Genomic DNA, 72,089 nt, shown 5'->3' with positions numbered 1-72,089 from the left:
TACTCCACCCGATGGAGACTTCTGGCATTTGCATGTCGACGGCGCATCCAACTATAAAGGCTCGGGAGCAGGCAATCACTTTAAGCTTCAAAGCATCCAACAACAAAGCAGAGTACGAGGCTCTACTAGTAGGGGATTAAATCAACTTCGTTTGGACATTCTTATTCGAGGATCCTACACTGGGCCGCATCTCCGCTGCCTAGCGCTTACCAATGTCTTGAAGGTTCTAAGCTCAATCCACAAAGGCGTTTGTGGGAATCACTCCAGAGGCCAATCCTCAACACAGAAGGCTTTTAACGTAGGCTACTATTGGCCTACCATGCACCCAGATACTAAGGAGTTAATATTAAAGTGTGATCGCTGCCAACGTTATAAGCCGGTACCAGCACTGCTTGCCAACAAACTACATCTGCAGACGAGTCATAGGCCATTCATGCAGTGAGCGATCGACCTGGTAGGGCCAATGCCTCCCGCTACTGGGAAAAAGGTATGATGATCGTGGCAACCGATTACTTCACAAAATGAGTAGAAGCAGAGCTCATGATGATCACAACTCAGACGAACATAGAGCGCTTCATATGGAGGAACATCATTTGCTGATTTAGCATCCCTCAATCCATTGTCACCAGCAACAGCCCGTAATTCGTGGGCAAGGATTTGGCGAAGTTCTTCCAAAAGTACGGCATCAAGCAGCACATGTCTACGCCGAGATATCCTCAAGGCAATGGGCAGGCCAAAGCATCCAACAAGATGATCATCGACTGCCTCAAGAAATCCCTCACTAACAAGAAGGGAAAATGGCCAGACGAACTCCCGGATGTCTATGGGCATATCGTACCACTAAAAGACGAGCAACCAGTGAGATTCCTTTCTCTTTGGCATTTGGCTAGGAAGCAATCACTCATCCCAATGTCATCAAGCGAAGTATCATCGCTCTACTACCAAGCATTGAGCATAATAGTAAGGAGATGGCCACAAGCTTAGATCTGGCAGAGAAGAAGCGCAAGCAGACCATCACCGGTATCGTAGCTTACCAACATCAGCTCTTCACTAACTATAACAAAAGAGCCAAGAATCGGCAGTTCAAGCCCGGAGATCTAGTCCTAAGAAAAACCTTCATCACTGCATGCAGAGAAGGCTCCAAAAAGATGGATCTCATCTGGGAAGGTTCGTACAAGATTAGCAGAGTAGGCGACAAGAGTAATTACACATTCGCCAACATGAAGCAACAAAAGGATTGAAAAGCAGTGGAACGCATACAATATGAGGAACTACAATGTGTGACCTCCCGTTACATCAAAGTTTGAAAACTCAAGCAGCTCGACAAGCAACACCTCACAAGCCGAGAACTAGCCAGTTGTTATGCAGTTCCTACCTTACAGCTAAGTTCTCGTTCGTTTCACTCGTTTTTCAATGAGGAATTCAGAAGTAATCACAACTTGGATCGGTTGCATGCTTACAACAACTGATCGCTCCTGCACTTCAGAAGAAGACTGTGCCCTTCTTAGGGACTCATCGCAGGAATTACGCCCCCCGAGAGACCAACCATGCTCTCCAGTGCGAGAGGGTAAACCAATTCCCCGACACCCACATGGGTCAGCTCTCCAAGACGGGACGATAAACTCTACACTCTAAATATCTAGACGTGGATGAGCCTGGCTGCTCTAGTATAATTAGATGCAGATGGCTTGCGCCGGGATTCCTAGAAGTAGCCATAATGGTCTTTTTCAAGGCTTAGCTAACTGAGGATTTTGGGTCTCTTGGCCTAATCTGTGGGGAACCAGGCCCAAGAGACGGAAGGGCACATTACGCAGTATATCCGATGGACAGTTGCCCTGGAATCCTAAAGCTGCTACCGAGTGCACTAAGGTAGCCTACGGATTCTGGAAGACTGCCTACGGCTTGCCCTTCGAGCAGTAAAATCGTGTTAGACTTATACAACCGCACATTCTTATGAAAGGTTAGGCAAGCTAGCACGCATATATGAAGTTTTATCCACTGCCGACATGCTACGTAGTCGATAAACTTCACCTTTGCCAAGCGCGGAACAACCTACACCAAGTCTTAAAGTGTTGTGATACTTGCTACGTAACTACGGAATTGGAGAAAGTCAAGTTAACAGCCTAGTGGTTACGCGAACTTGTCTGCTTCTATAAGTAAGGCATCTGGCTGCCAACCCTATGGCTAACAACTTTGCAAAGTTTTACACCAACACCTACGGCTGCATAAGCTATGCGGGCTTGTTTGCTTATAAAAAAGTAGCATGTCTGCCACTGGTCATGCACAAAAGAAGCGAAGATGAAGAAAAGTGAAGGAAAACATGTTTATAAACAACTAGCAAAAGCCGAAAGAGTTCAAGCAAAATAAGAGCTACAAGGAAAAACAAATAAAATCCTAAAGGCTACCTAGAAGACTATAGCAGCTTAGACATCCCACGACTACTCGGTCGCCACACCTTCAGCAACCGCGACGCTCTTAGTAGCGGTATCATCCAGCATTTCACCCCCGGCTGCCCCAGCCTGGGCACTAACTTCTCCAACTACTTCACCAATGGAAGCCTCAAAAGTAAAATCAAGCAAGTCTTCAGGATAAATAGAGAAGGTATTGAAACCTCGAGCCCAGCCTTTCACCTTTCAGCTGCTCATCCTCCTCGAGCAGACCAACATGGATGCTCTACAGCTTATCCACTTCCTTTTTCAGACTTTCGTTGATCTTCAGTACACCTTGAAGTTCCAACATTTGGGGTTCAAGCATATCGATGATTCTCTTGAAGTGGATCACTTGGTTATAAGTAGCAATCAACTCTTAATCCTTTGTAGCAAAACAAAGCTCAGAAACGACATGCTTAAGATCTTGAATCTAAGGTATGTGAGATCTGATCTCCTTCTCTGCACTTTCATGCTTAACTTGGATTGCGTCAAGCTTAGTCTTCAAGTCAACGATCTCTTGGCGAGCGGTCTCAAGCTGCAAAGAAGTAAGGGCAGAAATATTAAACCCCTTCAAAGCAACGAGCTCAGAATCTGCCATAGTATTTGCCATCTCCTTAGCAGCCTTGCTATATCTGCATCATAGCAAGTAGAGCAGTCCTTCTATATTGGGTCGTATGCTTCGCAAATGAGCTTGGGCAAACACCTTTCTGATGCCATCAACAAACTTGGCACAAGCGTCCATGTTTTCAAGAGATCTGGTTTCAAAAGCACATAGATCTCAGCAGCCTCCCCAGAAGCAAGCTTAGTAGATTTCTCACAACTACCTACGCGAGCAGTCTCCTCATTCCCAGCAGGCGAATCAGTCTCAACAGCATAAGGAATAAGCCTTGGCATCACTTTCGCAGCAGAGTCCACCTTATTGCTCTTCATAATAGCAAGCCTCTCCAAAGGTGAACCTGACTTAGCTCCCAACAGATGTCTAGGTACAAAATTCGGCACTAGGGGTATGGCAGGACCTTTATGCCGAACAATCCTATCAGCAATCGTACTAGCCATTCTTGACATGGCAGGCGCCATATGCTCAGATCTAGCAGCCTCATTTTTCATCCCCTTGGAAAATGTTAAGTCAATCACAAGCCTGGAGGCAGTCGGTGAACCCGCTCAAGCAGCGAAAGAAGTCTTTGGTTTTTTCTCAGCCGACATCTCTTGAGCAGGCAGGGAAGATCTCTTTTCCCACCTTCACTTGCAGCAGGATCCACAACAGTGATTGGACAAGCCAATGCATCCGTCTTGATCCTATTCACCTCCTCTTTTGGGAGCAGCCCACATTTCTCCTGACGAATAGAGTTAAAGTAGCCAATGCCATTCGTGGTACCTAGCAGGGGAGTTCAACCCAACATTCTAGCAGCTCATGAGGCCCGCAACCTCTTCATTTCTCTCAATCACCAGCCTAGCTCGCGTCATGTCCAAAAGCCTAAAAGAACATGAGCCATGTGACTTGCCTAGTATTGCGCCCCAGCACCACAATCCGCGGCCCCAGCCACACAAGCTGCCCTTGGTTCTAGCCAAGTCAAGCAACTTAAAGCAGTGGTCCCTGCCACAATACCTCATCGGCCCATGTCGAGCCGACTCTTGGCCCATGCCAGCTGACGTGCCGCACCACCCCGACAGCTGCTCCGCGATAGCACCATCCAAGAAGAAGACAAGGAAAATTAATTTTTTTTCTTACCTCAGTGCGGCACAAAGAAGACGAAGAAAGCAACAAAAGACGGTACTTTGCACAGGCAAGATGTAGAAGATTGCTAGAGGAGGGGGAACAAATATCCTCTAAGCTATCTCTCTCTTGTAGGGTAGAATAAATCGCTCTCCAAAGTTGATTTAATAACCCACTTAAGGTGGACTTAAATAGACTTTGAGAGAAATTTACTTCCCTTTCCTAGAAGGATCTAATTTCTTATTACAGAGAGAATCTACATCAAAATAGGAAGCAGTCCTAAGTTTCCTAAAGCAAGAAGATCTCTAAACCTACTGCCCTTTTTTTTGCAAGCAGCCCAACAAATGTGGGGGCATTTGTGGAGCCAAAAATATTTACTAGGCGACACGTGGATTTTTGGACAAAAGAGGACAAAATTACCCTTGAGGCATACCGGGATTCCTACGCGCAAGCAGTGGGCAATAATCTTTCAACCAAGTCAAAAGTGCCCAAAATAGGTAACAATTTAAAGCCTATTTCATCAAATCCTTTCTATAAGGTAATTCCCAAATCCTAATTTATTCTATATGTTTTATATTCCATTATTTAGCTAATCAATTAGCTAAATAATATATTCCTTTCATATTTCCTAAAAATTGACTAATTAAGGGATTAATTACCTAATCAATCCCTTAATTATCAATTGAAACACCCATTCAAACCTAAAAATACTAAAGGGCCCGCTATCCCCATTCAAAACCTAATCCATCACTTTTTCTACCTTTTTCACCATTTCTTCCCTTTTATTAGCCAATTAATTCCATAACTACCAAAACATTTCCTTTTATGTTTAATTAGCCAATTAATTGGCTAATTAAACCAAAATAAAACCTAAAAACCCTAATTAGTGGCCGGCCACATTTCCTCTCTAAAGTGAACCAACTTAGCCCTATAAATAGGCTCCTATTTTCACCAAATATTCATTCCAATTCTCTTACAAAAAATCCCAAATGCTCTAAACACTCCTTCTTTCTAAAATTCTAACTTTGGCATTGGAGGTTCTTTGGCCAAAGCCCCCCCCCATTCATTGTGGGCGCGTGAGGCTTTTGGCCTTAACCTAAGGTGCTAGTTGTTTTGTAGGTACAAAATTGTCCAAGATCGAGGAGGAAGAAATTTGCATCCACATTTATAAATATAAAACAAAAAAAGTACACATATATAGTGAGCTCACTGGCCCAGGGAAGAATCTTGGCCTAAATTTGAATTTTGGGTTAAAACTCATATTTGCCCCTAAGGATTGGAGCAAGTTGGAGTCGATTTGGAACCTAAAATTTGAGTTTTACTTCAAGAGTTTGAGTAGGTTTTAGTGTAATATATTGATGTATAGAAAAATGCATTGTATCGTTTACAGTTGATACCACATAGTTTCATTCGGTATAATTCTGTATAATTACATTAAAACTATATTTAGTAGGATTCGAGCTAGGATTGATACATATGCGAGACATAAGGTGCAAGGCTTCTAGAAAATAGAAATAGTTTTGGAGATGTGGGCTTCTCTAACATCAGTGTTGGTTATTAGCACTGTACCATGTATGAACTCACTTCCAATATGTTTATATTCGCTAATTTTAAGTTAAATATAGTAGTAGATTTTGTTTTTTTTTTTTAACAATCGATATTATCTACACTAAGGGGAGGGGGGTGGGTTTAGCCTCCCAATAGGCTAGCAATAATGTGGTTCAAATTCATCTTTGGTGAGAATCGAACCTAAGACCTCTCAGTTACTAGTGAAGATGAATACCACTAAACCGTAGTACTACGTGGCACAAATAGTAGTAGACTTAATGCTTGAAAATGCACTTGAAGAGAGCACTAACAATGAACTGCTCAAGCACTCGAAATGTGATTCTAAAACACGTCAAAATTACAAATGCCCTACAAATTAAGACATTAAACATCGAATTTTCAAATTTACTTCTAGTCATTTTAAAATTAAGACATTAAAGTTTCTTAATCTAAATTACTAGACGTATTCAGCAGATTCACGTACGGTAATGGAAGTTTGAAGGCATGGATTTGTAAGGATATAAAAGGACTGTTGAGTATGTATGAAGCTTCATATTTTGCTTTCGAAGGAAAGAACCCTTTGGATGAAAGCCTTGCGTTCTCAACCATTTATCTCAAGAACCTCAGTGGAGTTAATGTTACCAAAGGACTAGCAGAACAAGTGAGTGATGCACTGGAATTTCCACTGCACCACAGAATGCAAAGATTAGGAGCTAGACGGTATATTGAGGCATACAGTAAAATGCCAGATGCAAATCAAGTGCTACTTGAAATTGCCAAGCGAGATTTTAACAGGGTGCAATGCACACTCCAAAGGGATCTTCAAGAAGTATCAAGGTAACAAGTTTGTTCCTCTTATACATGCAATATTTGGGAAGAGAGAATCAAACAAAGAATTAGGAGTGTAAGTATTAATCCTAATTCAATCAGTGTTTGCTTCATTAATTCATTTAGGTGGTGGGTGGATATGGAGTTAGCAAAAAAGTTGAGGTTCACCAGAGACAGTGATGGAGTGCTTTTTTTAGTCGGTTGGAATCATCTTTGAACCTCAACACAGTCATATCAGGAAAGGGTTGACAAAAGTGTCTGCTCTGGTAACACCATTGATGATGTCTATGATGTATATGGTACTTTGGATGAACTAGAGCTTTTTACTTCTGCTGTTGAAGGTTAGAAATTTTCTTTTGTGTTTATGTCTTGGCGTTTCATTAACAATTTTCTTAATTAATTCTTAATTACGTACTTATGGTACTTAGATGGGATATCAAAGCTACACAAATTCTCCCAGGTTACATGAAGCTTTGTTTTCTAGCTCTTTACAACACAGTGTATGAGATGGTTTATGACACTTTAAAGGAGCAAGGAGAAAACGTCCTCCCTTAGGTCACAAAAGTTGTACGTACACTACATTTATCTTATCATATATCAACAATGCTACTTAGACATATAAAATCAACCACATTAACGCACAATATAGCCATTGTATTGGAGAATGTGTGCAGTGTAGTCAATTTTCTTTTACATTAATAATATCATATTATTCTCCAATTAAATTATAACTTCAGTTTCTAATATCAATTAACTGCAATCTTTTGAATTATATAAATCGTGGGTTGATTTATGCAAAGCATTTTTAGAGGAGACAACATGCTGTTATAACAAGCACACACCCACATTTGAAAAATATATTGACAATGCATGGATATCAGTCTCAGGGGTGGTGTTCTTAGTTCATACATATTTTCTCCTCAACCCAAAGATCACAAAGCAAGGACTTGAATGCTTAGAGAATCACCACGGTCTCTTGCATTGGCCATCTCTTATTTTCCGGCTTTCCAATGATTTGAGTACTTCGGCGGTATGTACTTATTTCAGAGTCGGTTTAAAAACTATTTTAGTTTTTCATTTTCAAAATGAAGATTAAAAAATTGTTTGGGAACTCATTACGGCTTTTAGGTTTTTAAATAAAAAATAAAATCCCAAAATCAAAATCAAACCAATATTTAAGGAAAATGATAAAAATAATGTGAAAGACAACTCCCATTTTGAAAATTAACAAAAGTTACCAACAAGTTTTCAATTTTCAAAAAACGAAATAATTATCAAACGATCCCTTAATTTATTTTTAATTTGTACTTTAATCATGCATGCATTAATTTATCTTCACTTGAATATTTTAAGTATTAATTTGTTGTCCCACTGCAGGCAGAAGTGGAGAGAAAAGAAACTACGAACTCAATCTCATGCATGATGCGTGGCAGTCTGAATATTTCTGAGGAATCTGCTCGTCAATATATAAGTAATTTGGTTGAAAATAGTTGGAAGAAGTTGAACAAAGATGCAGCTTCTGCTTCTCCATTTACCAAGCAATTTGTAAAAGCAGCAATAAACCTTGCTTGGATCTCCCAATGCATATACCAATATGGTGATGGGCATGGAGCTCCAGACACAAGAGCAAAGAATGAAATCCTATCGGTGATTATTGATCCTATTTAAAGACCATAACACATACACATATATATGTTGGATTGTTGTTAGCCACTAACATAGTGGCATTTCTAAAATGTTTGTATTCAATGTAAAAGTCATGTAATATTTAATATTTAATCTCTCAAAGCTCCAAATGTTTTAACCCCTTAAAAGCCATTTGACTGGTTTTACTAATATATACAAAAAGTGTGATTGGATGGTACTACATATCAAAACAAATTGACAAAAATTGAAAAATCATTACCAAGTGCTCTAGATTAATATCCATTACCTAAGTTATATGTATCCTTGTATATAAGGAGATGTATAATTTGGATATTGAATATTTATATATACATATACACAACATTCCTAAAACGAATGAAACTAAAACACGTGTACAAAATAAAGAATTTGTATTAATGAGTGTTTAGGGGTACAATCTCTGTTACAACTTTGAATCCTCTAATTCGATCTCCGGGTTTGTAGGATGTATGTGTATGGTTGTTGATCCAAGGGTCGCGATGAATTTATCTCGGATGAATGGATGCCTCAAGGGTTTGGCTTGTGGCGATGGAACAATGTGTTGGAAATGTGCCCTAAAGCCAATCATATGATGATACTTTACGGACATTTCACATGTTAAACTAATCTAGTTTAATATAAAGGGCAAAGATTATAGTTTAAAGCCGTCTCATATAAATGTTATATGCTTAAACGATAAGTCAAAAGAATATGTAATTGGGAGAATGTGATCTAATAAAGTTAGATTCATGAGACCATTCTCTTTCGTATACATATCATAAATGTTCTTGATCATAGGATTGACAATTGGGCATTGACAGTCCGTTAAGATCAGTACGTGCTATGTCTTCTCTTAGAGAGAGTGACTGGTCTCGAGTCATTGGTGTGACTAACACCAAGATAAATATGTAGGTGCTCAATAGAGAATGAGTCCACTGAACACGATCAACAAGGAATTCTCATACTCATGTCACTTTAAAACTCATGGTTGGGATAATGCAAAATAGTCCTTTGACCTGAGGCATCATAGTTGTCTTATGGTTAGGTCCTTGATTTTTTACTATGTCAAAGTCACTCATAAGGGTGTCCACGGCATAGTTAGGGTTAAGCCACTTAGCCATGGAGGCAAGTGAATGTACAACAAGGGATCTCTAACCTTCAAACTGTTTGAGGGAGAATACTCTATGATATGATTAAGAATCTCTGGCCAGAGTATGAATGAGATTTAGGAAGTCTTTCCAAATCACATTCAAGGTAATCATATAAGTAAGAGAATCACATTGGATAGTAGACATGAATAAACTATCAAATCAAACAATGTGGTCAAGAGCATTGTATTAGAGAAATACCATATTGCATTGTAATCCCAAACTGAATAGGTTCTCCACCTCTTCTTATTAGCTTGGGTAGCCATGACTACTACTTGGTGTCACTCGTGGTTTGTGGAAGCCTTAAAGGTGTATAACCACTAAAGGGAGAATTGAAAAGTAAGTTTCAATTCACAATCAACTTGAAGACTTATAATCGCTCACTGACTCCTAAAATGAACCTAATGGATCGTACACCGAGTAAGGTAGAGATTGAAGAAACAACGGAGATGAATAAGGATAATTAAATGGTTTAATTACTTATGGCTATGATTAATTAATATGTTAATTAATCAAACAAATAAGTTCATTTTAGACCTCGGGTTAGTTTTAGGCCTCAAGGCCCAATGGGCTTCGATGTCAAGTCCAATAACTCAAGTTGTATGACAACTTGAAAATACAAAGGGCATGAAAGCCCAATGAACCCACATGGCCGGCCATAGAGTGTGAGGGAGAATTGGTTTTAATTTCAATTATGCCACTCAACATAAGTGGCTATAGAAAGGAAATTATAACCCATTCCCTCATAGGGGTTTTCTAGAGAGAAAGGAGAAAAACACAAAAAGCTATCTCTTCTCTTAGGAGGCTAGCCACCCTAGGAAGAATGGACTAGCATCCATTTCTTCCTAGGTCACTCATCTCTTCCTCAATGCTCTCCTTGGTGTGGAAACTTAGAGGTCCCCTTTCTTGGGAACTTGGAGAATCCATTCCTTCATCCACATCCAAGAAGTCATGGAGCCAAGAAGCAAAGTTCCTCCATCTACATCCATGGAGCCAAGGAGTAAGGAGACTAAAGAAAGAAGGCACTCATATGGGTGAATATCATTTGCTAAGCAAAGAGGTGCTTCAAATGTATAAAAGTTTCTCAACTCTTTTCTTTAAGATTTGAGTTGAGTCTTGGTTCACCACAACTACTAGGCCTTGAATTTCATGGGTAAAGTTTTGTTTTTGAGTGATGCAAGCATGATTCTGCCTTTAATTGTTAATTGCATGCATAGATGTTGCTTAAATGAACTTGTTTTCACAAATTTTTCCTTCACAATCGGCGTGTGCAGTGGTGCTTGATTATTCTTCATAGGTGTGATGAAGAATACAGAGAGTTTTCTGAGTCTTCCGAGTGTTTGAGAGTGTTTGGAGCTTGAGAGTTTTCTGAGTCTTTGAAAGTGTTTGGGGCTTGAAAGTTTGAGCGTCTAGGTGTGTGTTTGTCGCAAATTGCTTTATTTTGCTGATGCACTGCCGCTGCTCACTCCGCACTGCTACTAATGCGCGTTGCCGTTATTGTCTGTTGCACTGTTGCTTTTTTGTTACTACGTTGCAACCTTTGTCGTCGCTTTGTTGCTGCTTTGCAGCTAGTAGCCTTGAAGCATATTGCTTGCAACCTTGCTGCCTTGATGGCTCTGTGGAAGTGGCATAGACTGCTTCTTTTCTTCTTGGGATGATGCATTGACAAATTTTGTTGAAGTGGATTCACAGGGACATCAACGACAAAGAGGAAGGAATTGACTTTGAATTTCTGTGGAATGGTGTCTTGATTGTACTTCTTCCTTTTATTTTCCCATTCTTTTATACTAAGATTGACATTTTCTAGTCGAACCTTGTGAGAATAAAAGTATCAATTCTGAATGAACCCTTACTTTTATTTTAATGTGACTAGACTCAAAATTGAAAGTTCGAGCTGCCTATGTACCCTCGATTTGAAGGGATCTCAGTCATCACGTAGTCAAAAGGGTTTTTTTTAGTTCTAAATTTTTCTTGAGCCACCCTTTCGGATTTTCAATTCAACATACATTTTTATTTCATTTTTTTGTGTCATACATAGTTTTAAGCGTAGCATCGTTTCAAGTGTGGTGGTGCTTACTTCAAGTCGTTGATTGTTGCTTGCCTCCCGTTATTGAGTTGTGGTGGAGTTTCTCTAACGTTTTATTTGAAGACTTCTTCCTCGTTGACCTCTTTGACTGCAACATGGTAGACGTCTAATACCACATTTCATCATCTTTTCCAGCTCATTGGTTTAATGTCACATCTCAGTCTCGACTTCGCAGTAGCATGATATTGTCCGTTTTTGGCCCCAGCCACGCCCTCACGGTTTTGTTTCTAGAAACTCAGACAAGAACTTCCCAGTGGGTCATCCATCCTAGGATTTCTCTCACCCGAACTCACTTAACTTCGGAGTTCCAATGGAACCCAAAGCCAATGAGTTCCCAAAAGGCCTCGTGTTATAGGAGTTGGGCATGTACATATAAGGCACATCACCCCCTCTCCATTGGTCGATGTGGGATGTTGCATTTAAGGATTGACTAGTGTGTATGATTGTACGTTGTTTCACCTTGAGTTAACCATCCGAACTGACATCTAATGTTGAACGACGTTTCATGCGTGAAGGATTGGACTTCGAATCTCATCATCCTTGGCTAGGTCAATGTGTCTTCTTTTTTTAACCTTCATGGTAGGGCCTGATATTTGGGGGTTTACTCCTGGACATAAAGGTAAATGATGATCCTGGGTTCTGGAAGGGTGGTTTAGAAGGTCGGACAACAATTTCTTCAAAATCTCCAAGAAAAGTATGCAATTATTGCAATTGCTGATAACTAAGATTACAAGCCTCAAGTCTTTAACTCTCCATGGGCTATAAGAACAAACCCAAATTTGAATTGGACAGCTTTTTGTCAATAAGCTGAAGAGATACTTCCTAAACCAGTGAAATGGAAGGCTATTAAGACACAACTTATATTGTTGGTTATGCTTGGAGAATTCCATAGTGAGTAAATGGAAATCCTAGAGTACTGGACTGACTATGGATAGGCACTGAACCCCTAACAATATCACAACCACCTAAGGGTAAGGAATACAAATCAACAGCACAATTGTAACATCCAACATTTAATCTCATAGCCTTGCAGTAACCAGAGCTCTGCTTTCCCTTCATCAACTATCATAACCTCAAAAGGTTTTGTAGCATTTAGAGTCAATGAAATTATGAGTGCTACCTGAGTCCAGAAGAATAGTAACAGATTGACCTTACACTATGCCTTGCACTTTCATAGTGTGGACTGTTTGTCTAGTTGTGGTGCCCACACTCACTAAGTTGCATATGATGCAACTCAAGTTGGAACTCCTCAGACTCATAACAATTTTCATTAACATCTAGCATTAACAATTGCTTAAGCCCACACTTATGACCCATAGTCAACTTATTAAGACAAAACCAGCATCTACCTATCTCCCTCTTTTTTTTTATCTTCTTAGGAAATAATTTCTTGATACCCAAGTTACCTTGCCTTGGTATTGGGTGTAATGGGGGTGCGCTCAATAAGGGTGGATGTTTAGTGGGTTAGAAAGGTTTGGGTGGCAATGTTTTCATCAAAGTGAGTTTAGAATCAAGCTACACAACAACGTATATAGCCCTATAGACAATGATAGGTTTTAACAGCTTAGCATCAAATTTTAATTCATTTCTCAAACCACCTAAGAAACAACTCTTGATTAAAATAGGACCTAAATCACTAGTACAATTAACCAAGTGGGGAAATTTAGTGATATAATCCTTGAGAGTGCATGTCTAGCATAGTTTGATGAGAGATTCAGCACTATCCTCGAATTTCCAACCCAAATTCTTTGCACAGGGCCTTGGTGAAATTCTCCTAAGGTAGAGTTGAATGGATACAATCCATCCATTGGAACCACTGTAAAGACTCTTCATCTAAGCAAAATGAAGTAGTGAGTACACGCTAAGAGTCAGGAGTTTGATAATATGCAAAGAACTACTCAGCTTTAAAGATCCAAGCTAATAAGTCATCACCCTCAACAAATGAAGGAAGTCAGTTCGAGAAGACCACTGCGGGCGAGGCGTGTGGTCACCAGATGCAAAGATTGAGCTATGAGGTGGTTGGATTTGCTTAACAACCTGAGGATCTGGGTTTGCAAAGACAGTAGAAGTAAGACCTTCCCCGTGACCTCCAAAATGCAATTCATGACAAAGTTGCTCGAAGTATCGAAGGTGTTGGAAACTGCCAAATCGATTTTGGAGTCAAGGTTCGCCATGGATGCTTTAAGGGAAGCTACGCAAGTGTCCATAACAGAGAGTTTAGAGTTGGTGGTATGACGAGGCTTACAAGGGAAGGGAAACCAGGATCGAGGAAATGAGTGATACCTATGATAGGATCCAAATCCGGGAGCTTATTCGACCTTAATCAAAGCTGCGAGATACATAAATGGAGGTGGTAGCAGGAAGAACAGTTTTTTGTTTCGGTAAAATTATATTTAATTCATTTCATACCGTAGATGTGACGAGCTCCTGAAAGATCTTAATCCGAGTTGCTGTGGTGGGATCCATGACCAAGATTGCAGAGTAGATGATTGCAGCCTTGAAGGTTTGATGCAGGAACCCGACATTGTGAAAATAAGATTCAATTTTCATGGGATGCTTAAGGTAATGGAGGGGATTCTGGTACATGACTAGGGGTAAGCTTTGTGAATTGTAGCTCCTCTGGGTTTATAAATTCTATCTCTAATATTTTTATCTTTAGATAAAATGAGGATAGATGGATAGTTATCTCTAGTATTAATTCTATTGATTCTATGTTTGGTGATGATGAGTTCTTTAACTTGCAATGTGACAATAATCTTGTTTGTGATTATAAAAGTGTTAATTTTGATTTCTTTGATGTTATGAATGACCTTGCTTTATACCTGGTTGTTGATATATCAAATGTGAAAAGTGAGGAGGCTGAAACTAGGGAGAACACTAGAAATATGGTTTCTACTTTTCTTAATGCAGAGGTTGGCTCTGTGAGTGCAAGGCCCAAAATAGGAATGATGGGTCCAAAGAAAAGAGTTTGTGAGGAGGATGTTGTTAAAGTGGGGCCTAGTGATGGTGCCCCTTGTTCCACTGTTAGGATGCCGAGTCCAAGAAAGAGAATCCAAGAGGAAATTGCAATTAAGGAAGAGTTTAGTTATCTTGAAGATTTAGATTGATGAAGTGTCTTGCATGGAACTGTAAGGGTATTAGGAGAAAGGAATTTCCTAGTAATTTTAGTTTTATATGTAGTTTAGCTAAATTGGACCTTTTTTGCTTGATGGAGATTAAGGTGGTTGTTCATAAGGTCCCTAGGAACTTTTATTCCAAGTATTTTGACAATATTTTTTACTGTGATCCAATTGGTGCTTGGTTGGAGATTTTAACAATATTGTTGATCTTTCAGAGAAGGTTGGAGGTAATCAAACCCATACCATGGACATGAACAATTTTATCAATTTTCTTAATCGTGGCAACCTTTTGTCTTTAAATACGTCTGGAGTTCCTTTTGTTGGACTAATTATCATACTGTCATTCGGTTATTTTTTAGAGATTGGATAGGGTGGTGACTAACCCTTTATGGTCAAATATGTTCCCTAATTATCATTTGCATAACTATCCTATTTTTTGTTTTGATCATAGTCCTATTTTATTATCTCTAAATTCTAAAGAGGAGAAGAATAACTACTTCTCGTTTAAATGTGAGGCTATGTGGCTTAATCATCCTCAGTTTAAAATGTTTGTGCAAAATTCTTGGCATTGTGACCCTACTATTAATCCTAAAGATAAATTCAGAGTGTGTGCTGGTAAGTTTAAATTTCTAGTTTGTAAATGGAACAAGGACACTTTTGGCAATTTAAAGGAGAAAAACAAAGAATTGTTAAATGAAATTGATGAGCTTCAAAAGCAAATTATGAGTAACAACTCTTTTGATTTGATGATGGAAAAATCTCTTCAAGATGAATTGAATCATGTGTTACTTTGTGAAGAAATTATGTAGGCCCATAGAGCTAAAACTAATTGGCTACAACTTGGGGATAAGAATACTAAATTCTTTCAAACTTAGACTACTATTCATAAGAAAATGAATGAAATTACAAAATTCAAATATGAGGATGGTTTTTGGTGGTCTATTGGTCAAGGCCTTGAACAGGTTTTTGTGCACGATTTTAAAAAGCGTTTTTCCTGTGACAGTCCTCCCTTGGGTGCTGACCTAAGTAATTTAGCGAATATCATTCAACCTTGTATTTCTAATCATCATAATGAAAGTTTGTTGTCTCTTGATGAAGAAATTTGGGATGCTGCAAGTAGTATTAAAGCTCTTAAAGCCCTGGGTCCTGATGGTTTGAGTGTGGCCTTTTTTCATGGTTACTGGGACCAAATTAGGGACTTTGTTTCCTGTTTGGTCAAAGATTTTTTCCAAAATGGTTCCAGCTTAAGACTCATAAATCATACTAACATCGCTTTAGTTCCTAAAATAGATAATCCGGAAACTATTAGTAACTATAGGCCTATTCGTTTGTGTAAAGTTAGTTATAAAATTATCACAAAGATCATCATTAAGCGACTAAAACCTTTGTTAGATCTTTGCATCTCTCAAAATCAAGGTGCTTTTGTTCCGGGTGAAGCCATTCAGGATAATATTCTTATTGCTCAAGTTGTTGGTTTCAATAGGATGAAAGGAAGAACTGGAGCTATGGGTGTCAAGCTGGATCTGGAAAAGGCATATGATTACTTAAACTAGGATTACATTCGGTATGTTCTTCTTAGATTTGGTTTTGATAATCATTGGGTTGAATTAGTTATGGAATGTATTACTTCTCCTTCCTTCTCTGTGCTTATAAATGGGCGACCTCATGGTTATTTTTATCCGAAGCGGGGAATTAGACAAGGGAACCCCTTGTCCCCTTATATTTTCATCATTTGTATAAAAGAGTTAATTAGACACCCCAATACCCTAAAAAATCATCCGAAGTCACATATTGGTATTTTGTCCCCATCTAGAGGATTTAAAATCTCAAATCTAGTGTTTGCTGATGACTATCTCCTATTTGCTAAGGCCACACCAAGGGGTGCGAGGAATATTCTTCAAATCCTTAATATGTTTTCTAAAGCGGCGGGCCAACAAATAAACTTTCATATGTCGTCTTAGTATTTTTCCAAGAATACCACTTCTCCAACTAGAATTGATATTGTTAATATTTTACATATTCAACATAAAGCTACTACTGGTAAGTATCTAGGAATTCATAATATTGTTTTCTGGAAAGACCAAGTTAATGGTAATGAGTTACTTAAGAGGGTTAAGCGAAAATTAGCTGGTTGGAAAGCAAGCACTCTTTCGAGAGCGAGGAGGCATACTTTAATTAACTCTAATCTAACAGGTATGCCTAATCATGTTATGTCTCGCTATAAGTGTCTTGACAAGATTGTCAATAAGCTTAATAAAGAGTGTAGGGATTTTTTATGGGGTAGGGACAAGAAAATCTTTCTATTGGCTTGTGATTCGATCTGTGCTCCTAAGAAAATGGGAGGTTTAGGAGTTAGAAGACTAGATCATTTTAATAATGCTTGTCTCACTAAGTTGGGTTGGAAGGTAATGATTGAGGAGGATAACTGGTGGGTGAAGTTAGTAAAAAGTAAGTTTCTTAGAAAATAAAATTTTCTAGATAATAAAATTAGACAAAAGCATTCTTTTACTTGGAAATGTATCTTGAAAAGTAGGGATGTTATTCTTAAGGGTATGAGATGGAGAGTGGGTTATGGTAAGTATATTTTGTTCTGGTCCCACAATTGGGTTTTTCCTTACCTGTTGTTCCATCTCTTACCCAATATTGACAACCAAAACATTAATTGGGACTTGAAAGTTAATGAATTTATTGATAATTATTATTGGGATAGGAGAAAACTTTATTGTGAAGAAAATTTGTATTCCCTTGCAGGATTCCAAAGATATGCTTGTTTGGGGTCCAAATACAAATGGTAAGTTCTATGTTAAATTAGCTACTTGGATCCAGAAAGGGACGTTGACTCAATCTACAAAGCATAAGTTAATTAATAAGATGTTGAAACTTAATATTCCTCCTAAAGTTAAGATGTTTGCATGGTTGTTCATTTGTGAAAGACTTCAAACTAGAAAAAGATTAAGTCATATTGTAATTAATAGTGATAAGATGTGTCCTTTTTGTAATTCCGTAGACGAGGACCAGATGCATTTATTTTTTTTAATTGTGGTGTCACTAAATTGATTTGGGACCTTTGTTCAATTAAGCCAGGCAATTTCACTAATGCTAACTTCAACTCGGCAGTAGACTGGCTAAATTCTTTAAAGCATGTTGATAAGGAAGTTCCTAGTTATTTGAGCTTGTGTTTGCTCCTTTCTTGGCAATTTTGGAATGACCGTAATATTATGGTGTTCAAAAATGTATTTCCCATCCCAGCAAGATCTAAGGTATTGGCTATATCTATGGTTGAGAGAAATATTAAAGCCAATGGTAAAGGTTTGAGAAGAAATACTTATGATACTTCCAAAATTGTTAAAAGGCATCTGCCGGATAAGAGTTTTGTTAAGTTAAATTTTGATGGTTCGGTGGCTAGGGACAAGCAATGGCGGAATTTGTCTTAAGGAATCATAATAGACAGATTATTGGAGGTGAAGCCTTAAATCTAGATGGTGCCACTATTTATGAAGCGGAGGCTAAGGCTCTTAGAGAGAACCTTCTTTTGCTCGAAGGAAGGGCTACACAAAGATTATGGTTGAAAGTGACTCTAAGTTAGTCATTCAGTCAGTGTTGGACCAAGGTGCCATGCCATAGAATCTAGTTCCTATTATTGAAGATAGACGACAACCAATTTTGATTGCATTGACTAGAAACATATTTATAGAGAGGCCAACATTGTGACGGATGCCTTCGCTCGCCAAGGCCTTCTTATTATTGATTGTCATATTTGGGATCATTGTATTCCTTCATTTGCTCTTCATGTTCTTTAGTTTGATTCTTCAAGGAACAGTTGTACTCGGAAGTTTTCCTTTTAATATATTTTTCTTGATTCAAAAAAAGAAAAAAAGAAAGTGGAGCTTTATATAATAGCTCATTACACTGATGTGAGCCGCCACATGGGCACAAACAGCCAAATGACTAAAACAGAATCCACACCATACAATTATAAATTAACGCCCAAATTGGTTACTTGTGATGAAGGTGACAAGATCATAACATAGCCGGAGGTACAGAAGTTGGTGCCACAAGAAATCTAGATAGGGTTCTACGAACAAGCCCAGTACTCTGATACTTCTACGAGTTTCTTGGGCTTATCGCAGAACGCCTATTTTTTCTGTTGAATACGATTTTTTTCTGCAACACTGAACTTTTTTATGCTACAGCTTCTGCAGGAGCTTAAGGATAAAGCCTTGAAGCGTGCCAAGTTAACCCAAGGTCAAGTATTGCAAAAAATTGAGGAAAGAAATGCAGCGAGGAAGAACAAAGAGTATGAAAGATCACATACGATTAGAAAAGATTTAGCTGCGGTGGGGATTGCTCTTATGGACGGCCCAGATGGAACCGCGTGGAGACCAAGCTATCATATATTCACTAGAGTAAAGAACAGATGAAGTTCATCCTACAAAGTATCATGCTATCACTCACATTCAACAGCTATTTCCTACCGCAGCGGGCGGTTTAAAATTTCCAGCCGATCAGTATGAACATGATTCAAACACCATTCTCATGTTCAAGCAAAAGTTGCATGTACAGATCAATTTCTCTTCTACCGAAAGATTTATTTCCGCTTTGATCAAGCCAGAGAACACACCTTGTCTGCAAAATTGGAAGAGTTAAATGGCAATTGTCAACACAAGTTGCATCCAGCAAGTCAAATATTTAAGCATATGCTTTTACATCAATTTAAAGTGTCCTTTTCTTTCCGTTTTAGTATTTTCTTTCAAGCTAGAAGGCCTGAAAGGCATCCATACTTTTATCATTTCAAATTTCCTAAACCGAGGCCAGTTCAGGCAAGATAGGCGAAATTTTATACCAAAAAAAAAGAGGATGGAGTGAATTTACCTTGTCTAATGCTAACCGCTGCAAAGGCGGTTGTCATCTATATAAGTGGCTTGGATACCCATCATCCATGAACCCACTGATACATCATCATGAGCATAAGTCTTCAATGATGCATTGCATACGAAAGGAAACAGAAATAAGTCACAGGATAATGATAGCATAAATAAGTCCAACAAAATCACTCTCCCAAGCCACAATGCAATACAATCTAAGCATATGATCATCTTGATAACATTGGGAACCCTTTTCCCCAGCAATAGCATTGAGAACAAACCTGTTTATGTTGATATACTGAGCTAAGTTCTTGGATAGTATAATGAGGGAACCACCTGCATGTCGGAAGTACCTAGAAGGGAGAGAAGTGGTAATAATGATATAACCAAATCTACCAGTACATAGAACTGTCAAATTTAAACAAAAATCTTCTTAGCCTGTCGGTATTGTACATGTTTACTAGAAATATACAGAATAGTCAAACTTGTCAATCTCTTTATAATGCATAATTTGCTCTTGGACGGTTATGTCTTTCTCAATCAGCATTAAAACAATCAAACCGAGAATGTTTTATCCTGGACTAGCAGTCCAGACATGACATGACTCTACAAAAAATCACTGACAAAAACAATCTCTCTAGATATGGGTATTACAGACATCAAACACACAGAGAGGCTCTAGTACGGAGCAAATCTTAGGCCATCAGATTTCTTTCTATCACCCAATCTCTCTCTAGATATGCGCATACATAGTTACATACATAAACACATACATGAACAGAGGCTCCAGTACGGAGCGATCTTAATGCCATCAGATTTCTTCCTATCACCATGATTAAAAAAACTCAAATGACCTCCATGTATGGGCACTTTACCAGAGCCAAATCGTGGGTGTGTGTGCACACACCTGGATCAAGTAATCGACACATAACAAAGTATAGATGAAGTTTTCTTCCATAGGTTCAATCACTTACGATTTCTGATCCCCAAATTTCCACCAGTCAGGTTCATACCAAGACTTTCCCCTGCAGACCAAAACATTTGTACAACCTTAGACCATCTCCAACCCTTGGGGATAAAGTTTATAAATTTTAAGCCATAACTACTTTTATCCTCCAACCCTTATGGCTTAAAATTTTAGCTTGAGATTATCACAATGATTTTTTCTTTTTTTTTTTCTTTTTTTTTTTTTTTTTGCAGTCACTTTTTTGAAAATAAAATTTATGTAGTTTATCCTAATTTATTTGTACGAACATTATAATCTAAAAATGTTTAAATTACTTTCTTAAATTATTTTAGTCATTAGATATAATTTTGGGCCGTAAAAAAAAAATTTCTACGATTAGATTTGATCTCATTTGATCATAGTTGTTAGATTACAAGTAAAAAAACAAAAAAAAGTTTGAAATATGATAGTTTGGTGGGTCTAGAATAATTTAAGCCAGACTTATATCCTGGGGAGGAATCTAGCCCAAAGATATATTTTCTCACCAGGGCTTATTTTAGCCCAATGGTTGGAAATGGTTTATGAGGGTTTTAAAGCTTATATTTTAAGTTTTATCCCATGGGTTGGAGATGGTCTTATGGACCTCAAGATCTAGAAATAAAGTGGAAAATAATATCAAGTTGCACAAAGATATAGGATGGTAAAGTATGTACTCTTCAGAAATCACATCTCCTGACTTCATGCAGCCGATATAAGCACCTTCTTGAGCACAACGATGTTCAAGAAGTCCAATTAGCCCCTCTGTTTAGGTCAAGAAAAGATATTTTCAATGATGTATGAAAACTTCTGATGAATAAGTTGGATTCGAGTCTTGAATCGAAGTTGTAGCAAGATCAAGATTGATACTGTCATCAACTTTGGCATAAAACTCCGCATCCCATTTCTGAACTGCAGTACTGAAGAAGAACTTTGCTTTCTTGGGCATCTCTTCTTGAGCCTCCTCATGACCTTCCTGATATAACAATATTACAGTTTAGAACTATATATTTTTCTTATCAATAAAGTCTAAGTTATCGAATATATAAGAGGAATCCTACAACTATGATTAGATGTTGAACTTTTAGTTATTACATATTATCAAGGATTCAACGTAATACAATAAAAGCCTAATCACCACATATGGACATAACTTCCACCATGCATCCAATAAACCGACTTCCAAAAATTTAGCTATAGAATTTCCCCGCATATTTTTAATGGGTATTACGAGTAATGTACCATAATATCACAATGTGTGGCTACTCCAGTCTTGGGTAAAAGATTGAACGTATATGTTTTAGTAACCCTAAGATTGTATTGCTTACAAGAATCAAGAAATCCTTTGTCGAATGACTTTCCTTATCAATATTCCGATCTAAGCTATCACCCCGATCGGCACTGCAAGTTAAAAGCACAAAGATTATGAGAAGAGTGTACCCATAGCTACCACAGGTATAACACTTATAGTAGCATAGTGACTCGACCAAGCAAACAAAACAATAATAAAAATCAGGAATGCAGGGTACTAATATTGAGATTAAAGTGCGAAGAAAAACCTCCGAACAATTACAAAGCGTATTACTATTCCTCTTTCTTCTAGCTTCCTCAAAGCATCACCTGCAAAGGCCAATAGGATCCAATGGTTGTTAGTAAGCCAGTTTAATTTTTCCTTAACATGACTACAGTAATCACGAATCCATATTATCTACCACCACCGCTACATACACACAGGGTGCCTGTTGTTGAACACTGGGGGTTTACCATGGTAAATTAATTCAGTTTACCTGCAATTGATGCCTGATGTAACCCAATAATTGTTAACGTATACTGAAATCCAAATCTGTAGTGAATACTCGAACAAGAAAAGGAGAAGAAAGAAGAGTTCTAGAGAGAAAATGAATGTTTAGAGAGAGAAACTTATGTATTGATCTGACTTGAAGATTACAGTAATTCCATTACATCTTATATAGTTTGCACTACTTACATCAGTAACTATATCAATTAGTTGTAACACCTCTAACCAACATAACCACCAATAGTCTATTAGCTAAGCTGATGTGGCATTGCCAGCTGTTATTACTGTCAACATCCCCCCTCAATCTAAGCTTGGGGTGCCAAGCTTCAGATTGTAACAATATCTGATGAATGCAGGACTGTGAAAACCCTTTGTTAGAACATCGGCAGTTTGCTCGTCAGTAGGAACATAGGCCACTGCAAGATCTCCTTTTTGTACCCTCTCCCTTACAAAATGATAATCGGTATCCAAGTGTTTTATTCTTGAGTGAAACACTGGATTCGAACTTAATGCAATAGCTAACATGTTATCACAATTAATAACAGGTGGTTAAAGTAAAACACACTTCAAATCTCTCAAAATTTGTCTAACCCAAGCTATATCAGCAGCTGTATGAGCAAGGGCTTTGTATTCAGCTTCTGTAGAACTTCTGGATATGAAGTTTGTTTCTCTGATTGCCACAAAATAGGATTTTCTCCAAGAAAAACAATATATCCAGTCACTGATCTTCTGGTATTAAGATCCACAGCCCAATCAGAATCAGAGAAAGCCGTGAGATGCATCTGTGATTGTGAAGAATAGACTATGCCATGTTGCATCGTACCATGAAGGTATCTAAGAATCCTTTTTACAGCACCAAAATGAACCTCAGTTGGTGAATGCATGTGTTGACATACTGTATTCACAGCAAACGCAATATCCGATCTAGTAAACATAAGATACTGCAAGGAACCAACAATTCTTCTGTATGAACTAGGATCTGAAAGTAACTCTCCTTCTGTCACCATCATTTGATTATGTGGTTTACATGGTGTATTGGCAGGCTTGCAAGAATCCATACCTGCCTTATGAAGTAAATCCTTTATGTATTTCGATTGATTTACAAAAATGTCTCCATTTGGTTTATATTGAATCTGTAAACCAAGGAAATATGTCAGCTTCCCCAGATCCTTCAAGTCAAACACAGAAGAGAGCTCTTGAACTACGAGTTTTACTTTAGTCACACATGATCCAGTCAATATTATATCATCAACGTAGAGCAATAATATGATGATATCATTGTTATCAGTTTTGATGAACAAGCTGGTATCAGATACTGATGCAGTAAACCCCATTGTCACCAAGTAGCTTGTAAATTTTGAATTCCAAGCCCTTGGGGCTTGTTTGAGCCCATATAGTGACTTGAGGAGTTTGCATACATAATTGGGATGACTTGAATCAACAAACCCTTGTGGCTGTTTCATATAAACTTCTTCTTGTAGCTCACCATGCAGAAATGCATTCTTGACATCAAGTTGTTTCAATTCCCATTTATTCATTGCAGCCAAAGCAAGAATGAGTCTTACAGTTGTATGTCTCACAACTGGACTAAAAGTATCTGAATAATCTACACCATGCTCTTGAGAAAACCCTTAAGCAACCAGTCTTGCTTTATACCTTGATACAGTACCATCAGGATTTCTTTTCACCTTATACACCCATTTGCTTCCTATTATTGATCTGTGATCTGGTGCAGGTACTAAATTCCAAGTACCTTGAATTCAAAGTGAATCATACTCCTCTTACATTGCTTGTTGCCAATGTGAAATAGATGCTGCTTGTCTAAAACATGTAGGTTCTAATGAATCTGCAATCTCTGAAATAAAAGAGAAACCTCCCACAAAAGGATCATCATTTGTTATCTACAAGGTGTTTAACTCTGGGAACGTTGCAGTTAAGGCTGCATAATTTTTCTTTTGGATGGCACCAGACTTCAACCTTGTCATCATTGAATGTTCATTACCATTCTGTGCTTGAATATCATGTGGTACAATTGCTTGAGAAATTGGTAAAATTACCTCCAGTTGTGAAGAATCGTGAACTGGTAACATAGACAACCTTGAATCTGTAGGACTTGAGTAATAATGGTGAGGAGATGAAACCTGAGTATCAGACTGCTAACTTACTGCAGACTCTGAAGGTTAAGAGACTGCCATATCAGAATTTCCTGAAGCTACTGGATCTGAGCCTTGAGAATGTGAAAGGACTTCTATAACTTGTGCAGATCCTCCTCTATCTTGGTGCACTGGAGATGGAGTAATTGTATCCCTTGGTAATTGAATCGCAATAGGCCTTGAATTCTGGGAAGATGAAGAACTAGATTGTTGTACCTTTGACACTTGTATATTCCGATAAGGAAATATCTCTTCATCATGTACAACATGTCTAGAAAGAATTAATTTCCCTGAACCAATGTTATAACATATTACTCCCTTATATCCCATCATATATCCCAGAAATACACATTGAGTTGTTCTTGGTTCAAGTTTAGTTGCATTATAAGGCCTCATGAATGGATACACTGCAGACCTAAAAATCTTCAAATTTTGAACATCAGGTTCTTGTCCAATTAACACCTGATATGGTGATTTCATATGCAATATTCTACATGGCATTCTGTTTATTAGAAATGCATCATGTGAACATGCATGAAACCAAAATTGAGCTGGTAACTTTGCTTCTCTCATGAGTGTTACTGCAGTCTCAACCATATGTCTGTGTTTCCTCTCAGCAAGTCCATTTTGCTGAGGGGTATAAGGACATGAAATCATGTGTTTTATACCCTTTGTATCCAAAAAATCAATAAACATTCTACTTGTATACTCTCCCCCTCCATCAGATTGTAAACACTTAAGTGAAGCACTGAATTTAGTTTGTATAAAAGCACAGAACTTAACAAATATGGAAAACACTTCAGACTTGTTATTCATTGGAAAAATCCACAAAAATCTTGAATATTCATCTACAAAGCTCACATAGTATCTATAACCCTATACAGACACCTTTGGAGATGGCCCCCATACATCAGTGTGAACTTTCTCAAACAAACATGTAGCAGTATTTTGTCTTATTGGAAACGACTGTCTTCTCATTTTACCACTCATACAAGAAGAACATATGGACTCACAACTATCTACTTTGACACTATTATTAAACTTCTTCAGCATTGCAGCAAGCACCTCTTCTGACAGATGACCCAACCGCTTATGTCACCTCAACACTTGAATCTTCTTTCCAATAAAGCCAGCACAATGCTCCAACTTTGCAGCAAAAGACTTTGCAAAGACATTGACTGGAATTGAAAACAGCTCCCTATCATCACTTGTCCCTGTGTACAGTATCTTCCTTGTTGCCTTGTCCTGTATGAAGAAGACAACATCATCACATATAAACCAACATCCATTATCTCTGCATAACTTCTTAACAGAAAGTAAATTCACAGTGATTTTAGGTACACAGAGCACATTTCTTAACATCAAAGATTGTTTAGAAATAGGGATGCTTGTGGAACCAATATGTGTTACTTCCAATCCTGTACCATTCCCAATTGTAATGGTTCCATCACCAGTATAAGGAATAACATGATTAAGATGATTTAAATTTGCAGTCGTGTGATGAGTTGCACCTGAATCCAATATCCAGTTTTCTTCAGCAATAAAACCAACACCAGATCCTTCAGTTTGAGTTACATTGGCTTGAGCTGTCATAGCTACAACCGATGGTGGTGGTGGAGGATTTCCCTGATATGCAAAGTTGTTCTTGTGAAAGCATTCAAGAGCTATGTGCCCCCTCTTTCCACATATCTGACAAATTACATAACCACTCTCAGCTCTATAGTAGCAGTTTGGTGCAGTGTGTTCCCTTCTCGAACATATATGGCATTCAAGTGATACTGAGTACTTAGAGTTGGTATTCCCATTCCAATTGGACTTATAATTGCCATGACCAGCAGATGAATTAGTTGAGGTGAAACCATTACTTGCATATTCATATCCTGCAACTCTTACCACTTCCAGAGTAACCATTATTCCCATTTCTGTTATTAAATCCTGATGAAAACCATTTCCAAACTTTCTATTATTAAAATTTCCTCTCTGTGAAGACGGAAAATCTCTACTACCATTACCATTTCCAATTCCTGAAAAACCATTTCCTCCCTGAAAATTACTACCAAACTGATCATTAAAACCATTTCCTCTCTGAAAGTTGTTACCGAATTGATCATTGCTGAGACTAACCTGAGACCTCTGAGAATTGGAACTCTCACCATGTTCATACCCTTGAAAGCCTTGTAAACCTAATCCTTCACCTTGAACAACCATGGCAGACATAGAACTAGATAAAGAATGCATTCTAGATTCAATACTGCCTTCTGCTACAAGCAATTGTGCTCGAAAATCTTTGATAGACATAGGAGAATCTCTTGCCAATATGACTGTCTTAATCATCTCAAAGTCAGCAGGCAAACCAAAAAGAACAGTAATGATGAAATCATTATCAGTAACCTTTTCTCCTGCAGATACCAATTGATCCTTTATGCCCTTTAGTCTCATTAAGAATTTATCAACCGAATCACCACCTTTCTGAGCAGTATGCAATTCAGTTTTAAGTTGATTCACACGAACCATTGAGACAGAGGCAAATCTTTCTTGCAAACATTTCCAAGCTTTATAAGATGTTTTACATCCAATCACATGTTCCATAGCATCATCCGAAAGAGTTGCAATTAGCAAACTTCACAAAGCTAGATCCTTTTTCACCCAATCTTTGTAAACAGCATTAATTTCATTTGTGACCCCAGATTCTGTATCAATCACATACTTAGGTGGACATGGTGCTTCTCCAGTGAAGAAATCAAACAAATCATACCCCCTCAACACAGATGAAAATTGATAACTCCATTTCACAAAATTATCATCTTGCAACTTTCCTGTCAACATCCCTAACAAATTCTCAATTCTAACATTAGATTCAGCCATCTTCACACACTAAAGATTATCAAAAGTACAACCCAAGATTTCAAACAAGTTGTATAACCACAGAAATCAAGAAATACACCTCTCTTCGCAATCGGCCTTTAATGAAGAAAGAGAACAGAATTGCACAAGAACTACACTCCGGCAATCAGCCTTAATGGAGTTGCACCCAATAACAACAAACAACAAACTTCGCAAGAAAGTTACTCTGGCTATCGGCCTTATGGAGGAAACTAACAGTTTACACTGAGATAATGGCTTCAGCCTTATATCTCAAATCAAGATTGCAGAAAGATGGCATCGGCCTTGCTTACTTTGGCACAAAATTCAACAAACCCAGAAGAAATAACCTTGAGACATTTTCACAAACAGATAGAGTGCAGAAAACATACTGTACTTTCAAGAAACACCAAGCCTCCGACTGAACGCACAACACTGATTAAGCTTCACGAATTCAAGACTGTCACCAAGAAAGATCTCCGGCAACAACCGCCATGAGCGGAAGACAATAGCCACCAAGGAACGTACACGGCGATGATACCATGTTAACGTATACTGAAATCCAAATCTGTAGTGAATACTCGAACAAGAAAAGGAGAAGAAAGAAGAGTTCTAGAGAGAAAATGAATGTTTAGAGAGAGAAACTTATGTATTGATCTGACTTGAAGATTACAGTAATTCCATTACATCTTATATAGTTTGCACTACTTACATCAGTAACTATATCAGTTAGTTATAACACCTCTAACCAACATAACCACCAATAGTCTATTAGCTAAGCTGATGTGGCATTGCCAGCTGTTATTACTGTCAACAATAATTACACCTTAATGGTTGTCTTAGTATGCATATCGAACAGCGTTAACCTGATTCATACAGTACAACTCATTCTAACATCGGTTACTCAAATTAGGCCAAGGGAGTGCCTGAATGAACACTACGGGATTACTGAAAAATACCTTGACTTTCACAAAGGGGCTACTTTTAACAGGATGGAACATAAAACTCAAACCAGAGGAGTGTATGTAAAAAGATTGAGAATCAATACTTCATCTGAATTCAAGCGATGCCACCGTAAGTTTAGTCAGAGAGAGAACACGTGGTAAATCTGTATAAATTGCCATCAGAAATTCCAACTGACCTTTAGGCATCCAAGACCCTCTAAACATATTTCGGTTCAAATGACTACCAAATCCAGTATAAACTCCAATAACAGCGAGCAATCGGCCAGAAGAAGACACCTTTGGTTGCAAGTGGTTCTTGAGGTACCCTTGACTCTTGGCCAGCGTCAAGTCCATCTCAGCTTTCACAATCCTCCTCTCCAGGTCTCTACAAAATTACAAATCGCTACCATTAATACGGACACTAAACTACACACAACTCAAATAAACCGATCAAAGAGAAACGAAAAGTAGGGGCATACTTGCATCCAAGCACTGCTAACTTGTCCTCTACCGAGAGAACCTTTGGTCTCTGAAACATCACAGAAGTAATATTGAATTAAAAACAAAATTCACCAATTTTCGCAATTTCATCTCAACGGGTTGGATTAACTTGGGAAATCAAAATCGAAAAAAGCAAAACAAAAGAGCTGCGTGCCCACTCTACACCCAAGTTCAAATCCTCCTCCCGTAGTTCAGATTAAATTAATTACAATATCGCACGAATAAAAAATCCAAACAAGGAGGGTCCAAAATCAAACCTGCCCCGAGTTCTTCTAAACTCTACACCCAAGTTTGAAATCCCGCGCCCGTAGTTTAGATAAAATTAATTACGATATCACTCGAATAAAAAATATTCCAAACAAAGAGGGTCCGAAATCAAACCTGGCCCAAGTTCTTGTTTAGAAGATTAGAAAGCACTGTTCTGTTCTCCGCATCCTGCCACAACCTGCATTTCCCAAACAAGTCATCAACTTGATAATTAATTAACATGAACTCTTAACACGCGATCGACACTGAATTGTACCAGATCAAAAAAAAAGCTCAGGAATTTGAATTCGAATAGTAAAACTTGAATATTTAAAGCTGGAAGAGTGTGTTTTTGGAAACAATTTTGGAAGGAGATAACGTACCGGCCGGCGACGTAGAGCCAAGCGACGCAGGAGAAGGCCATGAGAATGGAGGGCTTGGAGGTCTGAAGCGGCTTCGATCGCCATCGCCGCCCTGATTTCATCATCGTCGGCAAGCCTTCCATCCCCGATTCCGAATCAGCAGAGACGGAGACAGCGAAGAGTGCAAAGCAACGATTCGGTGAAGAAGTCGGAGGGGCAGATTTAGTGGCGGATTTACTGATTCGGACAGGGATTCTGAAACTGCATTAGGTTATGCGGAATTTGGAAGGCATCTGAAATCATAAACTTTGAATTTTCCGCGAGAGAGAGAAGGGTAGAGGCTTGGTTGGAAATTTGGAGCGGTTAGCCGATTAGTTTTTTTTTTTTTTTTTTTTTTTCAACAATCCATATTATCCGGGGTGGGCAGTTTCCTCTCGCCTAGCAATAAAGTGGTTTGAATTCATTTTTTTTACAAGAATTGAAATTAAGACATCTCACTTATCAGTGAAAATAAATAACATTAAGCTGCAGTCCGTTGCCAGGCAGTTTGGTATGGACAATGTTGCCTCCAGGTTTTATAAAGCTTTATCTTGTTCAACAAAATTATATTTCTTTTTAGTGCAACCGATATTGAGACTAATCTATACTAAGAGCAAAAGGGAGGGTTTGAAATCCAAACATAGTGGGTTGAAGAGAAAAAGTTCTAAGCCTCTAACCACTAAGGCAATTCATCATTTGCTATGTTCTAAATTATTCTAATTTACAAAAAGGAGTTAGATACAAATTTCGAGTTCAAAGGTTCAGTCAGAGTGTCTTGAATTTCACATAATGGTGGCAAAAAATGAGTAATGCGTGAGAACCTTCCATTGGGAGTAAAGCGTAAATTTGATGCCATATTCTGTTTACGAGCAATTAAAAACATTTCATACATATTTTTGGTAAGTAAACATGTCATAAACATAAAGCGTTTGAACACCTAAAAATAAAAAAGAGAGACCAATTCGTAATATTTCTTGGATTTCTTTCGTAACCGTAAAGATACACAAGCTCCCAGCTTCTGGACAGGAAAAGACAAGTCCTCCATTGCAGAGAGGGTTCCAACTTCTCCATTTTAATCCTTAACTCCTCGCAGCACCAGGTAACAAACTTGTCAGTGATGGAACGCCTTGGTTTCTCATTTCTTCTTGTGTTCGCCTCATTTCTTCAGGATCTGTTGTCACCATAAAAATTATTTATTCACCAACTCTTACAAACGTATACTCTACCAAAACACACCACCATCAACAAGCATGATATGACACAAAAAGGGATGAATATGAACGGCATGTGTAATAATATCAAAACAGATGCCATTCATTTGAACAAAGGTATTACTGGAGGAGATAAAATTGCAAGCCATTTATATATAGAGGGGAAAAAATCAGCAGTTAAAAGTAACAATCAAGTGCATTTTAAATACTGTACAGCCATTTAAGGAGTAAAAAGTAAAAAATTGATGAAGGTAAGAAAACATGCTATATGCCATTAGGGGAGGATTCAGACTAGATAACTCTCAAAAGAGAATACCGAGTCCCTACGAATCTTATTGATGGAAGTAAATCTAAAGCACACCAGAGTCTCAATCTTATAGATGAAATTTTAAAACCTATACAAGCATACATCACTTACCCATGTTCTCCACTAACTTTGGCATCAGGAACACGACAACTAGCATAAATCCAACCATCAGACCCATGGGGCTCTTTACAAGAGACATTATGGAGAAGGGTTCTCTTATCTGCAATGACACAAACATGACATGCAGTGAAACAGTCATAACAATACAGAAATGTGATGAACATAAAAAGAAGAATGAAAAAACCAAAACGAACCTCATAATACTGTTCCTCTCTCAATGGCTCCAAAACAAACTCATTTAGAGGCCTCCTATTCTCAGTCAGTGCTGCCTGAACCTTGCCAGGGTTTCTAGCACTAACATCAACTCGGACCTTAACATTTTTAGGAAAATGAAAACATGGGGATATCAGATTTGTGATCCTTCCATTTCACAAAGTATTGAGACAATTATATAGAGGAATCTCACCGGAGAAAAGAAATAGCCTATCGCAGACACTTCGATCAAATGAGTCCCCGCAGGCACATTATGGCTTTAAGCGCACACATTAAGGAAACGTGGTATACATAATAATCAATATATCATTTCTTGATTCTCTATTACGGGATATAATATCAAACACATACGCACAAGGCACATACAAAAACAGCATTAGAAATATCCTTATCAAGAGAACAAATAGGATACAATGTAAAAAATCCATCAGGCCTCAGAAAGGTAACACTTTGACCACCATTTAGTATGACTTTGATATTTGATATTTTTCCGTAAGGTGCAAACCCCTTCACCCCGAGACCTGAATAAAAAATTCATGACTTAAAACACATGGGCTACGCACTTGTGTCATAGAAGAAAGAAACAGAGTCCGATTAACTAATAGCCAGAATGCAACAGTAAAAGAACTTTTTCCTTGGAAGAAATTTGAGTTTAATATCGGTGATTGAAGTGTAGAGGGTAATCCAAACTAAACCTCCCAGAGCAAATCTTCTAACACAAATTTAGCTAGTTCTGAGTCCACACTGGAACCACTCGTCCAAAATCAGGGTAAAAATCCATAACCTCACAAACTACCCGAACCGATCAAATTAACACGAAACCAGTCCTATTCCACAAGCCCTAAACAGTTTACATCCATCTCCTCATCCCAATACAACAACAAATCAATCAAAATTTCAGATTTTCAGTCTTTTTGAATTCACATTCTTATTCTTAATTTAACTAACTATTTGATTCGTCTAACACGAAAAATTCACCAAAATCTGCACACTAAATCATAATTTTTCAAACTTTTCTGTAAAAACGAAAGGGTACAAATTACAGTCAACAGGAAGCTAAATTCAATTGAAAGACTTACTGGGTGGGATCTTCACTCTGCCATGAATGGTGTATCCGTCGGCAGACCTGCAACAGATAATTTAATTAGAATATTGAACAAAATTAATTTCAGAAATCGTCGGTGAGTCGTAGTTCGTATGGATAAAAGAGAACTTTTCAATCGTACCCGGGAGAAACTGCGAGCGACGAAGAGATGAGCGACAAGCAGAGCTGTAGGAAAAGCACGAGAACCACCGGATTGGATCTCCAGCTCCGCGCCATAACCAAACAGAGAGGTTTTGCGAGAGTTTCAGAGATAGAGATAGAGTTTTGAGGATCTGGTGTTACGCAGCTTGCTGTGTTTTTCTTGTAGCCGGCGAAATCAGGTCCGCACTTGTTTATTCTGACTCTAATCCGAATGGTGCGGTGAGTACTTCTACGGAATGGAGTAGGATCCCTCCTTCCTTTTTCTTCTCTTCTCTCACATATTGAGGTCATATTATTTTAAATTATTTTATTTAAAATTAAACATAAATAATACCTTGCAGTAGTTGATTACATGCTATACAATAAATGACTAAGATGAATTGACCCTAAGATCCCCTCATCCTACTTCTACATCACAGCAATGACAACACACCACATGTTAATCATTCTTAAAACCCTAATGTAGGGGACACCACTGTGTTTTTTTTTATTTTTTTATTTTTTAGGAACTAAAATTGATATTACCAGGGCAAACAGACAAAGAAAGACACAAAAACTAGCTAATTAGGGGGACAAGGCAAGCCATCCTTGTTCAAGATTCTTACAAACGAAAATGGGAGTAGATCAACCCAAACAGAATTTCACATCTCCGTAAATTGATACGACACCACAAAAATTCGCCGCTTTGTTCCCTGATATTGGGACCCATGATCAAGTGCAAGATTCCAATGAGACACCAATATCCAGTTCCCGAGAAAGGACATGGACTGCCTCCCAGTGTGCTATCAGTACCACCCTGCAGACTAGAGATGACTTGCTTAGAGTCAAACTCCATGATGACATGGGGCCAGTTCTCTTGTTGGGTAAGGAGACAACCTTGAAGCACAGTGAAAGCCTTAGCCACAACAGCACATGACGCATTGACAACCCGCCTTTTGACCGCAAGACATCCACCCAATGAATCCTGAACCACTACCCCAACCATACCCTAATAGCTCCCCAACTTCCAACTTGCATCAACATTGATTTTGACCATGTGATAGGGTGAAGGAGTCCATGAAGGTCGCTGCTGATGTGACGGTGTAATAGGGGTATGATCAGGGAGTTAGGCGCCAATATGCGCGAACAACTCCACAACGGAAGATATGGCATTGACCGTTTGAATAAGGGACGAAGGCTTATGGTAAAAAATAGCCCTACACCAGCCCTTCCAAATATATCAACAAGTGAAGGCAACCGTCGTGAGGAAATGCTTCCTCTCTTCCTTACTTCCATAACACTCTTAACCCACCTTTAAGATCCAAGCATCAAGGGTATTAACCGAAGATCGGCCCACCCTATAATTCAAAGGTCGACCAAACCAGACACGGGCTAACCCATGGAAATAGAAGTAAAACATGTTCGACAGATTCCTCCTACTCATTGCAGATAGGGTAGATAGAATAGGGGGAACACTTTCTCTTAAATAAACTTAGTTGAGTTGCTAATGCTCCCCGAAGTCCCCACCACATGAAATTCCAAACCTTATGAGGGGCTTTGATACCCCAAATGCACTTCCACACCACAGGATCCACGACCTTGGAAGAAGAGGGTCGACGAGTTCTCAAACACAGAGCATTGGCATGAAGCCGCCCATAACCGTATTTAACAGTATATTGACCCCCCACATTTGCCGGCCAGATTAGCCGATCGTTTCATCTGGAATTGTTAATGTGAGTGTCAGAAATAGTAGAACACACCACATCAAGAATGATGTCACGAATATTGTCCAACTGCCAACACCTAGCCTCATGGCAGATAATGAAGGAAACTCGTTGGTTGACAGCAACAATGGTCCCAAGGATTGGTGTTAGGTGCCCCCAAAGGAATGCTAGGGACCTACCTGTCAAGTCAAAACTTTGTTTGATAACCACTCATTACTTGCCAATGGCTCCCTTAAAAAGTAAATATATCCCTTCCAGCAAGCTAGACCACGCCCAAGCTTTGTTTGATCACCACTCATTATTTGCCGATGGCTCCCTTCAAAAGTAAATCTCTCCCTTCCAGCAAGCTAGACTAGAAAGCCCTTCCACCATTTTTAGCTTCCAAAAATGATACTTGGGGAAAGTATCAGTCTTTTAGAACCCGGGCCCAAAGCGAGGTAGGATTGTGGATTAAACACCAAGATTGCTTAGCAAGTAGAGCCAGGTTGAACTACAAATTCTGAAAACCCAAACCGCCATCATTTTGTGGCCCCCAAAGCATCCTAAGGCCATCTCCAACCGAAAGGTCCAAAGGGCTAGAGAGCCGAAAATAGCCTGAAAACCGTCTCCAACCGAGGGCTAGGCCAGAGGCCTGTGGAATCTGAGAGGGCCTCACAGAATCAGAAAGGGCCAAAGGGCTAGAGGGCTGGCCACTTCCAGCCAGCCAGCCAGCCCTAGGCTAGCCAGAATTTTTTTAAATGTGTCGGATTTCCTGTCGGTTATAACCAACAAGATTTCTTAAGAAAACAATCAAATGCAATGGCTAGTCGCTAGCCATTGCATTTGAATAATTTTTTTTTATAGTTTTATTATTATTTTTTATTTACAAAATTTTTCATATAACTTCTATTTTTTTCTATAACTTTTATTTTACAAAATTTGTTTCATATATTTTTTTTAAATTTGATTTTTTCCTATAACTTCTATTTCACAAAATTTGTTTCATTTTATTTTAAATTCTTTTTTTTTCTATAACATCTATTTCAAAAAATTTGTTTCATATTTTTTTTAAGGGTAAATTACATAGTAGCCCCTCATGTTTGAGGTCTATTGCAATCTTATACAACATCTTTAAAACATTTCACTTTCATACCTCAAGTACTATTTTATTTCAACTTCATATAACCGTTAGATTTTCCATCCATGAATCTGTTAAATGCTGACGTGGCTGCCACATCTATGACATGTGGCTGCCACATATATGACATGTGGCTGCCACATATATGACACGTGGCAAATAAAATAAATTTTTAATTTAAAAAAAATATATATATATATCTGCCACTTTTTTTTCTCTCTCTTTCTTCTTCTTCTTCTCTTTCTCTTTCTTCTTCTTCTGGGTTCGGACCCTTTTTTTTTTTTTCTTCTTCTTCTTCTTCTTCTCCCTCCTCCTCCTCTTTCTTCTTCTCTTCTTCTTCTTTTGGGTTCGGTCCCTTTCTTTTTTTTTTTTTTTTTCTTCTTCTCATCCTCCTCCTCTTTCTTCTTCTTCCTCATCCTCCTCCTCTTTCTTCTTCTCTTCTTCTTCTTCCTCCTTCTTTTTCTGGGTTCGGTCCCTTCTTCTTCTTCTTCTTCTTCCTCCTCCTCTTTCTTCTTCTCTTCTTCTTCTTCCTCCTTTTTCTGGGTTCGGTCCCTTTTTTTTTTTCTTCTTCTTCTTCTTCTTCATCCTCCTCCTCCTCCTCCTCCTTCTTCTTCTTCCTCCTTCTTCTGGGTTCGGACCCCTTTCTTTTTTTTTCTTCTTCTTCTTCTTCTTCTTCCTCCTCCTCCTCCTCCTCTTTCTTCTTCTTCCTCCTTCTTCTGGGTTCGGACCCCTTTCTTTTTTTTTTCTTCTTCTTCTTCTTCTTCTTCCTCCTCCTCCTCCTCCTCTTTCTTCTTCTTCCTCCTTCTTCTGGGTTCGGTCCCTTTTTTTTTTCTTCTTCCAATTTCAGGTTTTTTTAAAAAAAATTAAAAAATTATTTTATTTGCCACGTGGCAGACATGTGGCAGCCACGTGTCATATATGTGGCAGCCACGTCAGCATTTAACAGATCCATGGATGAAAAATCTAACGGTTGTATGAAATTGAAATAAAATAGTACTTGAGGTATGAAAGTGAAATGTTTTAAAGATGTTGCATAAGATTGCAATAGACCTCAAACCTGAGGGGCTACTATGTAATTTACCCTTTTTTTAAATTATATTTTTTTCCTATAACTTCCTAAGCCATTATACAACAATTAAATTAAGTAACATGAAACAACTTTAAACAATATGAAATTGTTTAGACCCAAAATTACACTATCGGCCCGAGCAATCGAGGTCGTTGAGGAAGCATACCTCTATATAGAAAAGTGAAGATAATTTTATATTAAAAGATAACATTATCTTTTAATAATGATTTATCTTGACATTTTCTTTTGAAAATAATATATCTCCAAGCTAAACAGGCGGCACAATTCAAGTTGATGTGGAAGTGTGGTTTGGATCAGTTTTGATTAACAGATATGCACGGCATCAGATAAATGAGGTCACTTGGAAACTACTGAGGGGATTGGATTCTGATCAGATTATTATCCATTTAAATATGGTGATAATTAAAAGTGAATTTAATATTCATAGGGTCAGGTTGCATGCGACAATGGGTAAGGAAATGGTGACTTTGGGTGATGATGATGCGACAAGACCTAGAAAAGCTAGGTTTTTTATGGTGGTGTTATGATGACATAGGAAAGCCTAGCTAGCCTAGGTTTTTAGTCATGATAAGATAAGTCAAAATGAGCTTTTATTATTTTGAAAAGTCAGCCCTATGAAGATAGGCTTTAGCGCCTATGTCGTGGATCAGTCATTTCACAAATTTGAGTTTCAGTCGGTTTCTGCAACATTATCTGACCATGGAGAGCCAGGACTTTAGTTCTATAAATACAGAGGCGATGTGCAATGTGAAAGGAGACCTTCAATTCAACACACAACTGCCCTGCGCAAACTCTCTCAACAACTTTGAGATTTTTTATTTTTTATTTTCACTCACACATCTTCCATTGGCATCAATAGCACTGTGAAAGCAAACGATGATATCTTCAGTCAGCATAGATAGCTCTGTCACCGTAAACTCAGCCGATCTCGCAGCATTTTCTGTTGGCATCAACAGCACTGTGGCGATGATGGTTGGTTATCTATCCAAGTCTCGGTCGAAAAGGATTTCCGAATCCTTATTGTTCGAGGTCATCTCATTAGCCTTTTCGGCAAAGTGATGTGTTACAAGTTACTACATTCGGCACATTGAAAGCCGAATTTGATATTGAACTTCGCTAAGTTAGCAGCCTTGTCTTCAGGCTCTAGAACCTGAAAGCCGAGACAAGTTCCTTCCTCCGCCACAGTCGCGAGATTAAGAAGTCAGCAGCGCACCCAACGCAATATCAACAAATTTTACTCCTCGGCTGAGCTTGGCCGACAAGTTGGCACGCCGCGCATACAACCGAATGACGTAGTTAACTTACTAATTACTCGGCCTGCGCACCATGTAGGCTTGATAGTTTTTAGGGTCAACAAAAACAACATTAAACAACATTAACCAACATACAAATTACACAACATAAAAAAACGAGCCGTTGAATTTGAATTTAAGTTGTAGTTTTTAAATAATAAATTATGTTTGGCCTTATGGCCCTCTGGTCCTCGGTTGGAAACTGTTTTTTGTGATAGGGCTAAAACAAGCCCTCTGGTCCTCTGGCCCTCGGTTGGAGATGGAGGCAAATATGACCATGCACTGTTCATTAAAATATTAATATCTTGAAGGATCTTGGAGGGCCAGAGGGCTAAAACAAGTTATATGGCCAGCCATTGGTTGGAGATGGCCTAACTAACCCAATCGATATGTCTTTCGTTTCTTTCTACCCCCCACCAAAACCTAGCAATGGCCACATCAATATCATGACAAAAGTTGTTGGGAAGTTTGAAGACATTCAGGCCTCATTTGGCAGGTCAGACTGTACTGACTATTTCAATCGGATAAGATAATTTGTACATCGGATAGTACTGACTAAATAATCGGGCGTTTGGTGCAATATCAAACTAACGACGGATTATTTATACTGGCTTGGTATTGCATTGAATAAGAAGATTTATTTTTCTTTTTTTAAGAAAAATTGATGATAAAATGGAAAAAAAAATTCAAAAACTCATGGAAGATAAAATGGAGTAAAAAAGAGAAAATTAAATAATAATAATTAAAAAAAATTGTTACACCAACCCAAAAACCTAGAAAAGAGGAAGAAAAAGTCACGGAAAATAGGAAGAACAACACCAGGCAGCCGCCTAGCACTCATCATCGCCACCATATACCATTGATATCAAAGTTGAATATCAGAGTGCGCAACGAACAAGATTAACAAAATAATAAGAATATTATTAAATAAACTGAGAATGACGAAACGGCTACAAAATCCTAAGAGACTACATTGTGACTTACTTATTAAAACTAAATTACAAGCTTTATTATATATAGTGAAAACTAAAGCAAAATCCTAATCCTTAAAGAACATAGAAAACTCTAATAAATCCTAATCCTTAAAGGATATAGAAAATTCTAATATCCTTGTCCCACAAGAAAACCATAAACAAAAAATAAACTACTAACTAATTTTCCAACAAAGCTCATATTCCATCTCTCTTCCCAATCACTACTCCCAGATTATCATCTCCAATTCTCCATGGTTTCTAATCCATTGAAATAAAAAACCCATATGAAACTTTCCCAATTTTGAGTTTAATTACCTACAACAACAAAATTTAATCATCAACTAATCCCAAAATCCAGATGAAATCTCTCAATTATCGATCCACCATCATGGGTGTGAAAACGAAGACGGCGTGGCTGCTGAGCGGCGTGATTGTGGCCACACACATTCAAGGAATTTCAAGATCTTTTCTGGTGTGTTGGTCGGTAGGATGTCAGGTTGGGTTTAATTTGCCGGTCAAAAAGCTAGAGAATTGTTGTTGGGTCGGATAAGAAATAGGAAGAACAGCAAATGAATTTTTCAGTGCAGAAGGGTTCGCGAGAGAAGGAAAGTGATTGCGACCTGACTAATGATACAACCATTTTGGACAGTATTATTAAGCGGGTATACACCGTTCAAAATAAGTGGAGCCGGTTAAATAATCCGGTGGCTATTTAATACAAGAGAACACAAAACAACTGGATCTGGATTGTTAATTCTATCCGATCCCTTATACGAGCCGCTAAATGAGGCCTAGGAGTTCCTGCCTAAGCAACCATCACGTGTTAATCATTTTTAAAAGCGAACTTTAACGAAAAGTTCTCGGTACTATTCACTTTAATGAAAAACCACATTTTTATATTAAAAAATCAATCATGATACTATTCATTTTACCATTTATTTTGTCCTTATCCTTAAAATTTAAAGTTTTCAAACCCTTTTAATTAGTTTTTCTTTTTTAAAACCCCAAAGTTTGTACCGTCATGTGTTAATCATTCTTAAAACCCCAAAGATTTGTACACATTGTTTTTCTTTTTGTCAAAATTGTACACAAATTGTTTGCACGATGTGCATTCGCATGAAAAAATGATTCGGAATAAAAACCGCAGTTAAATCGAATGACATCCTAGTAAATACCCACATTCAGCCCCGCCAAAACAGAACCAGTGACCTCAATAAATGCATCCGTTAGAGTTCAACTCAGATTAGAAGTTTGGTACCTCAATAAATGCATCCGTTACTCGCTTTTCACGTCTGAAAACGATTTGTTAGCAGTGGCCCATTAAAAAAAAATGAAAAACTAATGAAAAAAGCTTGAAAACTTTGAATTTTAATGATAAGGACAAAATAAAGAGTAAAGTGAATAGTACCAGGATTGACTTTTTAGTGTAAAAATATGATTTTTCATTAGAGTGAACAGTACCGGATGCTTTTCATTAAAGTTCCCTAAAAAAAAGATTTGTGATCAACACAAGACGAATACAGAAACAAACGACACGTTAACAGAGCGCGCGATGTGAGATTTTACTTTGAACCCAAAAAGGTTTATTACATTTCAGGGCTCCACACTCGGACCTGATGAAGGTGAAAGAACAAACCTCACCCAGAGTTGATTTACACAATCAAGTATGATACAACTATATTCAGTTCCCTCACTCTCCCTCTCCACAAACCAACCACCCCTGTTCGAGACAAACTTCCTGCTCATAAACTTAAGAACTTGACGTCCGATCAGAACAGAAGAGAGAAAATGGCCCCATAAAAGAATCAGGATTCCCAAACAAATTATGTAGTCTTCGACACAATGCTATAATCCCAACTTCTTCGAGCACCAATCCGAAAGATTAGCTATTACAAATCCTGCAAATACCTGCAACATATACCACAGAAGAAACAAAAAGGGTTCATATATGCAACAGGACATAAGTTTTTTATAAGTATATTGCAACTGAGAGATCATTTTCTCCCAAAGGTAGTAAGAAATGCTGAAACGAAGCGCCTTCTGGAAAAAAAGTTTCACAAAGGTAACTACAGATGCTAAATAATTCAACGATATAACAATTATTCATGAAAACATCATACCTGAGCAGAGCCAAGTATGTAAACTGCTGAATAATGGCGGCCATGGATAAACATGTCAGCAACCATAGCAAGGGGGATGGTGAGCGACATGCCCAAGGTGGCAACGAGTGGAGTTGTCCACACAACACATAGTGCCCTGTAGGGAATTTCTATTTATTGGCTGAATAGGAAAGCTGAAGTTTAAAGCAACCAGTCTGTGAAAACGTAAGTGTGTGGATCGCAGATTGAAAAATGATTGTTTAAACATACCAGAAGTAGTCAGAGAGTACAATTCCAATAAAGCCGTTGGCAATAACAACTTCTTCCAATTTAGCAGAGTGAGGAATCATAAACTTGGGCTCAATGCCCAATGCTGTCAAAGGCCAAACTGGAAAATAAAAGAAAAATTAGAGAATATAATGATTCAATCAAAGAAGTGATGGATTGCCTTTCACTGTGCCTTGCTTGATTTCTGGAAATCAGATCCGAAGGAGAAAAACTGAAATGAATCATAAATACTCAAGCAACACTTACCAAGCCACCATAACGATACAAGTGTAAATAATCCAATATACCCAAACAACTTTTGCACGTCGATCCTTTCTCCTCCTTCGCCCGCAAACTTTTTGAGAAGAACTGTAGCATTAAGAGTAAGATGAAATGTTAATATTATTGTCAAAATAATCTATGAAAAACTTGTGCCAAGGAGTAAATGAAAAAGGATATTTCCCCAACCAGTAAATAGACCGTATGACATGGCTGAGAGAAGACCAAACAGATCTCCAACAAGAGAGCGTTTCCCATTGCTGAACAAAAATATTAACTGTCAATGCCAAAACATGCATTACAAAGAGCAATTTGATATAATATACAATGGTAATGGTATTGGTATGTAAAAAGAGATCTTTTTTCTTCCATAAAAAACGAGACAAATATCATGTAAGTCATGAATAAATTTGACGTGAACAACAAGGGTTGACTGATTAAACATACGCAGCACTGAGTTGTGAATCATCTGTAGCCCATGTTTTGCCCAGAGTTGTCATAGCTACACCAGCCATGCTAACAAAGACAGCAACCACCTTCGCTATATTTAAAGAATCTTCGCCCAAGAATGCACCAACAAAAAGAGTAAATAGTCCCGACGTTGACGATAATACTGTTGTACTTGCAACACTTGTACGCGCGAGAGCAGCATTTGAAAAGTACTGAAACAATTACAAAGATCAATAAGAATTTTCTTGACGTCCTTCACAATAATTTTGAATTATCAATTCAAAAAAACGTATCACATATGATAAACACATATAAATATGAAAATTGATATGGAAATTTTCCTGTCTGCAAGCAAAAGAGAACATCCTAATAGTGATTTGGGTGTATTCCATGAGAAACATGTCTCGGACTCAACACCACGTAAAGTCAATTGGATATATTCTTGAACAGAGTAGCTTTAGGAAGTTCCTTACCTCCGTAATAAACCAGAGAGGGGCAATGTAAAACCCATAAGTAGCAATTTGCCTCGTAGTAACCTCCTTATCATGTTTCAGCACATTCAAGTCATCCTTGTATTTAGAAACCAAAGGTTGTTCTTCAATATGAGGTGAAAGCTCTGCATCACTGTCTTTTCTGGTCAAGGACCCATGAATTTCCAATTCAAATTCTTTCTGCAATCCATTGAGTTTTATAGAAGAACTAAATCCAGCAGAAAACTCATTCACGCTTTCTGCATTTTTACCACTTTTAGAAGAGCGGCGTTTTAGAAAATTACACAACCAATCCTTAATGAATGCTATTGGGATGTAAACTACCATAAGAGAAGCTCCAAGATATGTTACTGCAAACGGCTGCTTATAGTCCGTAAATATACCCTGCAGAAGTCACAATATTGGTCAGCTAGAACCTCACGGTGCACAATATTATCAAATATATAGGTAAATTGGATGCGCCACATCAAAGAACTCAATCAAAGAATTTCTAAAATGCGTGACTAAATTTGCAGCTAAAAATCCAACTATTGAGGAGGATATATGCGGAAAGATTCCAATTGAAGCAATTAGATACAATCACAATCATCTTCTAAAAGGGTTCAATTCACCATAGCTTTTTGGAAGCAGCTCGAATTTGAGCAGCATCACTTCCCCCATGGTCAAAGATGATCAAATAGTCACAATTGTTTACTAAAGGATTATATTCGGCCACTACATAAACTCCAAGCTCAATTCAAGAACAAAAAACAAAGTTGGTTTACCAACTAATCAATCAAAACTTTCATTACTAAGTTAGAGGTGAGGGCATGGAGGAGACTCAAAAGCAGTTAAACATAGAGTTTTCGGATTCAACTCAGTGTCAACCAGCTAAGCCAAGGCAAAGAACTCAAAAAGTTCAATCTTAGTATTGCTAATGGCTGTCCTCCATGGAACCACCACCTAATGCAAGGAGGAAATCTAACAACTCGTATTTTCCCTATGCTGATAAAACCCAGAACCATTAGTTATACCCCATGGTTACAATAGATCGCAGGGTAAAAACGAAGGAAAAGAACAACATTCACTGACTATTCTTTTGATTCCTACTAACTCATGAACAATAACTGAACTAATATCTTAACTATGTTCCTCTAATGGGTGAAGCCCGACGACATCGTCTTAAACAAGTTCAAGCTAACATACAATCTTCTAATAAAGTTCATCAGTTGGGTACAAATCCTTAACAAATTCCAATCATTTCCAACCCCTACAACTCACAAAACCATCAGAGAAAAAAGTCAAATCGCAGAAAAAATGCATTACCATCAATCAAATTCGACCCAAAACTCCAAAAGTAAATTACTAATGTTAAAGTTTCCAAATTTACAAAGGTCAAAAGAAAGGAGTAACAAACCTGGGTAACTTCTGCAGAGGTGACCCAAATGACAACAACAGCAGCAATTAGGAACAACCCAGCTCTGTATCTCCACCCCATCATAAACCCAGCAAAACCCAGATAGAGAAATCAGAGGAATTTCAAAGATCTGATTGGTTGGTGGTTGCTCCTCAGATCTTTGATATTTTTGCCCGTCACCGACGTATAAGCAGTGAGATCTAGGGTGCTGGGTGACAAGGTGTCCCTAACTCCAATATCTGGGGTGTATTTAGGTGATAGAAAGGGAGAGAGAGAGAGCCGGTTGGGGCTGGGCTGCTGGTTTTCTTGCAACAAAGAAATCCGGAAACTTTGGGAAGAAAGAGAATGGGGAGGGAAGTTGACGAAATTGGAAAGAAAACTGAAAACGTTTTTGGCTGTTTTTGGTTATAAACCTCCTCTTGTGGGATCAAACGTAAACTTGAAAGTTAACAGATGAGAGATTTTTCAACCTCTCTGAAATACGGCAAGTACGTTTTATCTCATTACATTGAGTAACATTAAAAAAAAAATTATTTGTATAATAATATATAGCTCGTGTTTCGTACGTACTAAAAAATAGGGATAAGGGAGTTTTTTCCTCCCATACAGAACATCTAAAAATCTCAACACAGCAGAGACACACCTTTACACCTTTACACCTCTACACCTCCACACCTCTTAACCTCAACACCTCAACCTCTCAACATCTCAAAGACTGAACACCATACTCTCACTCACACCATCTTCACCCGTAACCTTCGTAGCATCCTTGTAAACATTTTCTTGTAAACATTTATCTTTGTAAACATTTTATATATCAATAAAAGTTCAAGTGTACATATTCAAGCAATCTTCAAGTTTTAAGTAAGTTTTCTTTTCTTTCTTTAGTGTGTTTGTTTAATTAGACTTCTAGTCTAAAATAGGGAAACACTATTGTAGTTATATTATTAACCTGTTAAACTGACGATCATATTTTATTCGAGCACTCTATTATAGTTGAATGCTTGCCATACAAATAACTGGACATTAATCAGGGTACTTCTGAGTTCTTTCGTACCTCTGAGTTCAATCATTAATGCCTTATACTTGTACTGTGAGTGGCCGTCATACTGAAACATGTCAAGTTTCATGTGCAAGGTTTTATGTCTAGTTGTTATAATAGTTATCTGACTATTTAACCGGGCATGCTTTGCGAATCTGGTATCAGAGCCAAGTTTAGCATTTTAATAGTATAATTACAATAGTAAAGTACCTTGAGGACGAAAGTCATTAACACAACTGATATCACACTTGTTTATTTTGTATGAACAACATATATTATTTTCCTTGTAGACCTTGTTAACCACAACCACCAGGCATTTATTGGGTGTCTAGGAACCCAACTATAAATAGCATAAAGAGAAGATAACCCAACTATAATTAGCATAAAGTGGAGATTAGCATATATATCCAAAAGAATTAGCAGGACTTTGAAGAAGCTGAAGTTTTATCTTGGTTATCTTAAACATCCTTCATTTATTCGTGAATATAATAACACAGAAGTGCAACATAAGGCTTTAGAAGCAAAAAGAGCAACATATCAAGTTTTAGAGACCTTGAGAGAAGAAAGAGAGTTTCTAAGAAACCAGTTAGTCGTAACTTTGGAGAAAGGTAGACTGTAATTTATGATAGATTACCTTAATTTAGAAATTAGTGAACCACAAAAAAGAAAAATAACATTAGAATAAAATAGTTTAGTTTGTTATTTTCCATTGAGAAAGCATAATCATATTTTGCATAGTGAAGAAAATCCACAAGCCAATAGTATTATAGATCTTATTATTAGTCAAGCAGAAAATATAAAATTAGAAAATAATAAACATAATCATTTGTTAAACTAGTTGTTAGAGCATTTTCAGAAAAATTCCATAAAAACAATTAGACAGAATTTATACTATATTATATCTTAGTTAGAAGATAATAATAAAAATATTCAAAGGTTTCCTAGCAAAAGAGAGATAAAAGAACTTATTGACCTCATAGATAGTAAGCCTAAATAAGTAGAACTTAGATTACTAGAAATAGTTGAGCAGTTAAAATTCGAAATTCAAAAAATTCAATTAGTGCAAAAAGAGTTGAGTGAACAAGTAGATAAGTTACATAATAAAATAGATAAATTATTAGTTTAATGACCGATTCTAGAACTAGCGGAAAATATATCCAAGCTTTGAAAGAAATTAGTAAGCTAGATAAAGAACCAGTAGGTTTAACAGAATTTTCAACACAAGTAGCTAGTAGTAATTGTAGACATCGAAATTTCGGTAAATAAATGTTGACCGATAAATCAAAGTGTCAACGCTCATGTATTACATAAATTTTACACGTAGCGTGTGACTCAACGAAAATTGAAATGAGTTGGAAAAGTCATCAAATAGGACATGTGTCAACACCTGGCAGAAACGACTTATTTCATCTGAGATGTTATATTCAAAATTAGGCATTGGAAAATTCTATAAATACAAGCCCATTTCATTCATTTCAGGGAGGAGAACCAATTCAGATTACACCTTGAAGCTCTGAAGCTCTGAAACTCCGAAGCTCTCAAGCATCCAGGTTCCCGAAGAATCAAGAAAGCCTTCTTCGTTCTTCGTTCATCGTTCTTCCAAGATCAAGCCCCGACGGCCCTTGGATCAACCATCCACCAATTCAAGATCAAGCCCCGACGGCCCTCCTTCTAGCGCCACATCGTTCATCATCCGTTCATCCAAGATCAAGCCCCAACGGCCCTTTGGATCAACAACGTCGACAAATCCACACATCCAACTGTTCTTCAAGATCAAGCCCAAAAGCCCTTGAAGATCCGTTCATCACTGTTCTTCAAGATCAAGCCCAAAAGCCCTTGGAGATCCGTTCATCATTGTTCTTCAAAGATCAAGCCCAAAAGCCCCTTTGAAGATCCGTTCAAATCCACCTTAAAGATCAAGTCCACGGCCCTTGAAGAACGTTCATCCTTAGATCAAGCCCAACGACCCTTTGGATCAATCACACATCCACAAATACACACTTTACGGAGATCGAATCAGAGGATCAAAATAGAGAGAGATTGTAACCCAAAATCATCAAATACAAATATTTGTTTGTGCGCGTTGTTCTTGTCTCTTTCGTTTCAGGAATTTTCCGTGTTCACAAATTGGCACGCCCAGTAGGACAATCTCTGCCTCTCATCTTTTTCTCCGTTCAAGAAATTCAAGCACACTTCCAAAATTAATGGCATCAAGGAAGGCTCAAACTGTTTCCGCAACCGGCGCAAAGAACAAAAGCGTCATCGTCGCAACTGGTGTCACTTTGGGCATCACGACTCGAAGCATGGCAAGAGCTACTTCTGCCGCCTCTTTCACCTCTGCATCAACTCTGCCAAGGGAACAAAAACACCCAAGGCACGAGCCTTTGATCACCTTAGCCTCACTAAGGGCATCAAGGGGGGAAAGCCCAAGGAAATACTCCGAATCCATGCTCTCCGATGCCGATTCAAGCGACAGTTCAGCCATGCAAGTCATGACCATTGGAGCAACTTCAATCGATGAGCAGCTGGCTCAAATGAATGAAGCAATCGCAAGGCTAACCCGAACTGTGGAAGAAAAAGACTTGCAAATTGCAGCACTAGTCAACCGACTAGAAGCGCAAGACGGCGATAAACCCGACCCAGAGGATGATCCACTAAAGGGAGGAGCTGGCGGAGACGAAGAACCCCCGGTGAAGAAAATCGATGGGAAGCTGGAGCCAGACCAAGCAGCGGCACTCATGGGATCTCTTTCTATCCAGCAGCTGCATGAGATGATCACCAACACCATCAAGGCACAGTACGAAGGGAGCTCACATACCTCCTTGTTCTACTCGAAGCCCTATTCCAAGAAGATTGATGCCCTAAAGATGCCGAGGGGATATCAACCACCAAAGTTCATGCAGTTTGATGGAAAAGGAAACCCAAAGCAGCACGTTGCACATTTCGTCGAAACTTGCAACAACGCGGGGACGGAGGGAGACTACCTCGCCAAGCAGTTTGTGCGCTCGCTGAAAGGAAACGCCTTTGAATGGTACACGGACCTAGAGCCTGAGTCCATCAACAGCTGGGAACAGTTGGAAAGGGAATTCATCAACCGCTTCTACAGCACCCGCCGCACTGTGAGCATGCTAGAGCTAACGAGCACAAAGCAGTGGAAGGACGAGCCAGTCATTGACTACATCAACAGGTGGCGCACTCTAAGCCTCGACTGTAAAGACAGGCTCTCGGAAACCTTCTCAATCGAGATGTGCATCCAAGGCATGCAATGGGGTTTGCAATACATCCTTCAAGGCATCAAACCACGGACCTTCGAAGAGCTAGCCACCCGCGCCCATGACATGGAGTTGAGCATCGCCCATCATGGGAAGAAAGAACCGATCGCCGACTACAAGAACGACAAAGTTCTTGGGCCAAAGTTGGAGAAGACTGCATGGAAATCCACCAAAGAAGCAATGACAGTCAACACAGCTCCCGTCAAAATCCCTACACGAGGCAAGGCGATTCAAGCCGAAGGCTTTCGTGATTAAGAGATGCGTAGACACACTTTGAAGGAGCTTGAGGAGAAAACTTATCCATTCCCCGACTCTAATGTGGTTGCCATGTTAGAAGACTTGCTGGAAAAGAAGGTGATTAGTTTGCCTGAGTGCAAACGGCCAGAAGAGATGAATCGCACTGACAGTCCAAGGTACTGTAAATTCCACCGCTTCATCAGTCATTCGACAGAAAAATGTTTCGTGCTGAAAGATCTCATCATGAAACTGGCTCAGAAAGGAATCATCGAGCTAGATCTTAACGATGTGGTGAACACAAACTATACCACCTTCGCTTCTGGCTCTTCCGACTCGAAGTTTTCACCTCAACCGCTGGGGGCATCCTCCAAGACAGGCAAAATTGAAGGATGGACTCAAGTCACTCCTAAGAAATTGCATAAGAAGCATACGTCTCCTCCACAAGTCCGCCAATCGGAAAGGGGGCAAAGCAGCTCTTGTCAACCTTCAAAACAATATGAACGTGTTGAAGATGATGAAATTTTGACACATAAATCGTCCATCCCCATCACGATGCGCGATTTCTTTCCTGAAGACTTCTTCAATCACTCGGTCAAGGCTCCTTGTTATGAAGATTGCGAGGAACGACTCTCTCAGATCGCTTGACGAACCAATGCTCATTGTTCACACGAGCCTAAACTGCATGAACCAAAGCTCCTTGTTCGCACGAGCCTAAACTGCACGAACCAACGCTCATGGTCTGCACGAGCATAAAAGGCAACACCAACGCTCCTGGTCTGCACGAGCATAAAAGGCAACACCAAAGCTCCTTGTCTGTAAGAGCCTAAACTGCAAGACACAAGGCTCATCGCCTACACGAGCCTAAACTGCATGGCACAACGCTCCTGGTCTGCACGAGCATAAAAGGCAATACCAACGCTCCTTATCTGCACGAGTTGAAACTGCAAACGACACCAACACTCCTTGCCTGCATGAGCTAAAACTGCAAACGGCACAAAAAAGAAAATACCAAAAAAAATATGTATGATTTGAACTACGTTACGACTTGATCTCTTCTTTGGAGGGGTACGTAGGCAGCTCGAATGTTCAATTTTTCGAGTTCAGTCACATCAAAAAAAAAAGAATAAATGTTTTATTAAAAAATGTCAATTTTATTACAAATTTATTTTGTTAAGAAAATTTGCAATTTTCTTTGTACAAAATTAAATTACAATTTCTTCAAAAAAAAAAAAAGGGAAACATATATATGTCTGTCTCGGCCTAGCAGCAGAAGGACATGCAGATGAACAACAGGTTCGTCATCGAGCACAGGCCCAGGAGCCCAGAACCGGTTGATGCCATTAGATGCAGCCCAGGCCCTTCAAAACCATAGACCAAATCCGGGCCCGGCTCTCAAAGCCCATCTTCACTCGTCTCTCCCTCAACACCCAATCGGATCTTCCTCCCCTCCATTGAAGAAGTAGCAGCCATGCCGTCGCAGGAGTACAAGGAGCTCGATCGACTTGAACGAGTGCAAAATGTACAAGACCGAGTCGGTCGGCGAGCCCACTGGTGAAGCCGCCGTCGATTTAGACTGATGACAAAAGGTACCAACCCAATCTTGACCTTCAAGCACCTCCAGATCTACACACCCTCTCATCTGCTCTCTCTCTCCCTCAGTTGGAGGCCATGGCGTCTCGTAGATCCCCGGTAGTCCTGGCGATCTTCCTACTTCTTGGCGATCTTCCTACTTCTCGTCCATGGCGGCCCTAACCCGCCTATCAAAACCCTCATTCTCCTCCGATCTCGGCGACTCGGGTTTCGATTCCGGTTCATTTGGTGGATTTGGATCGACGAGAATGACCGTGCTGGCTCTGAAATCAGATCCACTGAAGCCCCGACTGGACCAGATCCGGAAGCAGGCGGACGATCATCGGACCCTAGCCCTAGCGTACGCGAGCTGTGCGCGGAAGCTGAAGCTCGAGAAATCGAAGCTGGTTCAGGTCTTTACCGATCTCTCACGGAACTACTCAGATCTCATGAACAAGCCCGCCTATCGCGCTCTGTTCGAATCCGACGCTCTCACCATCGACGAATCGGTGTTGCGGCAGTTCGAGAATGAAGTAAATGAGCGAATCAAAGTAACTAGACAAATCATTGCTGAAGCGAAAGAGTCTTTCGATAACCAGCTCAAGATTCAGAAGCTGAAGGACACCATTTTCCAAGTGAATGAGCAGCCGACGAAGGCTAAAGAAGCAAAGGGCTTTCTCGAGCTTGATTGCCGCGAAATCAATCCCCGAGAGCTTGCATTGTGTGGCAATGCGGCTAATGGAGGAGCGAATTGCGCATCCGGAGAAGTACACTGATGAAGGGAAGCCGATCCCACCGGAAATTGAGGATCCCAATCTATATCATTGTGCTATATTTTCGGATAATGTGATTACAGCATCAGTGGTGGTGAATTCGGCCGTGAAGAACGCCAAGGAGCCATGGAAACATGTGTTCCATGTCGTGACTGATAAGATGAACCTCGGAGCAATGCAGGTTATGTTTAAGAGCAAGGACTATAATGGGTCACATGTTGAAGTGAAGGCTGTGGAGGATTACAAGTTTTTGAATTCTTCATATGTGCCGGTGCTAAAGCAATTAAAGAATGCAAAGTTGCAATCGTTTTACTTTGAAAATAAGCTCGAGAATGCAACCAAAGAACCAACAAACATGAAGTGCAGGAACCCCATCTTCTACGTCGGCGAGAATCGGATCTTCTGTTGCGGCTTGGATCTATCCAATTTCTTCGGGCGCGAGTCTCTGTTTCGGAAATCGGAAACCGACCCGTATATCCTTAAGAAGCAAAGATCAGTAAGCGAGAAATCGGTCGGTTCGTCTTCGAATTTCTCACGGCGAAGCTCCTACAGGCCCAGGAAGCCCAATTGGCGTTTTCTCCTTTATCGTGCATTCAACTTGCAACTCACCATATGCCACGGGCCAGCCCAGTGCCGTCAACAATTACCACCCTCATGATCATCACACTTATCATTATCATCATCAATACACGGCGCCACATGATCATGTAGAACATCATCGTAGCAAAGTCCACTCAGAAGAAGATGACGGTAGCGATGACGACCAGTGTTACTTCTCCGATGTCTTTGCAGCCGCAGCAGCGGAGCAGCAAGCAGCACAGGAGGAAGGTGTTTCTTTGAACTGCCTTGAGCCTCGCTCTTTGCCGTGCATTATTTCGGTTCCAAACCTTCGTCCCCGTCAAACGCCGTCACTTCTGAAGATTCCGACGGTGATGGTGCCACCAAAGGCTCTGTCTCCTTCACTGCAGCTGCAACTTCACTTGACGATTTAAAATGCGACTTTGGGAGTTGGATACTGTCTTCCTCCGCCATGGCTGCTCCTTCTGCTCACCCTCCCCCTGCAAATCAAATTTCAATAAAAAATAAAAAAATGATGATGCATGTCGGTCCAGTAGTGCAACGGACGGCGAGAGTGCAACGGAGCGTAGCAAGGCAGCCTCATTTGCAGTAGACAGCCACAACCTCACTGGTGCATGCTCCATCTCCGTCGTCTTCATCCTTGCCTCGCAGCTGCCACCAACTTCAAAGACCGCTGTCAAAGGACTAGCCGGCCGAGAAGCTCTTCCTTAAACTCCACCTCCTCCGTCTCTTGCCTCGCAGCTGCCAACAACTTCAAAGACCGCTGTCAAACGACTAGTCGGCCGAGAAACTCTTCCTCAAAAAAAAAAAAAAAAAAGAAAAAGAAAAAAGGGGTGGTGGTGCATCTGGCACCACGTGAAAAAAGGAGGATGGTGCATCTGGCACCATAATTAAAGGCAAAATATATATATATAATAAATTAAAAAAAAAATTGATCTTTGGTGCGTCTGGCACCATGTGACAAAAGAAAAAAAAGAAAAAAAAAAGAAAAAAAAAAGGGATGGTTGTACAGCGCCAAAAGAAAAAGAAATAATATATATAGATATATATATATATATATATATATATATGTGTGTGTGTGTGTACATAATATATATATAGCAAAAAAAAAAAAAAATTTTGCATTGAGAGAAATAAAGTCCATTTTATTTATTTTTCTGGAAATTTTGCATAAATTTGCATTATACATACCTTAAAAAAAAATCAAATCAAATCAAATTTACAAGAGGGGATCTTCAAGAACGATCAGGTGCCGCCTCACCACTCGGCAGAGCTCCAGAAATGAGAGGCGCTGGAGGTTGACTGTTTGAAGCCTCACCACTCAGCGGAACTCTAGGAAGAAGAGGAGCTAAAGGTTGATCATTCGGAGCTTCACTACGCGGTACAGCCCCAGAAGACGAAGGCAAATGTTGTTGGAACAAACCCACAAACCTCCGATGATCAAGTAAAATCTGACCATCAGATTCCTGCATCTGGTCAATTTTCCTCTTCATGTTTGTGGCATAGTTGTGTGCGAGCTTGTGCAACTGTTTATTCTCATGCTTGAGCCCCCTAATCTCCTGTTTGAGACTCATCACTTCAGCCGCCAACGATTCAACTTGACGGGTTCGAGCAAATAGGCGTTGGGCCATGTTGGACACAGAACCCGCACACTGCACACTAAGAGCCAGAGACTCCTTAACAGCCAACTCATCAGACCGCCTGGAAAGTAGTCTGTTATCTTTAGGGGTGACAAGGTTCCGGGCCACCACCGCAGCGGTCATATCATTCTTCATCACCGAATCCCCAACGGTAAGAGGACCAGTAGGGGATATGAAGGATGGGCGCCATATGTTATCTGGAGAAGACGGGACTACCTCTTCATCAAGGTTCAAATCAAAACGACGGTCGGAGGGTCCAGACATTTTCAAAGTGTTGAAGGAAGAAGAGATTGGACAAATCAAGATCTTAGAAGTACAAGAGGGGAGTTTTCACAAGCAAAAATTCAAGTGTGCTTTGAAACGAACTGCATGCCTCTATAAAAAATCAGCACTCGACGGGATTTCAGAGATCGAAGAGGCGAGCTCAGAATTCGAAGAGGCCATTCAAAAATCGAAGAGGCAAGCTCGGAAATCGGAGAAGCATCTTGCTTTTCCAGACGCGTTAGCACCCATCACACGCAAACTCAGCTTTGCGGAAATCACGGGTAATTTGTCGAAGCGCCGATCCCAGATATCGAAGAGGCGCCAGTCTTTTTCAGCCACGTCAGCACCCATCACACGCAAACTCAGTTTTGCGGAAATCACGGGTAATTTGTCGAAGCGCCGATCCCAGTTATCGAAGAGGCGCCAGTCTTTTTCAGCCGCGTCAACACCTGTCACATGCACACTCAGCTTGGCGGAAATTACGGACAATTTGTCGAAGATTTCTGATAAAGAAGAAAGCACGTGAAGCCATATAGATCAATCACGCATCGGTTGCCGACATGAGTGAAAGAATAGTACCTCTATAGGTATCAAAAAAACTTCCTATAATTGTCTACCTTCGCCTTCCATAGCAAGGCAGACATACAGAGCCTTTCTTCATCTCAAAAAAAAAAAAAAAAAAAAAAAAAAAAGCTTTCCCAACGATGCCTCTCGAGTCATTTAATGTTCCTTATTCCTTGGGGCACCTCTGCAAGCCAATGACTCCAAAGCAAAAGTATCTCATATCACCAGGGTAGAAAGCAAGAGTATCTCATATCATGCGTTCTCCCTGTCCTTTCCTTTGTCCTTGTTCTTACCTACAAAGACAAGGATAAAGAAAACAATATGCCGGAACCTCCACTCAAACTCGAGTAAGGAACCGATTGCTTGGAACCCTTCCCTGATTGCCTACCTAGCACTGCTCTCGAGTGCTCGTTTCCCACTGCTGCTGTACTTCCAAAGAAGCTGCCACATCTGCCTGAAGAAACAAGCAGAGAAGAATGCAGCCTGCACAGTTAGCTCAGCAGAAGGAGTCTGAGCTGAAAAACTCGAGAAGATGCTACATTCTGCCAGAAGAATAGATAAGACAAGGGAAAATGATACATTGAAGCATGTGGAGACAAGCACAACAAAGCACGTGCCGATTCATCCGCTACTTCTTCAAAATCAAAAGTATCTCATATCATCAGGTGTGCAATCACTCTGGACGGTGAACTTGTTTTGACCCTCAAATTCTTGGGTCGACTTACTAGGCGTTGTGGGCTGCACATGCCGATTCACCACCCTTGAATCAAATCCTTAAAGATCAAGTCACCAACTGGAAGAAGAGCCCATCAATCTTGAAGATCATACCGTTGACCAAATTGCTCAAGTGTGAATTAGAAAGATTGAACAAAGCAACAAGTCGTCACCTCCACCTCGTGCCTGTTTGCCATGTGTTCGAGTCAACCTTCAAGAATCAAGCCTTAACGGCCCTTGAAGAAGCTTCCAGCCAATTCAAGATCAAGCCTCGACGACCCTTGAGGAAATCACAAGTCCGATTCAAGATCAAGTGTCTACCACCCTTGAATCAAATCCAGTTCAAGAATAAGCTGTGGAAAGTCAACAATTGGAGGAAACCAGAAAATCCTCCAACCCAGTTCAAGAATAAGCTGTGGAAAGTCAACAATTGGAGGAATCCAGAAAGTCCTCCAATCCAGTTCAAGATCAAAGCTGTGGAAAGTCAACAAGTGCAACAAAATACGTGCCGATTCATCCACTACCAAAGCCAAGGATCATCTACCACATGAAACTCCTTGTGGTCCAATTTCAACCTTCAAGAACAAGCCTCAACGGCCCTTGAAGAAATCTCAAGCCCAATTCAAGATCTAGCCTCAACGGCCCTTGAAGAAATCTCCAGCCCAATTCAAGATCAAGCATCGACGGCCCTTGGATCGACATCTACAGTAAGGGACTTCAAAACGCATCTCCTACACGTGACAGGCACATGTATACGACGTGCCTTGAAGTGGGGGCATTTGTAGACATCGAAATTTCGGTAAATAAATGTTGACCGATAAATCAAAGTGTCAATGCTCATGTATTACATAAATTTTACACGTAACGTGTGACTCAACGAAAATTGAAATGAGTTGGAAAAGTCATCAAATAGGACATGTGTCAACACCTGGCAGAAACGACTTATTTCATCTGGGATGGTATATTCAAAATTAGGCCTTGGAAAATTCTATAAATACAAGCCCATTTCATTCATTTCAGGGAGGAGAACCAATTCAGATTACACCTTGAAGCTCTGAAGCTCTGAAGCTCTGAAACTCCGAAGCTCTCAAGCATCCAGGTTCCCGAAGAATCAAGAAAGCCTTCTTCGTTCTTCGTTCATCGTTCTTCCAAGATCAAGCCCCGACGGCCCTTGGATCAACCATCCACCAATTCAAGATCAAGCCCCGACGGCCCTCCTTCTAGCGCCACATCGTTCATCATCCGTTCATCCAAGATCAAGCCCCAACGGCCCTTTGGATCAACAACGTCGACAAATCCACACATCCAACCGTTCTTCAAGATCAAGCCCAAAAGCCCTTGAAGATCCGTTCATCACTGTTCTTCAAGATCAAGCCCAAAAGCCCTTGGAGATCCGTTCATCACTGTTCTTCAAAGATCAAGCCCAAAAGCCCCTTTGAAGATCCGTTCAAATCCACCTTAAAGATCAAGTCCACGGCCCTTGAAGAACGTTCATCCTTAGATCAAGCCCAACGGCCCTTTGGATCAATCACACATCCACAAATACACACCTTACGGAGATCGAATCAGAGGATCAAAATAGAGAGATTGTAACCCAAAATCATCAAATACAAATATTTGTTTGTGCGCGTTGTTCTTGTCTCTTTCGTTTCAGGAATTTTCCGTGTTCACAGTAATATTCTCATTAGGCAAAATAATTTATTTATTCAATTAGTTTTAAGTCTTACTGAAAAATTAGATCAAGTTGAAGAACAAATAACAAAAATAAATCAAGTTTTACATAACACATCTTCATCACTTCCACCATCTTTGCTAGATAAATTAGAAAATTTAACTTTAAGTACAAATAATCATATTAAAAGACCTAAGATAAATCATTTTGATAATAGAAAATGGAACTATTTAGGATAAAAGGAAAAAAGTAGTTAGAGCTAAAAATATTTATCCAAATGAGGAAGAAGCACAAGAATTTATTCGAAGATGTTTTGAGAGAACACAAAAAAATAAATATAATTTGCATCAATTAGGTTTATTTGAAAATAGAAGCAAAATTGTAAGTAGCATCAGTCAACATGAAGTTAGCTGCATTGATAAAGAAGTCACACTTAATTTAATTAGTAAAGAAGCAGTTATGCATTTGAGAAAATCACATTTTAGTCAGATTCATATAGGAACAATATTAATTGGAATAGCAGGATTAACCAGAGCACAAGTAGGCATAAATGCATTAGTATACATATATGACGATAGATGAGATAATCACCAACAAGCAGCAATAGCAACAGCTGAGTTAGATTTAAGTTCAAACTTAGCAGTCATAGGTTGTATTCCAAATTATGTTATGACAATTAATGAATTTAGAAAATATATTAAAGTAAGCATAAGAACAAAAAATTATAATATGAAATGAGAGTATAAAAATTTGTGGATTAGCTTAATATGTATTGGTAAAGTGTCTGATAGATATAATCATAAGTTTAATTTAGAATTTCAAAATTTAGTTCAAACATTTGGTAGTAAACATGTAAATATGATGGAAGTAAAATCCGTAGATAATAACTTTTTAGAAAGAACTCAGTGGACATTACCTAATTTACAAGTAGGAAGAAATAGACAACCAGATAAAGTACAAATATATGAAATTAGTACAGGTCAAGCAACAATTAGGTTTAGTAATTACAAGCAACTAGAAAAAAAATAGATGAAAGTGAGATCGAAAATGAGAGTATTCATATGGCTTTTGATAATTTAGATATTAATTTAGTTGAGCAAAATTTTGATCATATTGTAGATAAGCTTATAGAAGATATAGATCATTTAGATGAAGAACAATATTTAGAAAAATATAAGACATATCATTTAGAACTACATAGAATTTCAGACGAAGAGATGAAAAATTAATCTTAGAAATAGAAGTAGAACATATTTTAGGATCAAAAGAATATAATAATTTATTAGAATTGAAAGGTAAATGTAATCCAGCAGAAGAAAGTAACACATCAAGAGTAGAAAATCCAAATCCAGGATACACAAGTAGAACTGACCAACAATTTTTTAGACCAACAAATGAATAATATAATGAAAAAGCAAAAGTAGATTATGTAGAAGAAAGTATGATAAAATCATCTAGAAAAAATAGGATTCCATATTTGAGGGGGTTAGAATAAATTAATGTAGCTGGTAATATATTAAAATTAGATAACGTAGATCCACAAGATTGGGAAAGAACGATTGAGAGATGGGAAAAAGGTTGCGTACATGCATAATTAATGTTAGATTTTAGTAATTTACACAATATATTAGATTATTTTGAACATACTTTAGATGGTTTAGTTTTTTATTATTTTCAATCATGGAAAGTTCAAAATCTAGAACAGCATCAGGCAGCCAAAACATATTTTAATATTGATGGTTTTGTTACTTTAATTAAATAAGAATTTTTAGATCATAATATGTTAGATGGCAGAAGCGAACAAGAACAAATAAGAGCAATTAGAAATTTAGAACAATTACAAAGTTTTGTTTTACAATATATAACTGAGTATACCACAGATTTCTTTAAATATTTAGGAAGAACATGTAGAATTAGTGATATTAATTTATTAGATATTTATATGACAAAAATAAAAGGACCAATAGGAGAAAATGTTTGGAATGAATGGCAAAAACATCCAAAGAAAAATGATATTGCAATAGGACCTAGGATTCAACATGTATATGATACTTAGACAAGAGTGTAGTCAAATAAAAGCTAAGAGACAAATTATGAAACAATTTTATATGAGTTGTAAAAATATAGATTTACCACAATACTATGGTTGTCATAAGAAAATATACAAAAAAAAATATAAGTCATATAAACCCTACAAACAACATAAGAATTTCAGCATAACACCATCAAGAACATATAGAAAGAGAAAATATATTCCAAAACAATTTAGGAAAAAAAGTGGTAGACCTTGGATTAGAAAATATAAAGCACCAAAAGATAAGAGTAGTTGTAAATGTTATTCATGTAGAGAAGCTGGACATATTAGACCTAAATGTCCAAAATTAGGAAAACAACCAAGAGAAAAAGTACATTTGATTGAGTTGTTTAAGTTAGAAGAAGATGAAGATATACAACCAATATATAGCTTAGATGATTTAAGTGATAATGAAAGTATTTATAGTATAGAGAGTATTGATATAATAGATTCAAATTTTGAAGATTCAAGTAGCACAAATAGTGATTTAAAAGAATATATGTGTGCATTCATAGAAGAACAACATGAAGAAGAGTAAAAATACATTAATTTCGGTTGGCCAGAAAAATGTTATAAGTGTAGTAAATTAATTCAGCAGAATCACAAGAAAGTACTAAAATATTAGGAAATACTTTTCATAGTATAGAAAAGCTAAAAAATAGTTATTTAATTACCATAAATTGTGAAATAGAATTAGCAAAAGAACATAAAATACAAACAACAAATATGATAGATACAGGGAGTACAAAGAGTGTCATAAAAGAAGAATTAATACCAAAAAAATATAAACAAAAATTAGCAAAACTAGTAAGAATAACACAATTTGATGAGAGACCAGTTTATTTAACACATTGTATTAATAATGAGTCTATTAAAGTAGAAAAACAATTTAATTTACCATTAACATTTGTTTCACCAGTATGATGAAACTTTTTGAAAAGTTTACAAGGTTTTTTATTTATGAATCCTAACATAACATTTTTCAAAAGAGGTATCACAATAACTGATCAAAATAATACTGTAGAAGCATATAAAAGCATAAGTATAGAAGAATCTAGTAGTCAAAATAGTTATTATTTGGAAAACTCAAAAGAGCATAATAACATAGAAGAGTTTGATTAAGAAATATTTGAACATGAATATCCAATTTTAGATGAATAAACCAATATAGAAATATTACAGTTAGATAAACCAAAGAGTTTAGAAGAATTATTGCAATTAACATAACAAAGTAGAATTATAGGAGAAGACCCATAGTTACATTGGAGTAAAAATAAAATAATAGCAAAATTAGATATAATTAGCTCAGATTTAACCATTAAGACAACTGATATGCCTTATAGTTTATTAGATAAACAATAGTTTGAGCAGCAAATAAAAGAGTTGTTAAATTTAAAAGTAATTAGACACTCTAAGTCTAAACATAGATCAACAACATTTATTGTGAGAAAATATTCAGAATTAAAGAAAGGTAAGACTAGAATAGTTTATAATTACAAGAGATTAAATGATAATACATATGAAGATAGTTATAAGTTACCAAATAAGGATGAGCTTATAAATAAAATTCAAAAGAGTAAATATTTTAGCAAATTTGATTGTAAATCAGGATTTTGGCAAATACGATTAGCAGAAGAATTAATTGAGTGGACAACTTTTACTTGTCCAGAAGGACATTTTGAGTGGCTTGTTATGCCATTTGGACTAAAAAAATGCTCCATCGATATTCCAAAGAAAGATGGACCAAATTTTCAAGAAATATGATAATTTTTGTAGTGTTTATGTAGATGATATTTTAGTACATAGTAAAAATAGAAATGAACATAGGAAGCACTTAGAGATAGTTTTAAAAGAATTTATCAATAATAGAATTGTGATTAGCAAAAATAAAATAGGATTAGAAAAGCAAGATATAGAATTTTTAGAAATGTATATCAAGTCAGGTACAATATAATTACAAGACCATATAGCTAAAAAAGTTTTAGAATTTCCAGATAAGTTAGAAGATAAAAAACAGTTACAAGCATTTTTAGGATTGTTAAATTATGCAAGAAATTTTATCCTTGATTTAGGAAGAAAAATAGCAGTGTTACACAATCAAACTAGCAAAACTGGACAAAAGTATTTAATAGTGAAGATATTAAATTAGTTCAAAATATAAAAGAAGAAATTACTCAACCTAAGCCATTAACATTAGCATTAGATGATAGTTACAAAATCGTTGAAATAGATGCTTCATCATTAGGATGAGCATGCATACTATACCAGAAAAAGCATAAAGAGTCACAAAAGTCTGACGAACAAGTTTGTAGATATTCATCAGGAAAATTTAGTGATGTACAGTCAAGATTACTATTAACAGATTTAGAAATTTTAGGAATAATTTACTCACTTGAAGCATTCTCTTTATTTTTACATAATAAAATATTTACGATTAGAACAGACTGTTAAAATATAGTTTCTCATTATAACAAGATACATGCTAATAAACAGGTAGCCTGAAAATGGGTTAATTTTGTTTATTCAATTACAGGAAATGGTTTTAAACCAATTTTTGAACATATAAAAGGTAATGACAATACATTAGCCGATATCCTATCAAGATTAATTTGTTGAACATGAATGGAATATCGTGGACCATCATCCTTCAATAGCACAAGACCACAAGGCAGAAAATCACATTTCAATAGCATAATGATGCACCATAGAGCTCCACCATTCAATGGATTTCAAAATAGCATAAGCAGACTAGTATCACCAGCATTACCTACTTTCAACTTTAATGGCAATATTGTTGAAGGAATCAGAAATCCAACCCTAAAATATAGGCCAAGAGTACCAGGACTTTCTGATAGGCAACATGTTCTCTTAGATAATTTTTGGAATATTCAAATTAAACAATCAAGCATGAGGTTAGGTCATGAAAAATTAATTAGGGCTTTAGAACAAGAGTTTGATAGCTTTAATTTTATTTCCATCAAAGCCAACAACATATTCATTCTCTTAAGCACAACTTTCAAGTCATCTCTAGGGACCTTGAGTCATTACTTAGTAAGTTTACCAAAATGAACCAAGAACTCCAATATCTTAGAATGTAGCAAAAGGCAAGTGACACGTTGAAAAGAGAATTGAAAGTAGGTTTAGAAATTGATCAGCATAAGAATAAAGAAAAAGAGATTATTGAACCCATAGAACAAGAGCCTAATGAGCCCATAAAAGAGATTAAGGTTGAGCTCTTAAAAGAAGACATTGAAATGAAGCAGAATCAAAATAATGAGCAGCATCAGCATCTATGTAACAAAGAAAAATAAGAAAGATATGAAAGTTTTCTTAGGAATTTACCTTTCAACTTAATAATAGATGACATCCTATTAGAAGAAATATCAAAAGCAAAATTAAGAATAATGCCACCAGATACGCAAAATGAGATCCTGAGCAGAGTATCACAATCTGTGAAAGAGTTACAATTACAATTACAATGTGTTTTGTATCAATCCATCTTTGATCCAAAACCAGGGATGAATATTATTATAAAGATATATCCACCTTTTATTTGTGATAGTACAGAGAATTGTATTTGTAAATCAAAGGTTAGCATAGCTGTGACCATGATTAACATGAGAGATTTTAGACCATGACATTTTAGTTATGAGCATCAGAAAAAGCATAATGTGGTAGAAGTTACCCCTGCCTTACTTTTATTGAAGCAAATTTTTGCATATTTTCCATCAGCTTTTTCTTCTGTTACTTTGGATAGGTCTTGTTGTCCATATTTTGAGCATCTACTTTTAGGAGTGATTAATAGCTGCTGTGACAGGTTAGTTTTATACTCTTTCTAAAAAAATTATGCATAGTATTTAAATGTTGTGGCATTTTAAATTTCTTGCTTATGTGGTTGTGATATGATATTATACATTTTCTTTATTTAATTACAATTTAGGTGTGATGAAAAATTTTAAATTTAATTTCATTATTTTCTTCCTAGCTATCAATCTGTAGTTTGGCATTTACAATTTTTTTGCACATGATGCGAAAAAGAACTAGAAATAGCAAAAGAAATCAGGGGATACAAGAAGATCATACTTCTGACATTGCAAATGGAATAGAAATGTTTAATGAAAATGTTTGACATGCTGATGGTGCACATGCACAAGGTGATGGCATACTAATATAATGGTTGTTCCTTTGCCTTGATGCAGAAGTAAGAAGATTGTTTTGCCTCTTATGTATCCTGCTTCTATCTGTTCCACGAAGTTGCCAAGAAAAAAAGTACTTTGTGATCGTTTTCTTTCTTATGGTGATGTGTAGATAAAATCTGTCTTTTTTTCTTTGTATTAGCAACCTATTACCCATTCATGAGCATGTTCAGTTAAGAAACTTTTGATTTTTCTTCTGTTTAATTTCTCATCTGATAGGTTCAATATTAATAGAGTCCAATTAACATTCACATTGGAATGACAATCGAGAAATGCAATGACATACTTCTAATTCCATCCTCATTAATTGTCTTAGTAACAATCAAGAATTGAATGACATGTTTCTCATTGTTTGTTTCTGTTACAGATCTACAAATGATGATGAAAGCTTTTCGTCACTGGTCTTTGGAGAAATAGAGGCATGCATATAAAAGATGTAATTGCCTAGAACCTTTGTTTCAGTTGAAGCATGTCATCAAAGAGAGTAGTCAGTTAACAGTTGCCAATTGATATTAGGTCTTAAATATAATTTTAGCTTTCCTTTATATATATATATAAAATTTAGAGAGTTTTATTTTTAAGTAAGATGGGTGAAATATAATTTTTATTTTATTTTTGTAATATTACTTTGATTTGCAGATATGCCATTGCAGCAATACTAGATATATTTTCAATTTAAACAACATCCTATATATTTTCATATTGCATGTCGTGTGGGTAACCTCCAACAGATATGTCAAACATTTTTTTTTTGACACTTTGGATGCGGTCCCTAGCTATCAATATTCTTTGATTGAAACTTTGTTAGTTTTTAGTTTTTGATTGAGGTCCCTAACATTAATGTAATAATGTAAGTTACTATATTTTTTAAATTAAAAATTGAAATTTGTAATTGTTTATATTAATGAGATTTTAAATAAAACCCATAATTTATGGGATTAAAAATAATAAAATATAAATTATACTCTCTATTATATTGTGTGTGTATATACATATATGTATGGGTACATTAACCAAAATTAACAAAAAAAGTTATTGTACCAAAACATGGATACATTCTCAAAATCAACGAAAAAGAATGTACCCATATAAGTTTAAACATGGATTAAAAAATTTGAATGGATTTTATATTAAAAAAAGGGTACATTTTACATATAACAAGTTGATATATTTGAGAATGGGTACATTTAAGATTAAAAAAATTGAAAAATTATATGAATGGGTACATTTAAGATTAAAAAATTGAGAATCTTTTTATATATATAAAAAAAAAAACTAATAGGTACAAACTTAATTTAATTTAATTTTTTATTATTTTGGAAATGTTTGAATTGAAAATTAATTAGAAGTTTAATAGAGGTGTGAGTATTAAACCTTAAATTAATTATTACTTTTTATATTAAAAAATTATATAATAAACATGTAAATTCATTATAACATTAATGCTAGGGACTTGAATCAAAATTTGAGAACTAATAAGGTCTTAGTCAATGAACAGTAAAAACTAGGGACCTGATACTAATTTTTCCTTTTTTTTTTCTAATTTGTTGTAGTGTTTCCATTTTTTGGTGCAAAACTCCACGATTGGCTAGCGTGAATCTTGGTATCTTCATATGCATGCAATGTTCAGGGATCCATAGGAGTCTTGGGGTACATATATCAAAGGTTCAAATACGTTTTATTATTTGTATGGTACTCAATTCCATATTTTATGCGTTATGCTAATGAGTTTTGGTTCTATCTTTTTCTGCATTATTCTGATGATTTGGATGCTTTTGTAGGTGAGATCTGCCACTTTGGACACATGGCTTCCAGTGCAGGTTGCATATATCCAATGTAAGTACCAATGTTGTTATACCGGCTTCTTTTCATTCTGGTAGTAAGGTCATATCTTTGTCAAGTAAAGTCTCATATCTCTGTCAAGCAAGGTCGCACTGAGGGATATAACACCAAGGCACTCTCTCTTACCCTCACTGACCCACATTAAAAAAAAGGCACATTATGTTTGCAACCTATTTTCGCATATATTTGTAAATTTAGGTATTTTTTACCAATTTTTTTTTTTTCGTTAAGCTTTCATCTTGATGTAAATTTAGATGTTTTCTCTCTGTGTTGGTCCATCTGCTTATACTTTTCAAATGTTGGTTCATCTTATGCAAATATTGATATACTTAACAGCCTGCTGCATATGTGCAATGGAGCACCACAAATTTCTCCACATTATGGTTGTTAGGACAATGGATTAGGTTGCAGGATGAATTTGTCTTTGATGAAGGCACTCCACCCTATACATATTCCTTTGCAAGATGGATGATGATCTCATCCTTCAATCTTTCTGGTTTCCCTATTTATAATTTAATTTCTCAATTTTATTTCGCTAGATGTGGATGATGTTTATTAATTATTTGTTCTTACTTTTCACTTCAGTAGAAACCCCCGATTCATTTTATAGTTCTTTCAATTAATTTGGAAGTTCAAGTTCTCTCTTTGTGTTTTTTATTTTTTTACTGGAATTTTATTTTATTTTTTTGTGATAGGTCGAGAATGTGAAAGCTTTGCTGGAGGTGGAGGTGGAGGTGAGAAATTTAATATAATTCATGATTTATCGTTGTTTTTTTTTTCTTTTTCTTTTTTTTTTTTTTTTTTTTGTGATAGGTTAACTGTCTGTTGGCTAAAACCAATTAGTGACCTCTTGATCAACCTGCACAGATTGCTCTCTGGGCTCCAAGCATTATGTTTGAATCAAGAGGCATAGGTGGGAGAGAAAACAGAGAGAACCCAGAAACAAAGGGCAAAAGAGACAGCTTCCTCCATGCAGATTAGGATAAGAGATGCAACGATTATACTGATCGTTTCGAATGCTACATGAATTTCCAACTTCGCCCTTTTTAGCATGTTGCTACAGTAGTTTAATTAATATTTGTCCCCAAATTTTTACAAATTTTAATTCCTACATTCTCATTCTATCTAAAGATTGTTGTATGATTTTATTTTGAACTTCTTCGTTTTTATTTAGGGAAATTTTATTTGAACGCATATAACCTCTCTCTACACCCAACTTAAACTTTAAATATAAATTATCTTTTTTACCCTATTGCATAATTACCACCAAGTATAAGATGAAATTAATAATAAATTTAAAATTTATCAATAAACTCACACCCATCACACAATCTTTATCATAGGCACATGGGTTTGATACACACTCCATGTTCTAAGAAATATTTACGATCCGAAAAGAGGAAAAAATAAGGTCTTTGTCTAAAGAAATGCCTCGAGAAAGGATGGATGTATAGAACTCTAAGACACTAAGGGTATTCATGACGGCTAAACCCTAAGATGCACTCATAAATAGGGTATTGTCCGCACCGCTCTCCACCAACATACCCAACAAACCTGGAATTGCAATGGTTGCCTATATCCTAGTATCAAGACCGAAAGAACAGCTGAAGAACTGAAAGGAAAGGTACCAAAAGAACAGCTGAAGAACTGAAGGGAAAGGTAAGTAGCAACATAGACCTTTTTTTATGTCATTGGACGTAAGTTAGTTACCAACAAATGCAGATAACTTTAGTTCGATCTCAACAGTCGAGCTGTTATGAACTCTATCCCACAACACATATTTGGTGGTGAAAAATTTAATGCAGTAAGAATTGACTAATTCAATCTCCCTCCCTAAGCTCAGATTCACAGGGGTGCTGGACAAACTCGTGATACATTTGGCCAGTCCAGTTAGTGTTAGTTTATTTGCAAGAACACTCATTTTTTCAGTCTGAGAGCCGCAATGCATGATGCAAGATTTAAGGCCCTCATGGCAGCTGTGGTGGCATCTTGTGATTGCGGAAAGTACTTGATTTGTGCTCAAGAATCATATCGACGATTCCAAAGTGATGCACCAAGCATTTTTCAAAGTTTGGGGATAGGCTGACAGAATCAATTTTTTTTTTCTTGAAATAGTTCTGTTTACATTTTAATGAAATTGTTCACTCTTGGCATGGAATTTCACGTACTTTCTAGTTTTGTTCTTTTAATCTATTGGGTAGATGAATCTTTTTCGGCAATTTCATATTGTCAGCTTGCTAAGTTTAAAAGTTTAATGAATTTATGTGGTTTTTAATTTTTTTTTTTTAATGGGTGTAAAGATAAATGTAAACCTATTGAACTAAGCTTGTGAGGGTGGTTTAGGTAGTAAATTTGGGTTTAAAGAGATATTAATAATTTCATTAAAAATAATACGGGTGCAAAGAGTAAGCTGGGTGTAGAAATATGTTATATGGGTTCAAATAAAATTACCCTTTTATTTATTCTCCTCTGTTTGCACGCTCTTCTTTCTTTATTCTTCCTATTTCTTCACTTTAATTTCTAATATTTTTTTTGTTTTGAACTTAAGAATTTTGTTTTATGTGATTGAATCAAGAAACTCCACATGGTTGCAGAAAAAAGAATTATTTTGTTTGTTGTAAGTTCATAAAAAAAACTTCAAACTCTGTTTTCCTTTTTTTGGATTGTATTAGTTTATATGAATTTTAATATGTTTTGTAAATGAGTAATGAGAAGAAAAAAAAAACCAAGTTAATGCTGGGTTTTATGTTCTAATTTAAGGATTTTGGTCAAAGGGGGTTTAGATATTTAGGTTTGATTGCTCTGTTTTATTTGCTTTTAGGGTTTTGGCGAGTTTGAATTTGGGGGCAATGCGGTTCAAGGTTTGCATGAATCATTTGTGCAGAACAGCCAATACACACCAATGAAAGAAAGGTTGATCTTTGCAGTTCGGCGGATTTGCCAGTCTCTGCTCCAAGTGTAGGTAATTTGTTAGCCCTCGTAGATTTTGCTTACCAAGTTTTAATTTTTCAACCATTTTTAAGTTGTGATTTTTTCAATGATGTGTTTTATGGTATTTGAGTTCGGAGACTTTGGACCCGGGTGCTTCTAGACATCTTGAAAAAGTGCTAGGAAGGAGGTTGTTATTAATGATTAGACCAACAATTATCCACATTCTCTAAGTAGGATTTCACCCAATATGAAGTAAACCCAATGCTTAGAATTGTATACCTCTCGGACAATTGAAAAAATTGATATCACCTTTGCATTTGTATGTTATCTTATTTATAGTTCTCTATGCATGTAGTTTCACCTTTTTTGATCTCGAGTATCTGGTTGGCTTTATTTATCAGGCACAGAGTTGTGATTCTGGATGCTGACATGATTAACCACAGGTTGGTGTTCCTTGAGAACTTGGTGCGGAGAAATGCAAGCATGTTACAGTGTATTATGGGAATATTACTACTACTTTTTTTCCCTTTCTGTAAATGATACTAGATTTTAACCAAGACCATATTGTATCAGACAAAAGCATTGTCTTGTAGTCACATTTTGTATTTTGATTTTCCGGTTTGGGAATTTATATTTAGGTTTATATAACTACTTTCTAGAAGTACTTCTATGTTTTTTAGGAAGCATTTGGACTTGGATAGGAACTTCAAACATGTTTCAAATAAATGCACTTCTAGCAGAAGCGCTTAAAAGCAGAAGTGCTTTGTATAGAAGGGGTTCCAAACTAAAAAGCCCTTTGTTTCATTGCAAATTGAAGAATTGGTTTTGGATTTCAGGTCAACCTCTCTGATACATTGGGAAGAAGTATGTGACTCTCTTTTTTAATCTATTGCACTTCACATTTGTTTGTCCTACAGTTAAGTATGTTTTCACAATCAGCATTTCTGCATACAAATTTTTGAATCTTTATTAGATGTTTATCTACTTAATATGATTGATTTGCTAAAATTTGTGCCCCCACCTTGCAGACAGCATCGCTTTCGGCAACCACCATGCTGAGTTTGCGAAGTTTAACATAGAAATCTTATATTTTTCGGTTGACACTGTGGTATGTTGCCCTGCTCCCCACTATCTTCAGTACCACATAAAAGGGTTGCAATTTTGTGTCCATTGAGTTATTTGTTTTGAAATCCCAAATTGAATGAATTTTGTGTTATATATATATCTCTAGATAGTTTTCCAAGAAATCTCGTCCCGGTTCCCCCTATTCGAAGAAAATTCTTCAACTGGCTTTGATTTTAGGATAACGTATGGTTTTCATTCCCGCTGCATTGCGCGGGGCTTTTCTTGCTAGTTTTCTTTCTAAACATCTTAAGGGATCTTAATTTATTCACTATATTTGTAAGGATGAAATGCTGACTTAGCCCTTAAACTATTAATTCAGTAAAAATTAGGTTTTTTAATTATTTTTTGAATAAAATAAGTCTCTAAATTCATTAAAAATTGCTAATTTCATCCAAACTATTATATTTAAAGCTATTTTATCCAATTTTTCATCAACTTAAGTCATTTAACACACTTTAGAATGTAATACCGGCATTTTCTCGCATATGAGCCCATAACATTTCATATAGATTGTGAAACTAACGTCTAATTTCCTCTCCAAAGTTAACTACATATGCTATTTCTTTATGTAAAATTACCAATTTATCCTCCAATATGTATCACATGTAAATAACGTGACTTAAATTGACGTAGTAGCTTCGAATCTAATATACACTAAAAGAAAAAAGCTCATCTATCACGGTGAATGCCCGTGATAAATTGTAATCCACCACGAACACTGTACCCGTTAGTATTCTGGATGTGATAAAAAGTCTCATTTTCTACCACGGGCTATGCCCATTGTCAACTGCAATATGACCACGGATTGTACCCGTGGTAGATTGAGATCTAACACCACGTGCTAAGACCGTTGTCGATTACTAATTAACCACAGTTAATGCCCGTGATAAATTGCAATCCATCACGGACACTGTGCCCGTTAGTATTCTGGATGTGATAAAAAGTCTTATTTCTACCACGGGCTATGCCCGTTGTCAACTGCAATATGACCATGGATTGTACCCGTGGTAAATTGAGATCTAACACCACGTATTATGACCGTTGTCGATTACTAATTAACCACAGCTAATGCCCGTTATAAATTATTTTCCATAATTAAAAAAAATATTTACCAAATATATATATATATATATATCTGTATTTATATATTTTAGTATAGAATAACCAACAAAATTGCAGATTTACTACAATATAATAAGCACATAAAAAATACTTGATAATATTATAGCATAATTTAAAAATACTAGAGTTTCCAAATGAATACATAAACGGAAGTCATAAAGTACTATCCATGTAGTGCCTAATGAATACATAAACGGAAGTCATAAAGTACTATCTATGTAGTGTCAAAGTACCATTTTCTAGTCTAAGTACGAACTAAAATTACTCTCCAACTCGGACGTACTTTGATGGCCAGGCAATTGTACTAGACACAGCATCCTCTAGGACACGAAATTCACTTGTAGGGCGGTACAAAGATATATTCTCCACTCTGACAACAGTTACCCAAACTTTCCAGCAATCAGGACCAAGCACCATGTGATGAACTTTCGCCTCAGGATTTGTTGATTCTATTTCTCCAGTTGCAACAACTTGTCCATTTCCGAGCCAATTTAGTAACTTGCATGAAGACCCTCGTAAAATACCAACAGGTTGTAACTAGCATAAAGAAATCAAATAAGAACATCAATTTTAAATGATTAAGTTATCAAACTATTTAACAATTATTATCAAGCGTGTGTTTACTACCTGAGAAGATGCTTTAGAACCTTCTTTTCTCTTAATGTTGTCTCTTTCTATGTTTGGACTACTTCTCTGTGACAACCAAACATGGAAGACACAAAATTCGATAAGTTTATATCAAAATCTCATAAGTTTCATAAGCTAACTATTTAGTACTTGTTCTCGTATACCTGGGAACTAGCTTTGGAAGCTTGTCTAGAAGCATCGTCAGCTTCTTGTGCACTTCTTCTATCACATTGTATGTAATAACAAAACAAAAACAATCTAATTATCAACATCTGCTATGTCTTATTATATTTCCACTGTGCTATACTTGGGATCATATATGTACCTGAGAACTAGCTTTTAAAGTGTGTCTAGAACCATCGTTAGCCTCTGGTGCACTTTTCTTATTACATTGTAACTGATAAAAAGATAAATACAAATAATCAAAATCAAATTAAACAACTAATAACAAGATAGATGCAAAGATACCATTAGCTGCATAGACTAACTAAGCCTGAAAGTGAACATGTTCACTATTTTCTTTCTATCTAATGATGAAGACATCGAGACAAGTTAAACAAAATCAGTTTCATACCTAGGGAGATGATCTGGAAACCTGGTAACTGGAATTGGGAACCTATTTTACACCATTCTTAGTTCTTTGGAGATCTATACAGCGTCCCTACGACTAGTGAATACGTAAGAAATAGAAGTTGATCAATTTCAGATTCAACAAAATACCAATATTTACTAATGACACATTTTTACCTGAGGCCTATTTGTGGAGACTTGAATTGCATCATTGGTATTAGTTTCTTTACCATTTCCCTGCAGCGATATGATTAGAAGTTAGAATATATTTTTTAGACTGTTGTTGTTTTATTTGTACTCACTAAAAAACCAATCCAATGAGTCTTTTGTAACAAATATCTCCCTTTCCGATAAAAGATGTGGTTGCTAGGGTAAAGTTGGATGTATCAAGTATTGCTGACAAATATTCATCCAGTGTTGATGGGTATTTACGGTGGAACCATTGGCTTCCCTCAAGTAAGCTCTAACTATATACAAATTGATCATGCCGTAAATCTTTTATCATTTTTATAAATATATACAAAGTTGCATATATAATTACCTCATTTTGTTGTTTAGCCAACACAAGATCAAACACTTCCCGCAATTTTCCTTCGACCTTTTGTAGTCGGTCTCTAAGCTCTCGATTACTCATGCTGGCATATGTTTATGCATCATATCTAGAAGGTGTAACCCCATAACCACCTCCACGGAGTCGACCTCGATGTTCAGGTCCAAGTGCTTGTCATAAGGCATCATCTTTTATAGAACCATTGTGTGTTGTTGGCATTTCATTAGCCAACTTAATGTCATCCTATACATTTAAAAATCATTTACAAGATTAAAAGAAAAATGAACAAAAAATAACACAAGGATAATTTCAAACTGAAGCTTCGTACCATTTTCTTTGACACTATCTCATTTACCGGTTGACCATTTTTTCTTGTACAAGCAGCTATCCAAAGACTGACTCTATTTAACGGGACAAAACATTTCGACGGTTATCAACAAAAAATCACGATTTAACGGTTATTTTAACTCCGATTTTGATGATTTTTTACAGCTACACTTCTTGACCTTATATGAATACACTGAATGAATTCGATCTTCAATTTAAAACATTTACACTAATGGATACCACAAAGTCTTATGTTATACTTAATGAAAGTATGAATAAACTCTTAAGTGTTAGTGAATCTATTGTTTTGATGGGATACGCATTCTACGAAACTAGTTTCAACGATCTAACCGTCAAACATGTTTGTATATACTTCGAGATCGCATATGCCAAATATTGCAAAAGACAAACATTCAGAGATCGAGTAACGCGACAAAACTTTTTGACGGTTATCAACGAAAAATCACGATTTAACGGTTATTTTAACTCCGATTTTGATGATTTTTTACAGCTACACTCATTGACCCTATATGAATACAATGAATGAACTCGATCTTCAATTTAAAATATTTACATTAATGGATACCACATAATCTTATGTTATACTTAATGAAAGTATGAATAAACTCTTAACTGTTAGCGAATCTATCATTTTGATGGGATACGCATTTTACGAAACTAATTTCAACGATCCAACTGTCAAACTTGTTTGTATATACTTCGAGATCGCATATGTTAAAAATCGTAAAAAAACAAACTGTGAACACGGAAAATTCCTGAAACGAAAGAGACAAGAACAAGCCTCGACGGCCCTTGAAGAAATTTCAAACAAAGTTCAAGATCAAGCCTCAACGG

The 72,089-nt window shown here is 37.3% G+C and overlaps 4 protein-coding genes and 2 pseudogenes across 5 annotated transcripts; 2 read left to right on the top strand and 4 right to left on the bottom strand.

Moving 5' to 3' along the window:
• LOC103401276 (tricyclene synthase EBOS, chloroplastic-like) overlaps nucleotides 1-8,187 on the top strand; it is a 16,006-nt pseudogene extending 7,819 nt beyond the window's left edge.
• Nucleotides 8,188-19,420: 11,233 nt separating this feature from the next.
• LOC139198355 (hydroxyproline O-galactosyltransferase HPGT3-like) lies at nucleotides 19,421-29,575 on the bottom strand. 2 transcript variants are annotated; one of them, XM_070826992.1, is made up of 11 exons: nucleotides 29,272-29,575; nucleotides 29,024-29,087; nucleotides 28,621-28,670; nucleotides 28,339-28,526; nucleotides 21,944-22,004; nucleotides 21,713-21,785; nucleotides 21,239-21,360; nucleotides 21,062-21,151; nucleotides 20,377-20,427; nucleotides 19,684-19,755; nucleotides 19,421-19,523 (listed from the first exon to the last, which is right to left on the bottom strand). In XM_070826992.1, exons 1-11 carry the CDS (start codon nucleotides 29,391-29,393, stop codon nucleotides 19,421-19,423), a joined length of 996 nt encoding a protein of 331 aa, XP_070683093.1. In that variant the 5' UTR covers nucleotides 29,394-29,575. The 2 variants fall into 2 exon arrangements, with proteins under 2 accessions (XP_070683093.1, XP_070683092.1); XM_070826991.1 differs by lacking the exons at nucleotides 19,421-19,523; nucleotides 19,684-19,755; nucleotides 20,377-20,427; ... (2 more) ...; nucleotides 21,713-21,785; nucleotides 21,944-22,004 and adding exons at nucleotides 25,122-25,580; nucleotides 25,847-27,752 and having other exon boundaries at nucleotides 29,272-29,567.
• A 517-nt stretch (nucleotides 29,576-30,092) lies between these two features.
• LOC103428848 (ER membrane protein complex subunit 7 homolog) lies at nucleotides 30,093-33,388 on the bottom strand. The gene is made up of 7 exons (XM_008366975.4): nucleotides 32,367-33,388; nucleotides 32,220-32,266; nucleotides 31,553-31,661; nucleotides 31,334-31,397; nucleotides 31,122-31,238; nucleotides 30,919-31,027; nucleotides 30,093-30,460 (listed from the first exon to the last, which is right to left on the bottom strand). Exons 1-7 carry the CDS (start codon nucleotides 32,675-32,677, stop codon nucleotides 30,369-30,371), a joined length of 849 nt encoding a protein of 282 aa, XP_008365197.4. The 5' UTR covers nucleotides 32,678-33,388; the 3' UTR covers nucleotides 30,093-30,368.
• Nucleotides 33,389-40,080: 6,692 nt separating this feature from the next.
• LOC103410857 (uncharacterized transporter C405.03c-like) lies at nucleotides 40,081-44,098 on the bottom strand. Its single transcript, XM_008349507.4, has 8 exons — nucleotides 43,545-44,098; nucleotides 42,131-42,532; nucleotides 41,655-41,869; nucleotides 41,397-41,467; nucleotides 41,196-41,297; nucleotides 40,932-41,049; nucleotides 40,683-40,818; nucleotides 40,081-40,470 (listed from the first exon to the last, which is right to left on the bottom strand). Exons 1-8 carry the CDS (start codon nucleotides 43,626-43,628, stop codon nucleotides 40,408-40,410), a joined length of 1,191 nt encoding a protein of 396 aa, XP_008347729.3. The 5' UTR covers nucleotides 43,629-44,098; the 3' UTR covers nucleotides 40,081-40,407.
• A 5,736-nt stretch (nucleotides 44,099-49,834) lies between these two features.
• Nucleotides 49,835-51,429, top strand: LOC103421275 (galacturonosyltransferase 8-like; annotated as a pseudogene).
• A 17,880-nt stretch (nucleotides 51,430-69,309) lies between these two features.
• Nucleotides 69,310-70,077, bottom strand: LOC139198384 (uncharacterized). The gene is made up of 3 exons (XM_070827030.1): nucleotides 69,952-70,077; nucleotides 69,788-69,853; nucleotides 69,310-69,697 (listed from the first exon to the last, which is right to left on the bottom strand). Exons 1-3 carry the CDS (start codon nucleotides 70,057-70,059, stop codon nucleotides 69,422-69,424), a joined length of 450 nt encoding a protein of 149 aa, XP_070683131.1. The 5' UTR covers nucleotides 70,060-70,077; the 3' UTR covers nucleotides 69,310-69,421.
• Between the last annotated feature and the right edge of the window lie 2,012 nt (nucleotides 70,078-72,089).

The sequence above is a fragment of the Malus domestica genome, chromosome 08 (assembly GCF_042453785.1).
Source record: "Malus domestica chromosome 08, GDT2T_hap1".
NCBI lineage: Eukaryota > Viridiplantae > Streptophyta > Magnoliopsida > Rosales > Rosaceae > Malus > Malus domestica.
Note: the sequence above shows the minus strand (reverse complement) of the source record. Positions and strands in the feature narration are given on the sequence as shown.

Bases quoted from the DNA above. Each gene is read 5' to 3' on its own strand.
- LOC139198384 (XM_070827030.1), bottom strand. From the start codon at position 70,059: ATGTTGATAATTAGATTGTTTTTGTTTTGTTATTACATACAATGTGAT. The intron at 69,854-69,951 runs GTATACGAGAAC...TGGTTGTCACAG, and splicing joins CTTCCAAAGCTAGTTCCCAG to AGAAGTAGTCCAAACATAGA. The intron at 69,698-69,787 runs GTAGTAAACACA...TCTTTATGCTAG, and splicing joins GTTCTAAAGCATCTTCTCAG to TTACAACCTGTTGGTATTTT.
- LOC139198355 (XM_070826991.1), bottom strand. From the start codon at position 26,924: ATGGAACATGTGATTGGATGTAAAACATCTTATAAAGCTTGGAAATGT. The intron at 25,581-25,846 runs GTGCAACTCATC...TTCTTCATACAG, and splicing joins AAACTGGATATTGGATTCAG to GACAAGGCAACAAGGAAGAT.
- LOC103428848 (XM_008366975.4), bottom strand. From the start codon at position 32,677: ATGACCTCAATATGTGAGAGAAGAGAAGAAAAAGGAAGGAGGGATCCT. The intron at 32,267-32,366 runs GTACGATTGAAA...TATCTGTTGCAG, and splicing joins TCGCTCGCAGTTTCTCCCGG to GTCTGCCGACGGATACACCA. The intron at 30,461-30,918 runs GTAAGTGATGTA...TGGTGACAACAG, and splicing joins AAAGTTAGTGGAGAACATGG to ATCCTGAAGAAATGAGGCGA.
- LOC103410857 (XM_008349507.4), bottom strand. From the start codon at position 43,628: ATGATGGGGTGGAGATACAGAGCTGGGTTGTTCCTAATTGCTGCTGTT. The intron at 42,533-43,544 runs GTTTGTTACTCC...TGACTTCTGCAG, and splicing joins CCTCTGCAGAAGTTACCCAG to GGTATATTTACGGACTATAA. The intron at 41,468-41,654 runs GTATGTTTAATC...ATTTTTGTTCAG, and splicing joins GATTCACAACTCAGTGCTGC to CAATGGGAAACGCTCTCTTG.